This window comes from Amblyomma maculatum, chromosome 9 (assembly GCF_055883805.1).
Source record: "Amblyomma maculatum isolate TAMU_Amacu chromosome 9, ASM5588380v1, whole genome shotgun sequence".
In the NCBI taxonomy this organism is placed as follows: domain Eukaryota; kingdom Metazoa; phylum Arthropoda; class Arachnida; order Ixodida; family Ixodidae; genus Amblyomma; species Amblyomma maculatum.
Genome location: NC_139352.1, coordinates 18137452 through 18209540, shown reverse-complemented (window position 1 = coordinate 18209540; position 72089 = coordinate 18137452). Strand labels below are relative to the sequence as shown.

At 43.2% G+C, this 72089-nt stretch overlaps 3 protein-coding genes across 5 annotated transcripts; 1 reads left to right on the top strand and 2 right to left on the bottom strand.

The window, feature by feature from the left end:
- Positions 1-14849: 14849 nt before the first annotated feature.
- LOC146178480 (uncharacterized) lies at positions 14850-23699 on the bottom strand. Its single transcript, XM_084579765.1, has 6 exons — positions 23556-23699; positions 21323-21468; positions 19154-19237; positions 18864-18902; positions 15599-15649; positions 14850-14999 (listed from the first exon to the last, which is right to left on the bottom strand). Exons 1-6 carry the CDS (start codon positions 23617-23619, stop codon positions 14961-14963), a joined length of 423 nt encoding a protein of 140 aa, XP_084435891.1. The 5' UTR covers positions 23620-23699; the 3' UTR covers positions 14850-14960.
- LOC146178478 (uncharacterized) lies at positions 17096-66808 on the top strand. Of its 3 annotated transcripts, XM_084579766.1 has the most exons (8): positions 23525-23574; positions 26047-26167; positions 28544-28618; positions 57698-57846; positions 59331-59411; positions 63214-63252; positions 64952-65002; positions 66674-66808. In XM_084579766.1, exons 3-8 carry the CDS (start codon positions 28573-28575, stop codon positions 66701-66703), a joined length of 396 nt encoding a protein of 131 aa, XP_084435892.1. In that variant the 5' UTR covers positions 23525-23574; positions 26047-26167; positions 28544-28572; the 3' UTR covers positions 66704-66808. The 3 variants fall into 3 exon arrangements, with proteins under 3 accessions (XP_084435894.1, XP_084435892.1, XP_084435893.1); XM_084579767.1 differs by lacking the exon at positions 28544-28618; XM_084579768.1 differs by lacking the exons at positions 23525-23574; positions 26047-26167; positions 28544-28618 and adding an exon at positions 17096-17156.
- On the bottom strand, positions 43050-49798 carry LOC146178479 (uncharacterized). Its single transcript, XM_084579584.1, has 5 exons — positions 49786-49798; positions 48364-48509; positions 47336-47419; positions 46076-46114; positions 43050-43070 (listed from the first exon to the last, which is right to left on the bottom strand). The coding sequence occupies exons 1-5, from the start codon at positions 49796-49798 to the stop codon at positions 43050-43052; spliced, it is 303 nt and encodes a 100-aa protein (XP_084435710.1).
- Positions 66809-72089: the final 5281 nt, after the last annotated feature.

Below are 72089 nucleotides of genomic sequence, written 5' to 3'. Positions count from 1 at the left end.
CGGTAAGCGTCTGTGGGATTGGCTTTCAAACAATAACCTTAACTGCATGAATTCTGGATTGCCAACTTTTGTATGTGCTCGCAGTCAATCTGTGATAGATTTAACGTTTTCCAGCACTACAGGTTTTCCTTCTGAATTTGATCCTAGAGCCAGCGGAAATAATCTGAGCGTCGACTGATATAATCTAAGCACCATGTAATTTAATTCGAATGCCAAGCATTTAATCATAGCGCCAGCATATAATCCAAGCGCCAACTCGAATAATGTCAGCGCCAACCAATTTAATCACAGTGCCACCGCAATTATTACAAGCGCCAGCGAATTTAATCCCGGTGCCAACCAATTTAATCCACATGTGGAAAATGAATTCGGTGGAGGGCTCCAAAGCACGAAACTAATTCCAGAAATAAATCGAAATTGAGATCACATTCCAGACCATGCATCGAGTAAGTGAAGCGTCAGCTTATGGGATGACCTTCGTCAATATTATGACACACGCACAGTCTCGGCACTGAAATACTGAAGGGTCCCAGAGCTGTGGCTTACTGGCTCTATATTCCAAGAGGACAATTTATCCCGCAAATGTGCGCACTGCTGATTGCAGAATATATGCAGAATTAAAATGTCATCGATGAAACACACAATTAAAAAACGTTGTATTCAACCGTATCTAATTTAGCTACATGTAATTTTATCAACCGAACATTACACAGCCAATGCCAAAAAGTTCTAAAGCAGACGGCAAGTTTTCCGCCTCCGTTTGCTCTTTTTGCGCTATGTTAGGAGAATGAATGAAAGCACAGATACGTGAAGTCACTGTTAGAAATAGGTGTACTTTCTTTTGCAAGAAATAGAAATGTTTTCTCAAGAGCATGAAACAAAAACTGCTAAAAACGCAGAAGACAAGAGATATCAAAGCAGGGGGCGATCTTCGCGCCTTCGTTGTGTGTGCCGCGTTGTCGTCTGCATTTGCACGACGGTGTAGAGCCGGACGGTGGTGGTGCGTACTCGTATACTATAGGCAGGTGGTAGTCTGCGTGTTTTCATTAATTTCGCATGAACTTTAACACGCATTATTTTCTTCCATGGAAGCTGATAAGCAGTGACCTGACATCCTAATCGGGCACCGAAAACGGGGACCGCGCCGTTCATGCCTCCAGGTGCACCAAGAAGAAAGAACAGCAAAGTCTCCGAGCATGACAGGGCCATAATTCTCGAAGTTTCGAGGCGTGCAGGTGATGTGAAAAAAATTGGCAGACACGCCGGGCATCAATTTAAAGACGGCGAGATCCACTGCAGCGAGCGATAGAGAAGCGTTGAAGAAAGGTGGAACATCGAAGAAATTCGGAAATGAGGTAGTCACGGCACTAAAAAATATTATGGATAACAATGTCAGAGAAAGAACGCTATAGCAGACGATGGACCAGGAAGAGGAGGACACGCACACATGGGTTGTGGATAACAACCCCGCTTTCACTCTAAAGCAAATAAAGCAAGCAGTGGAAGAAGAATTACCGGGAATCACCATCAGCACAAGTAGCATTGATCGCCTACTGGATTCGCACGGTTACTCCATGCAGTTGTTGATTCAGAGGCCGATTGACCTCAACAGAGACGGGGTGAAACGCAGCCGCAAAACATACGCGCAATCGTTGCAGTGTGAAGGACCTCGCTTGTGCAGGTTTTACATCGATGAGGCTAACTATAACATATGGTGTTCAAGGAGCTTCGGCCGTGCAGTGAAGGGACAGCCTGCAGTGCAGACGACGACTGGCACCAAAGGAGCAAACCTTAACATTCTCGCCTGCATGTCCGCAAATGGTGTCATTCATTGGACGGCCGTAGACAAGGTTCACTGGGTCGTTTTCAATGAATTGTTTGAGCGACATATCAGCCCATGTCGAAAGTCAAGAACCTTGCAAAGTAAAAAAAAATTGCATTTTCTCAGCTTTTTTCGATTGTAATGACATTGCCAGCTGTTGCGCCTTGTCCTGATGGAGTAACGTCAAAAATGTGAAAGATCCTCTTTGAGGTATCTCCAAATTCCTTGTTAGAATTGGTAAATTACTCAATTATTCATTCTTGGATACCTGGTGACTGGACACTAGCCAAAGTGATTCCTTTACTGAAACATAATGGTGGTGGCTACACTTTGGACAATATCAGACCAATATCTTTAACATCAAACTTGGTAAAATTAATTGAAAGGGTCGTACTCCAATGGGTTACCGAGTTTGTGGAACAAAAACATAGTCCCTGTCAAATCGGATTTCGCGCAAAATGTTCAATATGGAATGCGCATACCGACCTTGAGAGTCAAATTCTTCTTGCACGGCGCAAAAAAATGCATGCTGCATTGGTGACTCTCGATATAAAGAAGGCTTATGATAGTGTAGAGCCCCGAATTTTATTGCACATATTAGAAACTCTACGTTTTCCACAATATTTGAGTGGATATCTACATTTCTACAAAACAGACAATTTTACTGTTCATTGAATGGTGTGCATTCTGGCATATATCAACAAACCAGAGGTGTTCCTCAAGGGGCAGTTCTCTCTCCCGTGCTCTTTAACGTTTTAATGAGTTCAATTCCCACTCATCAAGATGTTTCGCACGTATGTCTATGCGGATGACATCGCGTTCTTTACGGCTGCACCTGACATTAAATCCCTCAACAGGCGCCTGCAATCGTACCTAAGCTCCCTTCAGAAATGGTTATGTGACTTAAGATTTACTATAAACGTTACAAAATGCGCTTTCCTTGTTTTCCAAATTCAGGATCCGATAAAACTTTCTCTAACATTTAAGCAGGAAATGATTCTTCAAGTTAAGTCTTTGAAATATCTAGGGGTGATTTACGATGACCATCTGGCATGGAGGGATCACATTGAACATGTTGCAATGAAAGGGGCTCGTGCTGTGGGTATGTTGCGCAGGTTAAGCAATCCAAGGTCTGGGATGCGGCGAGACACTCTTTTAATGATTTATGTTTTGTATGTCCGCCCAATTATAGAATTTGGATCTGTATTATTTTCTGGCTCGCCTGCTTGGCGCTTAGATTATGCCTTGGGCTCCCCAAATTTGTGGCTAACAATGTATTATACCTTGAAGCCCGAATACCACCGTTGTTAGCTAGATTATAATTCTTGACTGTCCAGACGTATCTAAAAATATATGAATATGAATATAAAAATATATGAATCACAATTCTACCGCTCCCTATTAATTTTTTGTTGCGAGCCAGACTCCTTTTTTGGAGTCAGATGGCCTCGGTTTCATACCCCGCAGGTAATACTAGTACAAAATCTTTTACAACCTTTGCACATAGTCCTTTCTAACATCCTTCCAACAAAAGTAAGTGCGTCTTCGGTTCGAATTGTCTATGATGACATTTTCCCAAATAATGCAAAACACTTATCATCTCACATTTTAAATAGATTATGAGAAGATCATTTACAAAGTCTTAACCTTAGCATAATATGCAACTGATGCTTCTCAATTTTATGAAAAGTCCGGCGTTGGGATATACTGTCCGCTTTTATACTGGGCTTTTTCAGTCCGTCTTCCGGATTTTACCCCAATTTTCCAGGAGGAGTTGCTGGCGGTGGTGCTTGCTCTGCGCAAAGTAGACCCGCCATACTCAACGGTGGCTGTAATTACAGACTCTTATTCCTTGTGCTTGTCGCTTTCTTCAAATATGGATTCGCCAATATTAAACACCTTTTCTCATTGCTCCCCTCACATTTTAGCCTCATTCATGTAGTGTGGGCACCAGGCCACAGTAATGTGACAGCCAATGAGGTTGCTGATGGACTAGCTAAAGAATCTGAATGGCCCTGTGTTGCCCATCCTCCCGGCAACAGCGTACACAACAGCAGCACGATTTCGGAGGCGTTCCTTATTAAGCACGCAGTCTGGATCTGTTTTATCATCGGACGACTACCTGCATCTGAAGTATTCCTGGAATAGGAAATCATGTCAATCAAGGCAGACTGAGGTCTCTCTAACGAGGCTACGCTGTCGTATTCCGCCCCTAAATTTCTCTATGCACAGGTCTGGTTTGGCGCTTTCTCCCGTCTGTGCATTTTGCGGGGAACCGGAAACAATAGATCATTTCTTGATATTTTGCCGCCGTTTTACAATGATGAGAAAACGGCATTTAGAGAAGCCGTTACAACAGCTGGGTCTTAATTTGAGCAGTCAGATTTTATTATCGTTCGGTGCCACCATGCTTGGGTACAGCCACAGGTCTGTTTTTAACGCCATTGGAAACTTCTTAATAGAAATAAAACGTCTGCCTTGCTAATATCACGAATATGGACAAGATAGTCAAAGTAGCCGAGGAGTTCTGTGCAGATCTCTACAATATCCAAAGTAGTCAGGACCGTAAGGAGATTGACGGTTGGGAAAAACAGTCAGACGTTCCACCAGTTACAAAGGACGAGGTCAAGAAAGCATTAGAAACTATGAAAAGGGGGAAATCAGCTGGAGAGGATCAGATAACTACAGATTTGCTGAAGGACGGTGGGGATATCGTGTTAGAAAAGCTGGCCATCCTGTATACGCAGTGCCTGGTGCCATCGACGGTACCGGAACCATGGAAGAATGCAAACATTATCCTCATTCATAAGAAAGGGGACTCTAAGGACCTTGAAAATTGCAGACCAATCAGCTTACTGTCTGTTACGTATAAGGTGTTTACTAAGGTAATCGCTAATAGAATCAGGACAACCTCAGACTGCAATCAAGCAAAGGATCAAGCAGGTTTTCGGAAACGGTACTCTAATATCGATCATATCCACACCATCAATCAGGTGATAGAAACGGAAACGGTACTCTACTATCGATCATATCCATACCATCAACCAGGTGATAGAAAAATGCTCGGAATATAACCAGCCCTTATACATAGCATTCATTGATTATGAAAAAGCATTTGACTCAGTTGAAACCTCGGCGGTGATGCAGGCATTGCGAAATCAGGGGTTAGACGAGCCGTACGTGAAAGTGCTGGAAGATATATATATAGTGGCTGCACAGCAACCATAGTTCTGCATAAAGAAAGTAACAAAATTCACATAAAAAAAGGTGTTAGGCAAGGAGACATAATCTCACCAGTACTATTCACAGCTTGTTTAGAGGAAGTATTCAGAGACTTGGAATGGGAGCAGTTAGGGATAAGGGTAGATGGAGAATACCTCAGTAATCTGCGATTTGCTGATGACATTGCCTTAATAAGCAACTCGGGGGATGAACTGCAAATAGTGATTGGTGGCCTAGACAGAAAAAGTAGGAAGGTAGGCTTGAAAATCAATATGCAGAAGACTAAGGTAACGTTCAACAGCCTAAAAGAACAGCAGTGTACATTAGGTAGCGAAGTACTAGAAGTAGTAGGCGAATATGTCTACTTAGGACAGGCACTAACCGCAGATCCGGACCATGAAAAGGAAGTAACAAGAAGAATAAGACTGGGATGGAGCGCATTTGGCAAGCACTCACAGATTATGACTAGCAGCTTACCGGTATCGCTAAAGAGGAAAGTATATAATAGTTGCATCGTACCTGTACTCACCTATGGGGCTGAAACGTGGAGGCTAACCAAGAGAGTTCTACTTAAGTTGAGGACAACCCAGAGGGCTATGGAACGAAAAATGGTAGGGGTAACATTAAGAGATAGGAAACGTGCTGCGTGGGTCAGATAAATAACTCAGGTTACCGACATTCTAGTGGAAATTATGAAGTAATGGGCATGGGCAGGACATGTAGTGCGAAGAGAGGATAACCGATGGTCACGTAGGGTAACAAACTGGATTCCAACGGAAGGAAAGCATAGCAGAGGGCGGCAGAAAGTTAGGTGGGCAGATGAGGTTAAGAAGTTCGCAAGGATCAAGTGGATGCAGCTAGCACAGAACTATGGGAGAGGCCATCGCCCTGCAGTGGGTATAGTCAGGCTGATCATGATGATGATGATAGCAGCGTTCTTTTGTGTCGCGTGCTCATCTATGGTTGACGTTTGCCGCTGTCTTCGTACCGAGTATAAAACAGAACATAGAAGCAGTGCCGAGCGCGAAACAACATGCTTAATACAGTTCACATGTAAGAGCGCATAAAGTCGACGACGGCGCAAAACTACAGCGCTCAGACCCTTTCGTTTTACCCTGCGCTCGTTAAGCACTAATCTTAGTAAACTAATCTAGCTTATCACGTTAATACACACTACAAGTTAATGGTTAATGGAGGAGCTGTATTCCATCGCCGGAGGAGTACAATTACATATACCCGCGTTTTGATTCAGGGAACACTGCTAAGCTTTTCCGAGATAGCAACTAAATTCCGTCCCTTTAACGCGCTGCGTCTCGAACACTCGCCCTTCGCTATGGCAAAACATTCTGGCCAAATCGGCACCTCAGCTACTGAACGGAAATCGAAGCGGGGGGGGGGGGGGGGGGGGGGGGGGGTTCTTTATCAGTCATATCTACGGCGGGCGCACCCCTACAGCTTTTCGTGTATCTGTCATTCACCTGACGCTATGGCGTATACACTCGTAACATCGAGGAACTTAGCGTGTGGAGGTCCCGGAGCGACGGCGATGAGCTTCGCTGCCAGCTGCCTCTCCTGCAGCTGCAACTCTGCAGGTGGGATTCTGGTCATCGTATGCCCGGCTCGACTGGAGAGCTTGCCTGAGATACGGGTTTTGAGTGATTGTCTCTAGCGCATGAAGGAGAGGGACATGTTTCATAAGCGCAAACCGATACTATCGTATGAAATTCAGCCCTCTCGGTGTCTATGACGCCAATCATCAAACAACGTCACTAGTTTCCTTATCACACCATAAAATGCAAATCAGCGTCGAATATACCATATTCGTGATATTATAGAATTCGGTTTAAAAGTTGGTCACAATCACTGAAAAGGGTAGTTAGTATTGAGCGCTAAATATGTCAATGAAAGCGCGAAGCTTTGACAATAAGGGGAACACTTACGCTCCGCCTCAAAAATATCACGCGATAGCGGCCTGTGGCCCAGTGGGGTGCTTTCGCATTGAGAAAAATCGACGCGGACGCACATTTCGCATTGCGAAAGCCGTTTTGAGACTTGGTAGGGTGCTTCAGACTTGGAACACGGAGGCGCCATCTGTCTCCGCAACGACGTGGAAGGTCTTGATTAGTTCCGGTGGCTGCCACATGCTGGCGCCTATTTTTCCGACACGTTTTTCGTAATTCGGGGGTAGCGATGCCTTTTGGACTGAACGAGCTGCGTACGTTACAAAAGTCGTGGAATAAAGGGGAACATCGCATAATTCGGGGCAAATCCCTTTGTTTTAAGTGTTAGCTCATAGCGTGTCCACTTTGAGACATACCAGTTTAGCAAAATTTTGTATTATCACGTACAGCAAAAACATTATGATGGCCACATGGCATCATAAAGATGTTGTTTTATTAAAAAAGTGGCAAAGATTTAGCGCATGCGATTCGATCGCACACGGTGCGCGAATCTCACACAATAATCGGCGTAAGGCCGCGAAATGACACCGCACGCTGGCGAGCTGAGCACACGCGCATTAAGAAATTATCATTCTAATGTGTTCCTATCCCGTAACACAATGTATGGTGCTAAAATCAACACATGCATCGAAAAGACATTCGAGCTCGTCATTTCGGGGAATTATCGCCAGTGCCAAGAAATATCTGTGGTTAATGAAGTTACACAGCATTATGCCGGAATGGATAGTAGCGAGGAGCTAGATGTAGTAACGAAATACCGTCTACTTTCGACGGATTGTGGCTGCAGATCCAGGTCACGAAATCTACGTAAATAATTATAATCAGAATGGGACGAGTACTTTCGGAAAGTACCATCAGATCATGAATGAGAGATCACCAGCAGTGGCGTAAATATGTGAACATTTCAGATGGTACTCGTAGGTTACTATGGCATCATTTTGATTATGAAAATTAATTTCGCAGTGTTTTTTTCTAAGTAAATCAGATGGGATATGTCAAATGAGAACGTCGTTAACATTTAATGCAAGGAAGATGAGCTAAAACTTCGATATACACTATAATAACTGCAGGTACAGGCTAATGCTCCACGAACATAACGTGGCTTTATTTTTTTTATTTTGTTTATTGCTAATTCTAGCCCTACATACGAAGATCGGCGCGGCAAATATTTCAGAATGAAAACACCTCGTTAAAGGGGTGTTCAAAACAGCGTCCAATGCGTTCCAGATTCTGATGATATTAAACCAAGCGGGGGACAACATTGCCATATATGGTGACGCAAGGGGTATTAACTGAGAGTCGCACTTACCATTTTGGCGCCTGCGGGTGAAGAACTTTGATCTCTCACGCTGAGCTGAAGCTGGCTGACACACGGTGCGGTGCCGATGACATCCCATCACGGCGATTGGCAGAAAGTTCAGCTGATGTAGTTTAGAATGCCATGAAAACAGTAACCAGCAGTGGTTGGCGACGTTCGGATGAACTTCTTGCACAGACACAACACTGTCGATTGCCGATTGCAGTGGACAGGCGAGCGTGCAGCATGGCATAGATTCCGAGGCCTCGATGTTTGCAGGGTTTGAACACATGTCACAGTTCGCAACTGTAGGTACTGAGACGATAGGCGAGGAATGTTCTGCTAGTCTGGTTAGTCCTGGGCGGAGTTGAAACGTTCGGAATCAATTAGCGTAACCTGGGCAGGGTCGGGAATGCAAAAGCTGTGCTTCGGCTGCTCCGTTGCATTCTGCTGGGGTTAGGCCTATTCTCGGCAAATCTCACCTATCTCAGACGAAGCACGTGCCGCTATCTCGTATCTTTATCGGCAAACGCCTCTGCCGAAGCATTTGTTATCTTTGGAAGCCAACCTTTCTGGTTCCTGACTGTTTTATGCTGGCGTCCTATAAATTATAGCTCGACTACTAGGTTTTCTTTTCCTGGGCTGCTCCTGGCATGTACAAGTACCACGTGATGTGTTGGTCGCGTGCATTACAGATTGTGTGAACGCAGCTGAGAGTATCTTCACGTGACGAGACTTTTTTGAACACTTCATTGTTATCAGAAGAGCACCATGAGTGAAAGAAAGCATGGAGTAGACGCTCAAATCAAGCGATGAATTAAGCATACCAATTTTCATTGTGAGCCGTAGCTAGGACGAACATTCTCTGCTGATATTGTATATAGGTGCTCAATGTTGCTTTTAATGGCGCATGTAGAGACGCACATAGCAAGAGAAACTACGGGTGAGAACGAAGGAATTCTGGTGGGATTTGTACCTCGGGCTCCCCTTAATGTTCGGTTCAATCTCGCTTTGTACCGGAGTCCACCACAAAATTGTATGTACTACATAAGAGTTGGGGGAGGGGGTGCAGAAATAGATGTCGTAGCAATCATACACATCCTTCCCGGCACTCTAAACGAACTTACATCAGTAGGTCAATAGATCAGATCAGTAGATGACTGGCAGCAATGTAACTTCAGAAATTACCAGTTAATTCATTTCGGAATGGCGTTCATGACGCTACAGCAGGTCGGAAGGAAATCAAAGCTGCTGGCTATCAACGTGCAGCGCATTTTTGCAGAGTCGTGCTTCGACGACGATGATAATGATGATGCACCTTTTATGTCTAAATTGAAGTTGAGTGGGAGGATTGTAGAGCAGATCAGGTTGGAATGCTGGCAGAAGTCGACTCGCGTACTAGCCGGACTCGCTTGTACTTCGTGCTAGGCTTTTCATCTGTCAGGGCCGCCTCCCCACACGCAGTATGGATGGCGGTCACTACAAGACTGCAAGCTTGTTCGCATAGCCCCATGATATTCAGGGTTACGATCAGAGCAACGGAGACCGTGACGCCTTTTCGAACGAACGAGCTGGGTACGTTTCGAGCCGAATATTACGTAGATAGTGTAGAGCAACGGTGAAAAGACAACCCCAAAAGTAAAATTTTCCCTTTTCTGGTCTTTAGAGGTGCAAAGCTGCTCATCACTGAATAGATTTCGATAATGTAAGATTTAAAATCAGAGACTCACACATCGTAGATATCAAGCAGTTTTTATAAACTTCAGCTTATAAACACTCCTCCCACATATCATTAGGAATAGCTGACCTGATAAAATTCGTTAATTTACATAAGGCAGAAATCGAGCCCAGAACCACAGGATTGCGAAACAACCACGCTACTGACAAGGCTCGTAGTCTTGTTGGTCCCTGATGATTACAGGTGGACATAATCAGTGCGCTAAGGTGTCAGTATAGTTTTGATAGTGATTTTTACAATTTTACATGTTTGAAGTTTTACAAATTTGATTGTGCGGCTAGGTTTCGCTCCGTTTGCAAACGGCGGCCACTTTGGAAAATGTTTTTTTTTTTCGCTAAAACAAGGACAGGATAATATTCATCATAGTAATACAACAGGCCATATTTTTTTTCAAAAAGAAATTGAAGATGGTCGAGTGCAAAGTCTGGATGAGTTGTCTTGGAATGACTCCGTAGACTCTAAAACCCGCATTGCGCACTGAGCCTTGCGCATGGATGTCATTAAAGGAGCCGTAACTATTAGAGCGATGTAATTAGGTTATTTATTTATTTATTAAAGAACCCACAGCGCCAAGGCATTACAAGGGGGGGGGGAGGGAATGTACAAAACGAAGCACACATGACACCTCTTCTCGCAGGCAGAGTTACAAGCATAAAGACCAAAGTAGAGGGAAAAAAAAAAGGCAAGGCCGTTCGCCATGTACATCTACAACTTCAAAAAGAACGCATCATTTCATGTCACACTCAAAACATCGCTCGGAAGTCTGTTCAATTCCCTAATGGTTTTCGAAAAAAACAAAAAGAAATTTTGAACAATTCAGTTTTTGCCGCGAATTCACGCACTTTAAAAGCATGGTCAACACGGTTAGATCTATAAAAAAGGCTGCTGCACATACTTTTCACGTTCAACCCGAACAGTTGAATAATAAACAGCATGAAATAGTTTCAGACGTAATTTCTTTCGGCGCGTGTCAAGCAGTTTCCAGATGAGTGCATTCTTCGCACGCGATGCACTGTAACGAGCCCCGCGTGTGCCAGGCACGAAACCAGAGGCAATATTCTGCACCCTCTCCAACTTATCTTTATCTGTAGCAGTAGGCGGTTCCCAGGCATTGCACGCGTAGTCCAGAATCGACCTGACATAAGTCTTGAACAAAATGTCCCGACATGACAGGGAAAAAGTATTTGCATTTCGGCGAAGAAATCCCAAGTTTCTGCATGCTTTAGCAGAGGCATAATCGACGTGACGGTGCAAGCTCAATTCAGGAGTAAAATAAACGCCTAAATATTTAAATTCGAATACCTGTTCTAACATTGTGTTCCTAGCAACATATGAATGCACATCAGGGTTTTTTCTTCTTGTAAACTTCATATGGACAGCTGATGTAGAGAGGGAAAAAAACCTTTATTTAGCCGGATAGTTATATAGGGCCGAGTTGCACTGCCCTATTAAATGGCCAGCAGGTCAAGCCTGTTAGAGACCTCATAGGCGCGCTTGAGAAATCTCCACCAATATTCAAGACTGATCTTGGAAGAACTTGTATATAACTCTTCTGACATTCGACAGCCTATCAATGTTCTTTCAACAAGTGGCCACTGATATTTAAAAGAATAATTTGTTCTCGAAAAATCTACGCACTTCCAATGATTGACTTTCCTACACACCTAACAACTTCTAGTAATAATATATGACATTTGCTCTAGCTGGTGGTCATAACGCTTCATGGAGAAAATCATTAAGAATGAATAATTAAAATGACAGAAGCTAGAATCAATGCTCGGCATAACTAAGAGCATTATATACTAAATGTAGTTCATGCAAATTGTATCATAAAATGGTGAAACCGAATGACACAAGTGATATTTGCACTACCAAAGCGCAATATTCAGTTATGCAGTCTAGGATATATCAGTGTGTTCTATATCTCCCCATTAAACGGCACACATGAAGTCTTCTTGATTGTAAAGGCACCTGATGATCGTATAATGTTCCGGTAATGTGGGCTGTGATAGAGCGAAAATTACACTGTGAATATTATCATAAGTATTAGTGAAGCAAGAACACTGTAGTAACAGACCAAAAACAAAGAACTTCCATTATTTGCTTCAGGATTCAGGAGATTTAAGAGATGACAAGCACGAGAGAAAAACCTCTACCTCCCCGCAGTGCTTGTTCAGCGTCAAAGTGCGCATCTCAGGGGATAAAATCCGCTTATCTCTGCAGCGCTCTCTCCGGATCGGTTTCTTTTGAGGCTGTTAAACAGAATTGCCTAAATAGAACTTTGCTGCAAACTTTTCAGTCAGCTCTTGATATAGGAGACTTATAGCGCTTAAAAGACAAGCACAAGATAGACGAGACATACACACACATATAGCGCTTCTGTATGTGTCTTCCCTCTATTGTCCTTGTCTTTATTAGCGTTCTAAAACCCCTACATCAAGATGAACTACCAACTCGCTCAGCAGGAAGTTTTAATCTGTCAACTCTGTTTCAAGATTATACAACTTCTCAACCGACATTCACTTCCTGAGACCAATAATTAAAAAGAAAGTTAATGAGTTTTTAATAAATGGGTGCTTCGACGAGCAAATAAACAACAAAAGTAGGCCATACTGCTGTCAACAGCCCTCAATTCGTTTCACTGCATTTAGGACACTCCGTAATTTTAAAACCTAGTATACATTAAACTGGGTCACCTGGACAATGTGGGATACAGAGTAGCCCGGGATTCCAGATGTCTAGTCCTAGGCGGCTATACTGAAGAAGGTAGCAGAAATTAAAAGGGGCACGTTTTGATACTATTGAGGTGAAGAACTGGGAGAGGACTGAATTTTAAGGAGTGGAATCTAAATATATACTTAATCGCCCCCTGCCCTTTCTTATGTTTGTGCTTGTCGGTGCTAATTTGTTTCCAGGATACCGCACCTGTTGTCTATGCAGCTCTCTGTGCCCTGCGGCAAACCCAGGATGCAGAGGCAATCGGCCACTATAATATATGGTGATTTTGCCAACGCTCGTGTTTTCATACCAAGGGCGGGGAAATTCGACAGTGTATAGCGTTCTATAAAAGCGCAGTCGAACTAAACATATTGCTGCAAATGATCCAAATTTGTTGTTTTTCAACAACCGCCGGCATGAGGACTTGCCACTGTGATGGGGGCACACGGACCGATGTTGCGCTCTTTGTTTATTCATGCTTGGCATCACGGTACGCTCATCTATCGCTTTTTTGCGCCGCGAGATGCGCCGACACTAGCTTGGAGTGATCGAAGACAAGCACAAATTTTTCCACGTTATTCCAGAATTTCCCAGTATTCCTTGGCTGGTTTATCTAGATGTTTCTGCGCCGACTTTAAATTGATACAATGCTGAATGCAACGGGCATCTGTTTTTTGACAACCGACGAGCACGGCTATCGATGCCACTGTGTTACTTTATTCTTTCGCGGGCGCCAGTGAGCCCAATAAAGAGCTTCTTTCACTGCAGCGCCAGCTTCCTCCTTTCTCGCTTAGGCCACCGTCACTACCACCTAAGGGTATCAAGAGGGCTGCTGAGGAAATAAATTATTTTCCACTAGTATAGTTTCGAAATTTAGCAAGTAATAATGACTTTATTCACAGATGGTCTCTGATTTTGCCTACTGTAACATGACGCCAAAGACTATGAATTTTGTCCAAAAAGCAAGCACCTCTATCGGGTCAGCTGGTCCTATTTACAAGATCGATTCCTAAATATATCACAAGTTTCGGTGAAACGCCTGAAGTTAAGAGGGAGACATGTGAAGAATGCTGCCGAATCTGCAAAGTGATGTGTATCTTTGGGCACTCTCGAAGCGAGAGCTATTATTCCTAACTGGTGATCGCGTTTTGCTCAGTGACTGTTGAGCAGAATCACTTAGCAATACGCAAACCCTCTTGAGCGATCGGAGAGAGAATCCTCCGCAAGCGTCTTTTATTGAAGCAGGAAGCGGCAGCGTTCCAGTGTGGTGACAATTACGTGGATGCTACTCGGTTTAGGTACAACCCTCACATTGATTCAGTAATATATTATTATGGTGATTACGGTGTTTTGCAACTAGCCAAAAAATACGCAGCGTAATTATAGCTTGCGGATTATTATTTTTAGCGACGGGGCGCTAAACTGATGAGAACTACAAGGCTGAGCTTAGGCGATAATTTAATGTCGATGCACATCGGAATTCCTCACCGAAAGGTCTAGTGTCTTGGCTCCTGACTGTCCATATCTGCTCCAAAAACACAGATAGAGACATTGCTCTGTATACAGCTCTCATTCTGACAGAAACGATGCAGCTAAATCTCTACAAAGCCACAACCGCCTCTCACAGCTAGGCAGGACGGCTCAAGTAGCATGGTCTCCAGGCTTCGTCAAAGGATTGAGAGCCCTTGGTGCTCATGCAGTGAGCAGTGACTTCGATGTATTATTGCTTCTTTACCTTATTGCCTCATTGGTTGTCGCGGAGACCTTAAGAGAACCTTGTAACCTTAAGAGACGCTGTCCGCGCTACGAAATTCTAAACTAATATAAGAAAAAAAGATAAGACATCGCTGTAAACTGGCGTCATGGTTATTATGCTGAACAAAATGGCCTCATTACTGGCTGCCTTACGGCGCTATTGAGGTAGTACCTTGAAGTCCGTAACATGCGTTCACTGTTTCTCTTCTCTTTGTCATGGGTGTTCTTGCGACCTTTAAAAACAAATAATGCTGCTACGAGAACTGTATATGTGCAGTAACAGAGTCTTTTAGAGCTTAAGTGTAACATGAAAAAAACATTAACAAGTAAGCGCTTTACAGAGGCTTTTATTGTATGGTGGAAACAATGCAGGAAGCAATAAAGTTTTTCACCAGATGCGAGAGGAGCTAGGCCAGGACCACGCGTCAGGAGCAGTTTCCTTTTCGTTCAAGCGTCCAATTCTTTGAGACCAGCGTAAAAGCATGTCTGCAAAAAAATAAAAAATGACGCAAAGTATTGCTCATTCTAACACCTCAATGTTATTTCCTTGTTTTATTATTTTTTGCAGGCCACGTGACCGGAGCAGCCACACGGTGGATCGAATCTTAGCTGGGAGAACCAGATTTAAATAATTACATCAGGGCAGACTTTCCTGAGCCTGCCTGTGTGTTGCCACGTAATCCAGCCTTAGAGGCCATCTATGAGCAATATATACGTTACCACACGAATAGAGCACGTTACGATGCTGAACCCTGTATACAGCGCATACTGGTCGTGGCAGGATGGCATTAGGCGTCGTGTGGGACTTGGTTTTGGAAATCTCGTCGTGGAAAAATACAGTAAATTATTCCATCCTCGCGACAGTTATTTGAAGTGTTGGAGAAGTAAAAAGTATATATTTCTTTGCTTCGAATAATCTTCAATACAGGCTGTAATTGCATTCAATAGCTGAATACGATGTTATTCATTTCGCCGAGAAAATTAGATCATTGCGCATACGTGAATTTTATCGAGTATTAGACCTAAAACGCTGACATTCGCAATTTACGCTTCATGGTGTTTTTTTTTTTTTACGATATTCTTACCTTGACTGCGTCGTAGGCAACGGTTTCTTTGTCACTGAGCCCTGCCGTTTCCTGTAGTAACAAAATAAAGAGAAAAGTATAAGCTTGCACAATTATTTTGAAACTAACTCAGGTGCGATGGTTACTGTACAGGTTATGACAACATCCAAGCAGCTTTAGCGCTAAATCTCCCCTACAGCATGAACGATAGCACAGAACCGGGAGTGTGATTTGCAGCTGTACCTGCAAGCACAGCAATGCACTGTTTAGCCGCAGCCATGTGCTATTCGATACGGAAATTTGGTTTCGAGCACACCTCTCATGTGCCCTTTCGGCGGTTGAGATTCGTCGCCATTGCCGCCATTGCCGGTGCACCCCAGCGAAAAAGAGCCACACGCCATGAGAGTCTTGAGCCAGAGAATACATACATACATACATACATACATACATACATACATACATACATACATACATACATACATACATACATACATACATACATACATACATACATACATACATACATACATACATACATACATACATACATACATACATACATACATACATACATACATACATACATACATACATACATACATACATACATACATACATACATGCATACATAAATACATACATACATACATACATACATACATACATACATACATACATACATACATACATACATGCATGCATGCATGCATGCATACATACATACATACATACATACATACATACATACATACATACATACATACATACATACATACATACATACATACATACATACATACATACATACATACATACATACATACATACATACATACATACATACATACATACATACATACATACATACATACATACATACATACATACATACATACATACATACATACATACATGCATGCATGCATGCATGCATGCATGCAACACACATACAAGCAACTTTCAACTCAATGTCGCAAAAAGGCTTAAATAGCTGCGCTCAAAGTTCTCATTCGTGAGTATCGTAATCGCCCTTGAAATTTTTGTGTACGCCTCTTTACGATTGCTCCTTATTATTTTCTAAGTGCTACTAATCTGCTCCGTCCGTTTCGTGCCTCTGGAAATCATGGCGCATCGTACATTAGGTTCCGGCTCCTAGTTAATTTTGCGACATGTACCAACAACATGAACGTCAATCTACCCCAGTGCTTTTGCATATCGTCAGGAAATTAGTTTTTGTCATTGAGGAAAACGACTTCTTTGTCATCGACACTACTTAAGACTCACGTAATTATGAACATCATTCTTAGTTACACTTGCGGGGTTCAGTGTTTTACATTAGTCATAAAAAATCCTTCAATAACATACACATCACGTCTCAATAATGAATCAATAACAATTTTTGATGCTGCGTGTCGGCTGATGACCACCGTTTTAGACAACACATAATTATTTTTGCTTTTGCATTTCTCCTCTTTGATCCCGCGCCATCGCACTCTGCGCTTGAATGACAAAGCCTCTAAGCCACTACTAAGTACCTATATATTGTGTACGGCGGTTACTTGTGAAGAGGCGTGGTGGAGTGAGAGAGCCGTGGATTCGAGCGGGGGTTTAACAATCATAGTGAATGTAAAGCGGCCTTTATCCTGTTTCACGAAACCGGTGAGCATTCTTAGTCTCTCTAGACACCTCGAAGCAGTAATGGGTAGTCGCTGCATGTCTTTAAGCACTGAGTACTGACGGTATTGCCTGTCATTTTCTCGCTATTTTATTTTCTTTTCTTTACCATATAATCCAATCAATACAAATTTGCTGCAACTTGGCCGGATTTGCTTAAACACATTGGGCTAGCACGCTATTAATGATAGGGTAAATGATGTAATCTGTACTGACTACGTACGCTATTTGGATTCTGGTCCAATGCTTACTGGAATCCCAGAATGGGAACTTCATTTAAAATGAGGCATTAATTATGCCTTAGCATTTACCAAAGCGCAGTCATACGGCTAGAAAAGAAGGCTCTAAAGTTTCCATCGAAATATTTTAGTTGAATAAAGAATCGAATCGTCCTGGTCCGGACTTCCAACCTCAGAACGCCACCTGACCGAGGTAATTGATCCACAAATACGGCAAAACGAGAGCACACTAATCAACACCTCGAGGTGAGAACGGTGGCCATGAGCATTGAGGTCATGGTCATATACCGTCTTGGCTACTCGAACAAGTGGAATATTTTGCTCTGGTGAAGCAAACCGCCCACACCGGCTACTTGAGGGAAGTCCGGACCTCTGGTGACAAACCACGTTCAAGAACCTGGTATGCGAAGATTGTAAGAGTTGTTAATTTATGTGCTGATTCGTTTCCTAGCGCTGGCTATGGATTGCAGCTTAGTTTTTATTCAATGCTCTTTCGCCTTTTTAACTAGACGTTGCAGCTTCTTTTCTCTTGAATCACTTGGTTCATTACATGAGTAGTAACGGCACTTGTAAACTCAAATTTTTTGAAAGCCTGTCGAATTAAGCGTGCAACAGCTTAAAGGTGTTCATTATTTATCCATAGAATCATTCATGAGTGCAGAAACAAAGTACAAAGGAAAAGGAGGGAAGTCTAGAAGTGATCTGTTAAACAAGACGACAAATTTAATTGCCATAATTAAAATCAACGTTATTATCTCTCCTGTAAAAGGCCAGCATGATTAGTGCGATTTGTTAAATCTCGTCAGAGAAACATTGGCGAATGCACCTGACATACTTCCAACGCGGTGTTTATCCAAGAAGGCACATTTCCAATACAACAAATCTTTGCAAATTAAATTCGGCAGCTTTACATCTATGCTTTGCTTTAAATACTGTGCGATATTTCTTTTGGATGCAGCTGTTACATACATGCAATAAAAATAGCAAAAATGGGAACTCTGAATACTTTTGGGGATACTTAGTACGTTACGACCAGCTGGCTGCCTTTTGCTGGTATTCATGTATGTTTACTAATCAACGCTAGAGCGCCTCGGCAGTCCATCTTATGACGACGTTGATTATGATAAGACCATGTTGCCCGTCTGCCTACTTATTTTAAAATGGCTTAAATATTGAGGTAGGCTACATTCTACAAGGTAATTATTCATAGGCAAGACTAAGTAGTTATTTCTAATTGCTGAGGACGCGTACACTGCTGGCCGTGTGATAGGATAAGACAAAGATAAGCAGTGCACGGGAAATACCATAAGTTAAAACCATGGGTTATGCAAGATCACAGCCTCGAAAGGTCTCATTTGGTATGGCCACCTTACCTTCACACGTTTATCCGTTTCACGGAAGCATTTCTTCACCTGTAACAAAAGGAAGGTAATTTTTATTGACCCGGAAACAATATAAACAATCCACTAAATGTAGCCTCAACTGTTTCAACTAAGATAGTTGGGGGAACGTTCCCGTTTGTTTCGGTTTATAACCGAGGCAGCATTTGGAACCATAATACACGTAGTTCAAGTAAGCAAGAGCTGCCGGTACTGCAACAAGCGTTATACTCAAAAAAGGAAAATACACATAGGAATAAACGGGCAGAGATTATGAAACTTACAGCGAGCCATTTCTCGGCATGGTCCGGAATGTTGGTGTGCGTAGATGCGCACTTTGTCCCATCAGTTGCAACAGGAAGCACCATCTAAAAAAAAAGGAATTGCAAGAGGCATGCACATTTATATGTGTGTGTAGTATCACGAGAGTTATTTGTGTTGGTTCTGCGGCTAGTTGCAGGGTCTATGCACCATTGAGGGCCGTATTCAAGTATGATATGTGACAGCTTAGATGAGTGCTACATCTTCTTATTATAGTTCTACATATAAAGCAAATCAACAGCCACTCACACCAAGGAAAGCATAAGGAATTATTTTGTGCTCATTAACCTCAAATATAAAAGTGAACTAAATAAGGGTTCAGGGGGCGCCTCTGTTCGCAAGCTGAGCCAAAGTCTTGACAAGGGGACTTGTTTTCATCTGAACAAGTCTCCTTGTCGAAACTTTGCTCTGCTTGCGAACCGAGGTCCCCCTCAACCTTGCTCAGTTTTTTCATAATGGGCAGCCATCTTCTTCCTCTCGTTCGACCCTCCTTAACCTGAAATATCAATCTGACCATGAAGGTAAACGATTAAAAATACAAGAAAAAGCAACCACATACCGCCGATGGAATGCGAACCCAATACCTCCAATCTCAAGCCCACGGTAGCACAGGATGTCCAAGGTCCACCGTTATGGACGATGGTGGCGCTGGCGAACATTCTCAAGGATAGGTTATACGCAACACAAATACAGGTTAAGAAAGTGGAAGATTAGACAGTGAATAACACCGCATACAAAAATCAGAGGTCGCGTTATCGAATCCCACCGGCAGCTTGTGGTTGTTTCTTGCCCTACTTTGTAATCAATCGTCTCCGCGATTAAATATTCACATTGATCAACCTGAAAATAATAACTTATGCTATCCTTTACTTCAGTGACAAGTATGTCATTTATTACCTCGAAATTGTTGTCTAAAATATATCTGCACCAAACAACATCTCCTTCTAAAGTAGAAATAAAATAAGTTTTCTAGTTTTGGGAAAACTGTTCAGTTCATTTGTTTTAATAGACTGACAGCTTATTGTGGTGCAGTAAGGATAAATAAAACGATGGGGTCTTGACAAACGTTTCTAAAATAGTCACATGTTACACAGTAGCGCCTTGCAGAGTTGGTATGGAATCACAAAATTCAAAAGAGAAAATGTCTCTATTTGGATTGTAAATAAGCGAGATCGAACTCCGGAGAAAACAGGCAGTTATCAAGGACGCGGATCATATTCTTATCGTGGGTACACATGTTTTGTAGGGACCCAGCTACAGAAGATAAATGCTCTACAAGACCGAGAATTATTTCACGACCAGGCTCCAGCTGCTCAGACACTTCTCGAAAAAAGAAAGATAATGTCAATAGGACGGGGAAAAAAAAAATTAGATGGACGCTTAGTCTTCGCCGTAACGGTAGACGCCAAGCACATTTAACGCAGCCTTTTCATTCCGCGAATACTTTTATATTTTATTGCTTTCTTAAGTTTGTTTCTGGCAAACTAGCCTCCATTCTATCTCAAACTAGCCTTTAACTTGAATAGAAGGTGGATGCTAAATGGAAAGCTAAATTGTATGACGTTAACATGAATGCTGTACAAAGAACGGTTACATCACAGTTTTTATCATGGATCAAATGTGTATTTTTATCTCACCGTTTTTCTCTACTTGTATTATAGCGATGGTGACGGCTTTTGAGCCTAACGAGCTGTATGCGTCTTGCGTTGTGTGCACTAAATAAGCAAATAAATAAGCCTCGTCTTTTACCGCCCTCCGGATGGTGGCGCAGTGGTTACGGCGCTCGACTACTGTTCCCAAGGACGCGGGATCGAATCCCGGCCCCGGCGACCGCTTTTCGATGGAGGCGAAAAGCAAGGCGTCCGTGTGCTGTGCGATGTCAGTGCACGTTAAAGAACCCCAGGTGGTCGAAATTTCCGGAGTCCTTCACTACGGCGTCTCTCATAGCCTGAGTCGCTTTGGGACGTTAAACCCCACCAACCAACCAACCAACCAACCAACAAAATCCTCTGTCCTATAAAAGTCATTACTTTGAGACCAGTGAGGGTCTGACGTCCAAATAGGCCCTACGCACGATAGGGCCCACGCCCGTATCAGCCCACTGCGACGGCCAAACAAGACAGCCGCATCACCTTTTTCAAGAGGGCTGTCTCTTCTTCCGGATGCTTGGAGGTGCAGTCTTGAATGATCTTCAACCTCGAACGTATATGCTGGGCCATCTCTTCGCTGCCAGCATGATCGTGAACGGCCTTCTCAATGAGCTCCTTCACATCGGCCGCTGCAAAGCGGGTCAAGAGTTAGTTAGCAGTGATAGTTTTATTGCGTATCTTCTAACACCAGTATTCCATTACCAACGAAACACTTTATCAATGTTTATTACTCAACCACCCAGGTGCACCCAATCGACTCACTTGGTAGAATTTCTGCCGCCGTCTAGCTGTGTAACACGGCGTTTACTTGATTGCTTTGGTTTGTGAGGTTTGACGTCCCAAAGCAACTCAGGCTATTAGAGACGCCGTAGTGGAGGATTCCGGAAATTTCGACCATCTGGGGCTCTTTAACGTGCACTGACATCGCACAGCACACGGGCGCCTTGCTTTTCGCCTCCATGGAAAAGCTGCCGCCGAGGCCCGGATTCGATCCCGCGTCCTTGGGAACAGTAGTCGAGCGCCGTAACGACTCAACAAGATACTTTGTTGGGCGAGTGGGTAAACATTCATTGTACATGCATAGAGTATGGGTGTTTGTTTGAGACACCTATATGTCATGCCGCCGAAAATTCACTTTCGACTGGCTTGGGAAAAGTGGCGCTTCACTGGTTAGAAATTCTGAAGGAGTGCGCAAGCACGTTTTTCATTTTCCATAGATGTGTAATGCAGCATATGATTCGAGAGGCAGTCGAGGAGGCCCTTTTTATATATACATCTAGGCAGCTTGTGGTTCTTTGTGTTTACGCTATTCATAAAAATAGGTCCCCTCTCCTACTCGCCTTGAGCTAAAATTTTTTTAATGTCATTGTTCATTAGGCCCTCTTCATGGCCATTTGTTTGATGCCGCAAAGGCATCCTAAGGCAGATATTGATTGATATCCCCATATCCCCATAGTGCGTTACATCTGGCCTCAACTGGCAATAATACTGAATACTTATCGAATTTTTTTCCTCTGAGGAACATAATCTGGGGGAACAAGCGTATATTTCACAGCAGTGCTTGCGGATTTACTTGAACAAAGCGCATTGTAGTTCAATGATGCTCCACTTGATGTCAGTAACACAAGTGACTTTCGGCCATGCTGGCTTCCATAGCTGACAGCTTTTTTAGCCTTGCCACCCTTTTCAATGCACACAATAATTGGTATGGTCTTCGAGACCACAGTTTATACGCTTTTTCTCCGCGTGCTATATGCACGTATGGTAGTGGAAGCGCGACACTAATTGATATTTTAGCATACCCACCCAAAAATGTTTGGACAAGCACACTTTTCATCAGAAAGTTGCTTGTGAACGCAATCATTCTACGTATCATAAGGTAACAACGTAGTGATCAATATCTCTCCAGACCCTCACTAAGCACCTTCAAAGTTTCCTGCTATTGTCCCAAATGGTCACACCACTGGTCAAATATAATAGTCAGCTCCTCGGTTAGAGCTCAGGAAAACTTGTGTATCAAAATTTCACTTCACATCGGACCGTTAGACTACTTCCGTAAATATATTTTACACAGAACCTTACACTATTCTGTCCCTACCTCGAATTTAAGAGTGAGACTATTCCCGCAAATACCCCGCCGGGGTGGTGTGTTTGAGTCCTGGACTACTGGCCCAAGAATGCGGGATCGAATCCCGGTCTCAGTGGCCCCTTTTCGACGGAGGCGAAAAGCAAGGCGCCCGTGTGCTGTTCGATATCACTGCACGTTAAACAACTCCACGTGGTCAAAATTTCCGAAGACCTCCACTACGGCGTCTCTCATCGCCATAGTAGCTTTGGGACGTTAAACTCCAAAATCAAACCAAACCGAATTTCCGTAAATATGTTTCACGCAGAACCCTACAGTACTCCGCAGATGCCTCAAAATGAAACTGATGCCTAGAGAAGTTCGACTTAAGCCAGGGAATGTCGGCTATGTGATTGACCATGAGTCTCAACGCGTTAGAACAGACACGGTGAACAGCCAATTCCATGCCATTTTGCAGGTGACTTATGCTTCGAAATGGAAATGTACTAGAATTATTCAGCGAGCAATGCAGCTATACGGTGAAATATGGTATTGGAAACGCATTCTCATCGCCATATTTCCTAATACGATCCCTTTACGTTCTCTTCTTTACATGGTCACCGTATTTGAAAAGCCGGCCCTGGCACTCACCTTCATCGGCTGCGGCCAGGTAGGTGATGCTTGCACAAAGAAAAATGACGAAAATTCGTTTCATTTTGCGAGGTTCTAAACTCTGGTAAACAAAATGAGAGAAGTGCAAATTGCGTGCGTGGCGAGCAGATTTGAAACAGCCAAGACTGCGTAGTGGCGAATGGTGCAAGCCTCACAAGACTTTATATAGCTCCCCGGAAGCTGTCAAACCTTCAGTTTTGCGATAGTTACGCCCTCGGCAAACAGCCCGGCCATCTTCTAAACTCGTTTATAGCCTTACGCAAACGACGCTGTTGGCAAGGAAGTTTTCAGATATCAAAGTAGGGGAATGGAAAAGCTATTAGAATGCTTCCAAGGACTTTACTCGCGAAACTGAAAATGGGCGCTGCCAAGTTTCTTTCCTCTCGGACTGCCGTCGAAGGGTGGCTTAATTACATTGTTTCTTCTTCAAGACACGTACGTTCGGCTTGACGACAATATTAGCATAGATATCTTTTGACAAAAATGTTTACTGGCATGACGTACTCTCTATAGTGAGTGATAATATCTTAAAGCATCTATGCGTCAAAGCTAAATATTACACATGTGGCCCAGAAACGTATAACGACATTTCCAGCAAGAATACAACTGAACATTTTTAAAGATGTCAGTGTCTGTTCAAGCGTATCATTTAAGTAACCCATATTTTAGTTAACCCGAAATCTTGTGGTATGTTTTGCGTATGCCACTGCTGCGCTAAGGGTGCCCTAGTTGTCGTCCAAAAAGCGGCATAAAGTTTATAAATACCGTACAAATAACATTTACCAATTACATTTCGATGTTGTTAAGTTTTGATCATTATACTTCTTCGTGACTCACCTTTTTGTTTAAACTTTTTATACGCTTATTCAACGAAATGAAGTCCGACATTCGTAAAGAGCAGACGCGTGCCTGATGATTGTAAAAAATACACGGAAGGAAGGCATGAATAGCTAAAAGGAATTCAAAAGCACATGGTGTGCGCTACCAAACCAAAGTTTTTCTCTTTTTTTTTTTCAAGAAAACAAAAAGTGATAGTTTAGCCTACGTTTCCGATTTTTCTGCCTTGTTGGGTCAAGAGGTCAGTAAGCTTGAAGTCCTGCCCATCATAGCTTTTCTGAGTGCATTATTCTTCACAGTCAGCCCCTTTTTATCACTCAGTTTCCCTGCCCGGCCTCCTCACCCCAATAATAACACACCTTTAATGTGCCGCAGTGGTCTGCTCAATCCTGTCGATGTGCAAAGCGCCCCTTAAAGTTACATTGAAGCTTCACTATGAGCGGGCTAGTGGACAAACCCTTGTTATAGGAGATCGTATCAACAGAGCTATTAAGACTAACAGTGGTGCGTTCAGTTACCGAGGGACTAGAAAGCCCCGAAGCCACTTTACTGCAACGCGTTCGCACGGCAAAATCGCCCACAGCATTCAGCAAACACGCAATGTTGCTTATCGCACTAGAGGTATCGATGGCATTGCTGCTTGGGGTACTGAACCACGGACGCAGTCAGGACGTCCAGGCCCTTGTGTCGGGATTACGTATTAAATCCGCTGTCGTGCCTTACCATGCAGCTTGCTTTGGTGCCTTTGATTTGTTGCAAGGTAACCCGCGATATTTATGTCCTCTGCTATGCTTGTTGGTCATGCGCCAGCAAAGTGTACCGAGTTTATTCTCATCATGTCTTCTTCATATTCACACAAGCTTTTTTTTTATACTTGTGGGTTTTACACTTTGTCATTATTTGCACCAAGAGAAATTTCCACTTGCTAGTTTTGCAGTCGTGCAGTTAGGCATTTAGCAAAAGCATGTAATATGTGCCACGAGTCCATACTCCTAATAGTATTATTTTTACTATATGCGCCATATACCTAGAGCGCCGAGCTGGATTCGTATCTCCATATATTATACTCTTAACGAGAAAGATGCACAAATATTGTATTACGATGTGAATCTAGAATGCACTACATACGTATATAAAAGCATCCAGAATGGCAGGTTAGCTCATACGGCGCCTGAAAGGCATCCATTCTAAACAGGATTGCTACACACAAATTATGAATGCCTAAATTTGCCTTTCTCTTCACTAAACTCTCTAAAACTATGTAACGTCGTTTTGTAGCTGATAATAGGCTGTAGTTCGCATGATTATTATATTATTTTCGTGATTATAATCTCGAGTTTTCAGCCTTCCAATAGCACTACCATTTTCACTTTTGTATTTCAAGTTTACCACAACAATTAAACTTTGGGACATTTTTGTTTTACCCAGTTGCTTTGTTTTTGAACGCAACAGCGCTAGTTTTGTGGTACTGAAACTGAGAAACAGGATGAAATGTGCTACCGTCGAATAAATTGTTTATTGTATGCCCAGTCCAATGCCTGGTAGGCAATGAATGCCTCCAATACTTTCAAGCATTCCCAACACAAGACCAGGCAGATGGACAATGTGGTTGTGTTCTTTGCTTTTACTCAAGGCTTCAGATCCGGAAGGTTAGTCACAAAACAGGCCTGGAAAGAGGCAAAAGAAGAAAAACCACACATCTTAGATAGCATGCACCACATGTACTAAAGAGTGGTACGACCAGTTGGCTGATGGTGAGTCCACTCATGTTATTTCATTAGTTCATTAATATAGCACTGTCAACCCGACACAATTTGATAAGTGGGGTTAAAATACGTACCGCGAATACATTCTTTGCCACACGAAATTAGATTGAGTAGTACTGTACGGCCTTTTTTATATGAACCTTGGCGAAGACGGCGTCGTATCTTTGATAACCTCTTTTTAAAGTGAACTTCAAAATCAGTATATTCTTTTCTATAGAAGTTCCCTCCGCGAGGTTGCAGAAAAGAGGACTTGTGTTAATTGACTGAATCACGCAACGGATACTTTTTCTGGGTGATTGCTTTTCTCGTTAGGGATCGATTCAATCGTTTAGATACTACGAATCCACAATGCCTGGCCAACGTTGCAGATTGCAGAGCTGCGGTAAAGCACTTGGGCCCCGCAAATTTCGGTTTCAAGAGTAGAAACGATTGTGTAGACGGGCGAAGTTCTCATCGCGCATTTACTTTAGGTTCACCTTTACCCAACTTGATCCTTCGAGCCTGGATGAAAAAAAAAAATAAATAAAAGAGAGCACCAAGGGTAAAGTGCCTGACCCTCACTCCCAAGTACTAGACTCGCTTCTCGGAGCTGCTCTCATTGACCTAGTTTTATTTTTGAGCTGAAATGATTGCCTCTTTGGTTCGGTCGATCATTTTTTACCTGTTCATGCTGTTAAATGTCTTTCGGGATTTCTCACTCATAGGCGCCGACAACGGCACCTGGTTTTCTGCGCAACGGTACAGTTAATGCCTACGCATTGAAATCCTTGCCGTCTCTGACCCAAGGGGTCCTTTGTGCGCACGCACATGCTACACTAACATGCTTACCTTGATTTCGTCGTAGGCAATATTTTCTTTTTCTGTGAGTGCTGCCGCTTCCTGCAGGGACAAGATAAAGAAATTAGCTCTTTCGAGTGCATCCGATGGACGAAAAGAAATTAATTACGAACGACATTGTCCTGGGGAACGGAAACATCGAACGAATATACGTTGTACTAAATCTCCTTCACGGCGGGGTTGAGAGCCTGGAGTCGAGTGTGTCGGAAATATTCTCACTTGGTCATTTACAGAGCTCTCAATAGCCGAGACTATGTGCTGGATTGTCAAAAACATTTTGTTGTACAATTCGTTTAGCCTGGTTTTCTAAGTTGTATGCCTTGCATAAATTTCTTGAGCCGCAGAATTTTTTTGCCATTCGCTACTAATTACTGCCATGGAATTTCGAGAAACACGTAGTGGAAATCGGTGTCCTTAATTCATTCTATACAGTCATTTCATAGCATGCTGAATGCTTTCAGAGGACAGCCTTCAGAGATAATGATCAACATGCATGATTCGAACATCGGCGCAATGTGGTCAGATTTTTTTTTTTTTTCCTTGCGCTTGGCAAGTGCTTAAGGTTCTCAATCACATAGGTGGCGAGAACAATCGCTCCAACACTGTTTCGATAGAGGCTTGCTTTCTGTTCGGTATTAACGAGTGATATTATTGCAAATAGTCCACCAATATTTATCATTGACGAATTCATCGCTATTTTTTCACTGGTAACGCTTGAGAAAGCGCAGATTGGAAGCGTACAGCGAATGTAAACAAGACAAGCAGAGTATCTCAGCTTTCAATAAAGCGCTGAGTACCGATCAACAAAAGAAAAATATTCAGGCGCTACAGCTGTCCTACCTTCACTGGTTTCGATGCCTCCCTGAAGCATTGCTTCTCCTGAAAAAGAAGAAACAGAAAGAGACGTCCATATAAACGCCAGGAATAATGATCATAATTAGTTAATCCGAAAAGAGATTTTTGTTAAAATAAGTAATGTACTTGTACGGACATACGTAAATGGAGCATGACTTTTTGTTCAAATTAAAATTATGCCTTCTACACTGGAGATAAGAAAACAATATTCTACAAGTCAAAGGGCACTGGCACCCACTACCGGTTCGCACATACCACGACTGCCAGTTTCAATTATGCAACGCATGAAAAATTTTACAAGCAGTTCTCCGTTTACTTTTGTCCGCAGAGGTACGCCCATGAGCCTGCCACTGTTTATATAAGGGTCCAATGTAGCATCTGCTCTGAGCGCCGCAGATGCGTTTCTTGCCCAGGCCTCACAAAAATTCTCGCTGAATTCGGGGACGAATAGAAACAACAATCAGGATGTCTAGTTAGGCTACTCATAGGAAGGTATATTTTAACGCGATGTCGTTAAGGGCCTAGTTATCCTGAAAATATAACATACACTGTCGCAAAAAAAAAAAAAATGCGCATAGCTGGGACAGTAGCTGACAGCTGACATGGCCGGGCCCATATTGGTCATAGGGTTGTGTGACGTCACGCGACCCCGTGACATTTTGTGTTTTGCAGGAGCTGCCAACCAGGGATCCTTAGACCAGATGAGAGGCTGGGGAAATCAAACCCTCCAGGCACCTTACATTCCGAGTAAGACATGCTACCCCTATTCTCCACGCAGGCACGTTCGTATGGGTTAGTTAGAGGGAGATTTATGTCTATGTCGAGCGGTCTTCGACAAACTTTGATTTCTTAAGACATTGTGCTAACAATTTTTCCGAGATAATAGAGACCTAAGTTCAGAGATTAGCGAATAAGCGAGTAACCAACTACATGTACACGAACGCGAATCCGCAAGCTGAACCGTGGACAGGAGTCTTGAACGCTGTCACACCGTACCCTTAAATGCGAAGTTTAAGGGTCCCTTCCATTTTTTTTTCTTGTTTAATAAAAATACACAACCGATACGGCATGATACTTACTGCCAGCTCTCTTTCAGCGGGGTCCGAAATGTCGGCCTTCGTAGCTGCACATTTAGTTCCTTCGGTGGCCACGGGAAGAGTGATCTGAAAAAAAAAAAAAAAAAATTCCAAGATGAGTACATTACCCGTGAGATGCTGCAGAGTGTTCTTTGCCATTTAGCTGAGTGGCGGTATTTTTATACCAAACTCGAGTTTTGGAAATCGATCCGGCGTAAGCCTTCCTGTTCGGCTGACGCTGAAGTACCAAGGAGGCGGATGCCGTGCTAAGGTTTCTTTGATAAACTAGAAATTCAAGCCCTTCAGGCTTCGAATGCAACCGAAGCAGTATAAATAGCAAATATGTGCATTATGTGCACACAGTTCATTCTGCCTCGCTGACATGAATACATTGCACCACGATCAAAAGGGTATCTGGTCAACTACTCTCTCTCTCTCTACGGTCCCTTATGCAGTGGTGTTACAGAAGAAAACGTTGGAAAATGTCATTGAACCACTTTACCTTTTTTAACAAAGATATCCCTTCCTCCGACTGCTTGGAGGCGCAGTCTATGAGTACCTTGGTCTTCGACAATATCTTCTCTGCCAGCTCATCGCTCCCAGCGTTTTCACGAACGGCTTTTTCGATGAGCTCCCTCACCTCGTCCACTGCGAAAAGGGTCAGGGTTAACCCCCTCCGACGTACAGCCAGGTTTCCACAACAATCCTGGACAAGCGACGTTCAACACAAGGGCAATGCCCCTTGAACGTTGCCAGCCGAGCTCAAGATTTAAGTTTAGTTCAAAGCGGAGTTTAGGAAGAAAATCGAAATTGTTATTTATTTATTTATTTATTTTTATTATTTATTTGTAATTATTTTATTTATACGAAAGAAAAAGCAAACAGAAGCATGCACGGTAACTTTACAAATAAAAAATTCTCGAACCTTACCACTTGAATGCGGTTACTTTCTAACAATATAGCAAATGAAATGAAAAATCCACTCTAACACTCAAATATTAATAATATGCCAAGTATGGTTCTCTCCCTGGCCTGATCATAGCTATATTTAAGATGAGTAGGGACTTTGCGGAAACAGTGAATACGCTTTCTATTCCCCGTTATCACATTCAATGGCCATAAGACGTCCTAGGTGTCTTATAAAGGCCAATCACCTCAACGGTGGTCGCAGACAAGACAACAGGTGTTTGAATTGTACTTTGTAACAGGTGTCACCTACCGGCAAAAGAAAAAACATAGTATGGTATATTTATTTGTTTGTATAAGATAATATATAAATTGAATTGGGGGGGGGGGGGGATTTTTACCATGTCGTCAAGTGAAACCAAATTGGTGCGGGTTAATGTGAGCGGTGACCAACATTGTTTACACGTATATGTATAATATGCGCTGCAACATACAGAGGGAAGCGTTCGGGCTCAAACCGAACGTAACACTGGAGGAGCTATCAAAAAGGTTAAAGCCACGGAGATTCACACTGACTTGGGACATCATTGTAAAAACAACGTTAATATAAATAAAACAAATCCATTAAATAGTAATTCAATACTACACTTGTTTTCATTCTTTTCTCGCGCTTCATCTCTAAAAAACAATTTCCTGCTCATGGCATCAGCAATCAATTGAGAAAATAGGCTCGAAAGGACAGGAGTTTCATAGTCGAATGGGTGCGTCCTCCATGAAGCACTAGAGTTTAGAAATGAAGTGCGGGATACATACTGGAAAGTTAAGCGAAGCGAAACCAAAGTGGGAGCGACAGCTTTACCGCACCTCGGAGTTCACTACGGCGTCTCTCATAGTCTGAGTCACTTTAGGACGTTAAACCTCATAAACCAAACCAAACCAAACCTATTCCTCACATTAATGAAACCGCCACAGACAGACACACACGCGCAAAGTCCGCCTTGATCCTTGGTTGCGTGGGATTTCACTGTTCGTTTTTAAAGCCGAGGGGTGAGATGCTCGCTACAACTAGTGACGCTCACGCCTGGTTGGCCCAATTACCAACTGGTAAAGACAGGCTGAAGAAACATGTGAATTTTTATAGACGAAGCGAGTTCATAGAGCGTGTTTAATTATTACAATTACTGGCCTTGCTACACTTGCTGCGTCTTCACTTTAAAGCCCGATGCGATTAAAAAAAATTTAACAATTTACACTGCCGGCCGTGTGGCATACCTTCATAGCACAGTATCGATCTCAATGTGTCTAGAGCGTCTCTCTGATGCACCCGTTGGGCGATTAAGTCACGTCGCCATTTTGGTAGTAACCCAGCGAAATGAAGACAAGAGGCTAAGATGATTTCCAAGAAGAAGAGAAAGAAGAACCACGAGCTCAACACCTCTCGCTCGTGGCTATTCTTCCTCTTCTTCTGAGAAATTCTTTTTGGCTCGTGAGAAAAGTAAAGAGTGCAACTTCACGTAAAAAAAGCATCCCTCAGATTCGTTTCCTCAACATATCGCAAAAACGCCTAAATAACCGTGCTCAAATATCGGATTATGAAATATCGCAATCGTGCTTAGAATTTTTGTCACAAAAGAGTCACCAGTCTGCTCATAACGATATTTATCACAAAACTACGCTACTTGTGCTGCCCTCCGCCGTTCTGCTCATCCCAAGGGCGCGAGTTCGGCCCCGGCCTGGGCGGCTGCGTTTCGGTGGCGGTGAAAAGCAAGGCACCCGTGTGCTGCTTGATGCCATTGCCCGTTCAATAACAGCAGCTGGCAGAAATTTGCAGCGCCCCCCCTCCAATATGCGACCATTCATATGATCAGTTGCTTTGAGGCGTTGAGCCATTAATAACTAAACTAAGCTGCTTGCGTCAAGTCAGTGCTCACTAGAGGACCTATGCTGTAAACATAAATAGGAAATCCCCGTATTTCGACCTCATTCTTTAAGTGTATACGTATTTGTTCACATCCTTTACGAATCGTAACACATAACCTCCGCAGTTCGCTCTTTTCTGTGAGACTCGACAAAATGCGTTTGGTTTCGCCTGTCAAAACTTAAAGAAAGTCACTAGGAAAAAAATGAATAATTAAAAGAACCGCTCAAGGCATTGCTCAATTCAGCGAGGAAATATCTAAGACGACGCTTACGCATCGTCTTAAGAGCAAACGATATAGGTCTTTTGGTTGGTTGGTTGGTTGGTTGGTTGGTTGGTTCATAGGAAGGGAAAGGCGCAGTATCTGTCACACTTGCTCTGTGGACACCTGAACCGCGCCGTAAGGGAAGGGATGAAGGTGGGAGTGAAAGTGGATAGAGAGAAAGGGGAGCCGTAGTGGAGGGCTACGGAGTAATTTCGACCACCTGGGGATCTTTGACGTGCGCTGACATCGCACAGCACACGGACGCCAAGTCGTTTCGCCTCCATCGAAACGCAGCCGCCGTGGTCGGGTTCGAACCCGGGGACTCCGGCACAGTAGTCCGGCGTCTTACCACTGCACCACCCCGGCGGGGCGTCTTTTCACACGCATTTTGATTCCTGGCACTGAGAGATCCTGCAGAGTTTGGCGAAGTATCAAACCTCTTTATTTCGTTTGGATTTTAGGGAAAGGAAGGCGTAGTATCTATCTCCTTTCTCTCGGTCGATGTCTACACTTACAATTAACGGCATACAATCGCAAGTATGTATTCCTGTCGCAGAATATAACCTCCAACTTGACTATCAGATGGTTACCAAATAGTAAGTGAAATGTATGACACCACTCTCGGCGCTGCCTGAAGAACGTTTGCGTCACAGTTTTAATTAGACATTCCGTGCGTTTTTTGCGTTTTTTTTTTTGTGTCCGCTTTCCTCAATTCTTGGTTACGGCGACGGCGACGCCTTTTCGACCTTAACCAGCTGTTTTCGCTATCGCGTAAAAACCAGTGCGCGATCACTAATGGCAGGAGCCGCCGTATAAGAAATGAGACTTCTTTTTACGAGCGACGCCCTTTGGGTGTTCCTAAGCCTTCCGAAGTCAGACCTTTCAAGGAGGACCAGCTCGTTTGCAATTATTGCGTTCATGTAGCGCTTTCAGGTAAGTAGAGTAGTAGCAGATATGCGCGTGGTGCCATGAAATAAATATTGCATATGTTAGTCAGGTGGATATGATAACCAGATTGGCATTGCTTTCGGCATTACTCTGCAAACCGCCAATATTCAAACTCAGACCTTTAAATAACAAAGCCTTAATACTCTGAGCAAAATGCTACAAAAAACTTTAGAATGCTCACATATATGTTTCCTTTTCTACATCGACTTTTCCACCTTTCACTTAGTGTTCGACTTACGGGGACAGCCCGTTCGAAATATTCGCTATAAACGGACTCTTACCTTCATCTGCTGTGACGAGGCACGCGAGGGTAAGACATAAGCACAAGCAGAAAATCTTTTGCATTTTAGTGGCCTTGAAGTCAGATATGAGACAAACAATATCCAAGTTGCACGTGAACTCAGCAAGCGACGGGAGGACTGTCACCGATGAGATGAGCAGGGAGCATCCGAAAGGCTTTTATACATAGCCCCTCGCTGATCGCTAGGTAGGCCTTCGCCTTGATGACGGCGCTGCCCTCGACACATAACGTGGCAGCCTTCTAAACTTGTTTGTAACGTGGCGCGAGCGACACTCTCCGCAAGGAAGTTTTCAGAAATCAGGGGGAAAGAAAAGACCATTAGAATGCCCCCAAGGACACAATTCGTGCGGAGAAAAATAGCCTCCGCCTTCATTCTGTTTTTATTGTATTGCCGCTGAAGGCGAACAATGTGATCATTCTACTCTAAAGGAAAGAAGCACGCGGCGTGGAGACTATCTCCGTAAATAACTTCCTCACACGTAAAGAGTGTCGCGTAAATGCTTCGCTTTTTATGGGCAAATAGTTATTGCGTGAAAATAATATATGTGCGCTGATTTTCAAACTATCATGAATTCTAGTTCTGAAATTTCGCCTCTCTAGTTAAACGGTCTATATGGACGGCGTTGTGCAATCGTGCGAAATTCGAGGCAGAGTGATATGTGAGAAATATGCAGAGATTCGTAAGGTTTCGTTTTGTATTCCTTGTATTAAAGCTCGTATATATTTCATGTGATCATGTTGGTTTTAGGAAAAACCACATGGAAATCTAATTGATTACGAGCTTTATCGTATAGATCGTTTTCAAAAGGATACAGGTGTATTTTGTGTATTTTTAGATTTGCACGATCGAAAATGTTCAAGCGAAAATTCACCTTCTCCGCCGCAAATTTTACTGTAGAATCTGTGGATTTATTACGCCGGTGGTGGCTACTCGGTTATTTGTCTGCAAACATTAAGCAATGCGAAAAATGTGCGCGACGAAGAAAGGTAGAGAGCACAGAGAAAGCACTGACTACCTACTGGTTTACAGAAGTAAGCTGTCCGCAGTCAACATCAAAGCGCGCATCAAATGTTCAGATTTAGTTTCAATACCTGAAGGCTGAACAATGAACTGAAAGAAAAATTATACGATAACTACAGTTTTGCCACGCGTACATGACAGGATACTATGCATAAAAGGTACTGATGGCTCACTGCTTAAGGGCAAAATTAATTTGCTCATAACAGATCACACGAAACGGGAGTGAAAACGTTATCGCAAAATTAGCAGCAGGGGCAAAATTTCAACTTAAATCGAAACATTGAAACCATGAAAAACCCGCGGGTGCCACAAGGAAAACGCAAAGGCACACGCATCAATCTTGTTGTTCCAAGAGAGTATGCGTTAGCATCAGTTCTCGCGGACGGAGCACCCACTACTGCCTGTGTGTAGGGTTTGTACCATGGAAACGGGTGACATGACCGTGGCCGTCAATCAGAGTGAGATATGCCGCATCCCCTCCTCACAATTCCCCAGCCGGTATCCGTCGCTTCCATTAGCAACCTTCCTTCTTCCTTGCTTGGTCCTCTTAAACGCTTCCCTCTGTTTCCTTTGTCACCTGCCAACCGAAGCTTCAGAGTGAAGGACGCATGGATATATCTTCTAACAGGGTTGCCAACGTATTAAAAGCAATCCAGAAGACAAGTACGATGATGAAAAGCAAGGACGTCAAAATTTAAAACCTTTCAGTGCGACCATTTCGCCCTCCCATTGTGATATTGAAGACGTGGCAAAGCGCCGGTTATCGGCCTCAGGAATAAGTTTTGCTTCAGAAATCTCATTCTCACATTTATTTTTTATGCCTGCCTTTTTCTCATACTCTTGAAGGACGGTTAACGTCCGAATTCACATTGAGAAACCTGGTCGTATTTAAACAAGGTTGACGACTGGGCAAGTTGGTAAGGGTTCATATTTAACCAGCCAAAGGACGAGACAAAGGAAAGAAGAGGACAGGACCAGCCTTGTCCTGTCCTCTTCTTCCCTGTGTCTCGTCCTTTGGCTGGTTAAACATGAACCGGTCGTATTTGCAATTTGATTTTTTGCAGTGGTGGTATTGGTTGCACAAATGTTTCGCAGTCTTGCTTTCTTTCAACGCACCTTCCAGTTTGATAAATGAACATGGAAAAAGTCACATGGCAATTGCCCCGCCATGGTGGATCAGCCCGGGTACTGAACAAGAGTAGCCGGGTTCGACCCCGACCTCCGGGGGCTACGTACCGTTAGAAGAGATGCGGAGAGGCGTCCGTGAACTGCGCTATGTCAGTGCACGTTAACTGCTCCCAGGTGGTCGAAATTGCTCCGTAATCCCTGCACTACGGTGCCTCCTTCTCTCTTTCCAATTTCGCTCCCACCTTACTCCCTTCCCTTATGCGACGTTGAGGTGTCCATGGAAAAACATGCTGACGTTTACTGCGCCTTTCTTTTCCTTAAAAAAATTTTAGTGCATACATGGCCCCGCCGGAGTGTTGCAGTGGTAAGACGCCCGACTACTGTGCCGGAGTTCCCGGGTTCGAACCTGACCACGGCGGCTGCGTTTCCATGGAGGCGAAACGAAGAGGCGTCCGTGTGCTGTGCGATGTCAGCGCACGTTAAAGATCCCCAGGTGGTCGAAATTACTCCGTAGCCCTCCACTACGGCTCCCCTTTCTCTCTTTCCACTTTCACTCCAACCTTCCTCCCTTTCCTTACGGCGTGGTTCAGGTGTCCATAGAGCAAGTGCGACAGATACTGCGCCTTTCCCTTCCTGTGAACCAATTATATTATATAGTGCATACATGGGAATGAAAATTTCGCACAGAGCTGGTTGCGCATCTCGTTAATAGCCCAGAGAGTCTTTTCTTACGCTTGCCTCTGCAACGTGCTGCAGCAAACTATTTGATAGCTTTCACGGCGCAGAGAACGTATGTGTGTATTGTATCGCCCCTATTATTGTTATCAATTTACACGAAAGCTTGTGTTAGAGCTGGATATTGCTCATATGCTGGCGTTAGCCTCTGGAGCTGCGTTGTTTCTTTTGAGTTTCTTTTTCTTTTTTGTTTTTGCATTTGCAGGAACCTCTTTGAAACATTGGCGTTCACTTTAGCTGTATAGGCCCTTACTTTTAAACGCCTCACTTATGCCCCGAAACAGCGAGACAGTGCCGTGTGTATGTGATCGGCAGTGCCTCGGAGAGCATTTTTTAAAACTGAAATGGTATAAAGAAATACCCTAGGCGTCACTAAAGCCTTTGGCGCCCCTTTATTATTTTTAGACGTTTACGCGGTATCCCTAAGTACTGACGTGATACGATAAGTCTTAGACATTCTTGATAATTACTGGCCTTAATATTTTGGAAATTAGTCATATGCAGCGGTTGCGTAGAGGTAAAGCCTCAGCCTCGTGTAAAGAGTACCATGGTTGAAATTCCAGTGCCACGCCATTCTCCTCCATAATAAGGAAAACAATCCGTTCGTTGATAAAATTGTATAACAAGGCATGTATACAAACTGGTCCTGGTGACCGTAGCTGGCAAAACATCGCTCTCAAGAAAAGGTTTTCGCCGCCCTGGCACCCTAATTGGCAACCGTCCGCTACGTGAATACACCAATAAACCCTTGATCCTCAGTACTCACCAGTACTGAGTTGATTAGAGGAGTATGGGAGAGGCTTTTGCCCTGTAGTGGGTATAGTCCGGCTGATGATTACGATGATGATGATGATGATGCTCACCATCTGCAGAACACCACCATCTGCCTGCGAATGTGACTAGAATGTGTATCCACCTGGTTTAGTGGCCAACTTCACGCCTTCCGCAGATCTGCTAAGACGGGAAGCGGCCACTATTTTACCGTTAACAGGCGGTCGCATAAGGCAGCTAAGCTGTCGACATCAGCGGACAGTTCTTACTTGTGTGAAGGTACCTGCAAGGTTCAAGACCCAAGGCTCAGTGGTTCAATTCCGCTTAACCGCATTTTTCAACTCAGCGGAAGTGCTTTTCTTTCTCCGGGAGCACTTCGTGATATCGTTTGGCTCAGCTTGCGACCTTGTGATACCGTCACAATACACTGCAGAACCCTGCCATATCCCCGGACAACTGCAACCTGCGAGGCCACCTGTCTACGCAGGTACGAAACACTCTGATTGGGCGAGCGGTTGATGTAGTCACAAGGTCGCATGACTTGGCCGATCTCTTATCAGTTGGCGGAGCGTGAGCGACTGCAAGAGACTAAAGGGCCTGTCTCGACTTATCAAGAAATTTCCGACAAAAATAAAGGAGGCTGTAAAGGTCGCTTCTAACATATTCGTATGTATAAAAAGCGCGGCATCAGAGATAAAAACGACATCCTGACAACCTCTGCTTGAGATCTCGTACCCCGACAATATTTTGTAAAACTTAAAAAAAATGTATACATAGCGGATGTGTACTTCTCTGCACCTTGCGTATGCCCTAGCCTTCGTGCGCTGACAGCGTAATAAAAGCAATGGAACAGCAATCAGCCCTATACGTAAGAAATGCTACGTCCCCAACTTGCTGCTTCTGCCATTAATAACCGTAATTATGCGAAATAATAGTAAAACCATGGCCAACACGACAACATCCAGAGGCGACTGGTACTGCTTTGGGAGTGGACGGAATGTCAGTGTTTATTCTGAGTGAGGTATATTGGTGATTTACCTCCGTGGCTTGTGAAAGATTCTGGGTCTTCCACTACGCGTTCCCTCCATTCAAGTCCTCGCTTTCCTCGTCTCGTCAGGGTAGCGTCGCACGTTTCCTTTTTCGCAACACTAACCTGAACAGGTTAGTCTGGATAGCTTTACTCGTGCCCAAGTGCGCACGTTATTCCAGTCTCTCCAGCTTCTACACCATTCCCAGCGAGGCCGGCGTAACAGTTCCGGTCATTTTACTTAAGCTGTCTGTATATAGCCACGAGGAAGGCAAGGCATGTCATCTACAGCAATAAATCGCAGAATAGGCCCCGCCCTCTCATTTATGATGGGCGTACGCTCGGCGATATAAACAAAACGTGCTTCGTCTTTTCTTACGGTCGGGGCCAAATTATAGCCACAAAATTTCTTAGCCTTGACCATGCAGGTTCATCAAGGCCGATTTCACGCTGCCTTCGCTTTGTATTTCATGCAAAAAGCACCTAACTTTTGTGGAACGATTATTACCTCATGCAATATTTTTTACGCGACCTCGGCGACCGCTTTTCGATGGAGGCGAAACGCTAGGCGCTCGTGTGCTGTGCGATGTCAGTGCACGGTAAAGAACCGCAGGTGGTCGAAAGTTCCGGAGTCCTCCTCTACGGCGTCTCTCATAGCCTGAGCCGCTTCGGGACGTTAAACGCCAAAACCAAACCAAACCAAACCAAATTGTTAGCGATATTTTAGTGATGCTATAGGTCAATATATGTCATCAGCGTGAAAATAGTGACGAGCATTTTGACTTTCGGCGTCCCTCAGTGCTCTTGGTGCTGTGCCGCCACCTAGCCTTTGTATAGTTTTTGTGGATGCAGTTATCCGCACAACGTTCCTATTAGTTCCTGTCTACGATATCGCCACTGCCATGTGAGATTATTAGCGAAGCTGAAGTGTTTCGACCAGCTCCCCCATGCGTGCGTCTCGTGTTGTCAAGGAAGATCCCCTTGTCGGACGCAAGCCAAATCGTTTTGTGGAAGTATTTTAAAGCCTGGAAAGCTGACGTACTTACCAAGTCTTCAAATGCGTGCCACTTGGCGCTGTTCATTATTATAAAATGTACGTTTCGTCTTGCGATTTTTTTTTTTCATTTCATAGTGAAAATGAAAATTGTGTTTTTCGCTACAAGGATACGTGCTTATAGTTATCACGTAAATATGAGTCTCTTAATGTGAAAACTCTACGACTGGATCTTCAGTAGGTCAATTACTCATATAAAGTGAAAAAAAAAGTTAGCACGAAAGAAAACTAGCAGGTAGCATACTGCTAGCGAAGCGTACAAGAAGGAGATGATATAGAGTGCGTCGCATATAACAGGCAGTCTAAACTGTCAGCAAGGCGGGAATAGCCACGGAAGTTTAAATTCGTTATTTAACGCTACAGCGTTAAATTTCCTTTTTCCAGAAAATCTGGATCGCCGTTGTCAGAGGCTGCGTCGACGTTCTCAATGAAATATCCCCGGCACATGCCTGTGGTAGGTGGTAGTTTTGAACCGACATGGTCGGGCACTGAAGAGTTGTAGGGTTGTGCCTCGTCACCTGACGAGGCACAAAGCGCCGCCATCACCACTTTCGACGATGGTGGCAATACTATAGGACCAAACAGTTGAATCGTCCAAGTCATGTTCAGAATATTTTTTGTAGCGGTAGCTTCAGTATGGTTCAGCGTAGCGCCGGTTTACACATTCGAGTGACCTGGACAGATACTGCGCCTTTCCTTTCTTATAAACTTATTTCCAATTGAAGCTCAATGTTCACAGCGCTAGGTAGAGCCAGTCTTCACATGGCACTAAATTTGATCTTCAAGTGACCTTGACCTGATGTGACCTTGACAATGATTCCGTGGTGTCCATCGGAAGCATACGGCGCCTTCCTTTCCTTCAAAAATTGTCAAGAGAAGGTACTTGTGGTCGCGGTGAGTGACTACAACAAAGACGCAAAGCGTGAAACATATTTCCTGCCAATGGCAAAAGAGAAGTTTTTGCTAGGCGTTGCACCACTACCAGCCAAAGACGATAACCGAATGGGGCGCCAGTTTAGACCTGGTTCTCCAACGAAAGATCATTAATTCGACAATGGAGATAAACAAGATAGAAACCAAGTCTCACTACTTCACGGACGATTGCAGCGTACTCATTGGCATAAATAAAGACAAAACTACCATTTGAACCAGTATCTCAGGTGTCATTGCAGCAGGTTCTACGACCGTCTGAGGCTGCGTCGTTCTGGTAGCGGCCGGAAGGGGTCTGAATTCAGTGAGGGGGAAAGGGGGGGGGGGGGGGGGGGGGGCTCTCTACGTAGTCGGCGGCCGAGGCGCTGATGTACCGCAGTAAGCTCCGTAGTGACAGGTAGGTTATGCAGGAGTGGAATCGTGCCCGGCACTGCCTCTACCAGATTTGTAACGTAACGTTACATAGAAGGCACATGGCACCGAGCAACACCAGCAACCAGTCAGGTGCGCACGAGAAGGGGCACAGTTTCACTTCGTCGTCTTTTGTCAATCGCCCGTGTCATTCTCCGTCCTCTTCTATGAATGGCACGTGTCAATATATATATATATATATATATATATATATATATATATATATATATATATATATATATATATATATACCGGGTGTCCCAGCTAGCTTGAACCAAGGGGTACAAAATAATATATTTGAGGTAGGTCAGTGAAACCAGTTGCATACAACTGCCAGCCTGTTTGCGCACTACAGGCATTTTTTTGTTTTGCAATTACTTAATTAGCTAATTATGTTAATTTCTCTAATTTATTAAATATCGACTTTAGGCCAAAAATGTGAATTGGAAAGTTGTAGTGCACCTTCAGAAACCCCCATTCCATTAATTGCGATAAAGAAAGTCTCACGTGTATCTTTTTTTCCGGGCTCAGAAGAAAGCCCGCGAAATACAAATAATACCACGCGACTAGTGCATTTGTGCGCCGCGATTGTGGTGCTCTCAGTCGTGGTTTGAGCGAATGAAATTAGCGAATGAAATTATATATATATATATATATATATATATATATATATATATATATATATATATATATATATATATATATATATATATATTACAAGGAATTAAATGTTTATAAAAACTTTGATACTCTGTTTTGGGCAGGTGAAAGGTTTTGTCTTCCATTTTTACAAAACTAAAAATATATCAGACGCCTTCAAACAAATTGATTGCCTTTATTGACCTAGACATTTCTAATATTAAAAAAAAAATACTTCACCTGACATGTTTTGTAGGCGAATTCGCGATATTTTTGCGAAGGTTAATTTTAAAGACAAATTAATGTTTTCTGGCAGTAAGTTCGCCGTTTGCGAGATAATTTTCAGAGCTGCAAAGTTTTTATCGTTTGAACATTGGTTCTTCTCATACAAGTTCGCTGTGTACAGAGAGGTATCCATAACAAATTAAAGACCAACAGGAAGAAAATAAAAGGAGCGACTTGCTTAACTACCACACATGGACACGTGCGCGAAGAGATGAGGATTTTTTTTGTTTGTTTTTACTTCCCAAAAGTAATATACATGTACAACCAGGTAGAAGCAAAGTTATTTCTTTATCTCCATTGGCTTACACTTTCGGCCCCGGTATTGTAGATACAATGCACGCCTAAAGAAACAAAAGAGAAAAATGGTTATACATCATCTAAAGGCGACAGTGAGAACGTTATACTTTCTAGCTAGTGAATAGTTTTTCGTTAAGCCCACAGCTTCCTGCTTTCTGCGTAAGGACAACAATGAACAAAAATTGAGTTTTTTGGAAAGTTATTTAGTGTTATCAAGAAGGCCCTCAGCGATCCAGATTATTTAGTTCTTCTATTAAACAAATGTTCCAGAAAAATAATATGACGTTATTAAGCAAAACGGTGACACAATGCCGTAGGCATTTTTTGTGACACGCAGAAAGAATTATCAGGCACTCTTGAAAATAATAAATTTCATTCGATAGCAAAGTTTCTCGCGCACTTTTCGGATAACACCTTTTCTCATCGCAACGCCCAGTTGGCGTCTAATATTGCGGCATCAGTGGTCCGGCTGCTCCGGTAAAGTCCAGTGCGCCTCTCTAGTGGCGAACTAATACGGATCACTATACTAACTAATACGTACCACTAATGTTTCATACCCTTATTCGCCCGCCACGGAAATTGCAAGTTTATACCTCAGCATTCTGAATTTTTCCGCTTCGGTAATTTAGAACCCAGAAAATTATTAAATTCGACACACACACGGCCGTGCTCTTTGAGAACTCGATAAAATATGAATGAACAGCGTTCGAGAGAAGAAAAGGGGCGTTAGCTTCTGAACATCGCTTCGCGAGAAACATTCCCTAAGCACTGAAAATTTACTTGTTTTATTTTAATTGCGTGATTAGGCGTAAACTGGAAAGCACTCCGGGTTGGTCATTCCACTGTCTCGTGTCAGAGTTTAGCATTGCTCTTGAAAAACTGACCCTGGGTTTTAACATTTGCAGTTGCACGCATACGGGCAAAACGCTTTCTATTTGTATATTGACACCTGAGCGGCTGATTTAGAGCAAAATAATGTTTGTTTATTCACAGGGATAATAAACGGCTATCTGGATGACGTTTTTTCACATCAGTTTCCGGAGAGCTAAATCAGATGCAGGCCCCCTTACAGCTGTACTCGTAGCGATTCTTGGTGAAGTATAGTGCGACTAACAGGCTTCTCTCGCAGCTTTCCAACGGGTATTGAAAACTATAAATTATCTGCTGTACCTTAGGTAGCTACAACTATTCCTAGTTAAGACACTTGGAGAGAACTCAGAGCCACACAGAAAAACAGCCAAAATTTGTTTTTAAAAGATATCCCTAAGATTGACTGCGTCCAGAACGCAGACGTTTACAATTTGTCACTTACCCTTATTTCGTCAAAGGTGGCTGCTTCCTTTTCCGTCAGCTGCGTTGCCGCCTTAAAAAAAAAAGAAAAAAATATGATGCTAAATAATGTCATAGCCGCCGACAATGCCGCTACGATGGCAGCGAATGCAGAGTCAGCCCTGTATGTATGATGGTTAGCGCCATGCGAACTCATCCTGCAGAAGCAGGTAAGTAGTAGCTTCAAAACAGATAGTGGAAAGCGAACCACATCGAGATTCACCCGGTCTTATCCGAACGAAGTTTGCACAAGTGAGGATACCTGACTCACTCCCCCTTGAGCAAGATCCTCTATGGACGGTCTTCCCCCACGTTTACATAAAGGAACCGATAGACATGCAGTTCTGTTTTCATGAAGTGTTAGCTCGATGTTTCTTCAGCCCAATTCTGTAAAATTAAAACAATATAGGTAAGGGAATCAATGTAGCCCCTAGAAAAATATAACAAAAGTCTATTTTGAAACAAAAGATTTTCTGCACTATTTTTGACCATGAACATGTAGTACTAGCACGTTTGTATAGATTTCCTGGAAGGTTAGAATACATCCACTAAAGAGTAGTTAATTATAACATATCTCGCACATTGTGTAACTGCTCATAAAAAGCGAACCAAAAACAACTAGCTCCACAAAAAGCGTAGGGGAATTTCTCGGTCTCGATCAATGTGAAATAATAATGTTCTCATAGAAGCAATTGATTAGAAAAAACAACAACCCCATGATGTTGATGAGATCCAAACCTACGGTGCCACCGGCAGTATGCTGTTGTTTTTTATTCTACTTCTTAATATATTATCTCCATGATTACATTATTACTCCACATTGGATTGGTTTGCCTTGTAGGGTGCTCAAATTGACTGAAGCTATGGGGACGCCTTAATGGAGGAGTCCGGAATCCTACCTTGCCACTATTCCAGTCACCCTCCCTCTTTTTACCCTCCTCCCCTTAATTCGGCGATCCCCCTTTCATCGTTCCCAACAAGGACCACTTCTCTTTCTTCTCCGGAAATCCAACCACCTGTAGTTCATTAACATGCACTCGCATAACATTTACACGGGCGCCTTGTTTTTCACCTCCACCAAAAAGTGGCCTTCGTGACCGGGATACGACCCCGCGTCCTCGGGTTCAGTGGTCGAGCGCTCTAGACACTGACCCATTGCGGCACGACTATTTCAAATTGATCAGCACCAATAAAATCACCTAAGCTTTCGTGTAACGTCAGTGGCACCCTTTGTTTTGATACCATTACGAGCACATCAGTTTCCTTTAATCAGCTTGCAAATGCGACGTAAAAAACTATCAATATAGCCGCAATCCTCCCCCAGCAGATTTACAATTGCTGGCTGTTGTTGTTTTTTCCTATTTACTTTCTAAAACCCACTTCTTTGGTTCCTATGACAGTCCTAATTGCTCTTTGGGAGCATACGACAAACTTTAGAAGCAGCTAAAAATTGAAACATTACATCATTTCTATACATGTGTCAATAAAAATATGTTACAATATTCCTAAGCTGCTTCACACTTATTCTCAAGGGCGAGGCCATTTGCTTTCTGTGGTAGTTTGAAGTACTCGTTATAAAGGAAGAAAACACTTTGGCAGGAGGTTTAACGTACACGTCCGAAGCTTGTACTATTCTGATCAGCATATCAATAAGAATGTATTGCTATATCCTACAGTTACCTCGAACCACAGGCAAGAAAAAACATGGGCTGTGGTTTAGCTTCGGTTAAACCAAGTGCAAAACGATAGCTACGGCTGAGGCCCGCGGCTCGCCTCTAATATACTCGAGATTGACGTCAGCGATCATGTGTCTCGCCACGCAGATGCGCATGTGTTAAGCTACTTTCCATGTACAAATGCGGACATAAGTAAACAGAGCACGCTTTTCTCTTCAAATTAAAACCATGCTTTCTGCACTGCAGGTAAGAAAACAATATTCAAGTAAAAAGGTACTGGCATATACTAACGATTCGCACATAACATTACTTCCAGTTTCAATTATGCAACGCGTGAAAAAAATTTAAAAGTAAATCGCGTGCTCCGTTTACTTTTGTCCGCAGGAGTACGTTCACCTTTGACCTTGACTTTGACCTTTGGTGGGAACATAGCTACCCAAATCGGTTGTAGTGCAGTAGTTAAGGTACCATACTACTCTGCCGGAGTTCCCGGGTTCGATCCCGACCGCCTGCGGCTGCGTTTCGATGGAGGCAAAACGAAAAGGCGTCTGTGTGCTGTGCGATGTCAGTGCACGTCAACATTGGTGCACGTTAAAGATTCCCAGAAGGTTGAAATTACTTCGTAGCCTCCCACTACGGCTCGTTTGTTACTCTTTCCACTTTCAATCCCACCTTCCTTCCTTCTTTTCCGGCGCGATCCAGGTGTCCACAGAAAATAGTGCGACAAATAATACTCTTTTCCCATTTTGTGAACCAATTATTATATTAAGTTCCAACTTGACCTCGCAGCTGTTTTGAAGTTCATTGGAAGCACACGGTGAGCTTGGCTTTACCTCACGTTGTAAAGCTGTCCTTTCAGATATATTTCAGTCAAAGACTACAGCACCAGAGCGAAACAGTGCAATACTGTTTTAAAATCAGCTTTTAAAACCAAAGTACAAAGCATTTAGTTCTATTCTAAAAACGGTTCTGCCATTTCTTTCGGCTGGGTGTAAATAATGGCGTAATTGAGACAGCAAATATATGTTTTAACCATCGGTAGGAAGAGGCTTACGTCATTTAATTCACACTCCTGCCTGTATGGGACTGGTGAACCTTCATTTGTACCCGCGTTAAATACTTTGAAGATTCATGGAAGTCAACACCGGTCATTTCAGCTTAAGAAACCAGGACCTCGGCAGAAGACATTCCCCGCCGGTGTGGTGCAGTGGTTGCGGCACCCGACTATTGTGCCCATTGATGCATAATCGAATCCCGGCCGTGACGGCTGCTTTTCAACGGAGGCGAAAAGCAAGGCGCCCGTGTGCTGTGCGATGTCAATGCGCGTTAATGAAACCCAGGCGATCGCAATTTTCGCAGCCCTCCACTACGGCGTCTCTCATAGCCTGCAGTATCTTTGGGACATTAAACCCCACAAACAACAAACAACAGCAGAAGAAAGAAATGAAAGCGATCAAGTGAATTTGGAGGGGTAAGAGGCATCGTACCTTTGTGCGGTTTGCTGCATCTCGGAAGCATAGTTTTTCCTGAAAAAATATTCAAAAGGGAGCCTTCAGGCATGAGAGGCACCCGCAGGTATTTAACGCGTACAAAAGGAACATTTCTACACTTCAGTATTAATATCAACATCGATTAACTTTAGTGTCTTAAGTAGAAGAGATACGTAATTTTGGCCTATCAACTTCTTGGAATAATGAAAAAATGTTGTTGTGGCTGTAGGAAGAAGAAAAAGAAAATGCACAGGCCTGCTACTGGCTCTGTAGCTGAGCTACCTCCGCTGCCTCGTGCAGACAGAAGAGAAAATAGAGAATAAAGAAAATGAAGAGGGAGAGAAAAACGCGCGCCGCAACAACAGCCGTCGTCCACCACCGAAGCGGTGGCGGGTGCAATGACGGCCTACAACAGATAAAAATTCGGTGGTAGGCCAGCCCCCGCCGCAAGCGGAGGTGACCTACCTGCCCCAGCCCCATCAAAGGAGTACTGTGGCTCCCTCTGAAGATATCCCGAAACATGCAACGTTGGCAATGAGGGTCCTGGCACAGAACCCGTGGTCGGTATAGAGCCTGGCCGGCGTCGAGCATTTTTGTTCGCTAATTAGGTGTGCGTGTGCAACGCAAGCGGTAATACTTACGAACTTGCACAGTATTGAAGGCGTTAACTAGTAGCCCGATCTTCCTGCGTCCGTGGTTCTGCGATTTTGCCGGCACTGCTATGCGCATTCCACACGTGGAGCGAATTCACCAGCAAATAACGCTCCATGTTGCCCAGGAGTCAAAATATTCAGGTTTAGTTGTTTTTTAACTGCAGCTTGATTCCATCAGTCATACAAGTTACATCACCAGCATAATGTGGTTGTTCGTATCAATAACAAAAAAGTGTAGGGTGAGAAACAGAATGGTAGTCGCAATAAAAATCAGTTCCTCTAATCTAGCCTTACCCTCTTGTATATGAAATATTTCTTACTAACCCTTGCCCCTTGATATGTATTCCAATACAGCCATTGCAATTTAATGGGAAATGGTGTGCATGAAAATAGCGCTGACCGAAATCGACTTTTGCTACACTGCTATGGGCCAGTGGGTTGTTTTCATGATTCAATGTCATGTTCAAGATGTGGGGGAAGTGTTTACCTCTGCTGCCTCACAAGCCTTGTAATGATAACATATCGAAGAAATGTAATTAGTAAACAATAGCATCAAACACACAACAGACAAACACATGCCGAGACCAAGGTTCATTGTGCTTACAGCGAGGTCTCGCTGTACGGCATCCGCAATTCCAGACTTGCTCGATGCGCACTTTGCTCCTTCAGATACTATGGGCACGAACATCTGGAACAGAAGGAACCGGATTATTGCAGGTTAAACTATATCTCGCCGTTCGGAAAGATAGAGCCCTCAGAAATGTTAAGCTTGTTATTGCTAACTGCACTGCAGCCTAGATGCTTAAGCAGAGGCCCAATGTACATTAAAGGCTACTTTACAAAGAATGAGCTCGCTCACGAATAGGCAATTGTATATATTGGACGAAGCAACCTGCCATTACAGTAAAAGAATTAACTATTCGCGCGTACACTTTTCAGTCCTAACTAAGCAGGAACGGCCCACAGCATCAAGGAACAAATCTTGAAGAGCTTCAGGCTAGGTGGTGCATGTCTGAATTACTATTTCCTTGTCCACAAGTGAAGTCAAGCAGAATTGAAAGAAACAAGCATGTTGAGCACATACAAAAGTAACACTGCGTGCTTCCGTTGTACGCTGTGAGAGCCTAAGATTTTAATTTGTAGTCCGATATCATTAGAGTTTCTGTCGAGCCTAAACTTCGCCACTGTCGGAGACAAGATTCCCCAATTGTTCCCGAACAGCAATGACCTATTAGAGATCACGAGGTCACGAGTGACCAACCACAGAGCACCACCCACTGGAGTGGTCCTTATATGCACAACCTAAAGGCTTGTAGTTCTACTTCAACCATCGATGAATGTCCCGCGATGTGGGCGAAGGCAGCAAAGAAACGATGCAAACCCCTAAACAAAATACAGCTTAGAACAGGTGCAAGGGTTGCCACTAATAAATTCCCATGTGCCAGGAGATACATTTTCTTTTCTTACAACCCCGTCGCGTAACTGTTGCCGCTGGCTAGACACAACGTATATGCGAACCAGCAATGCGCAGTATATGCGAGTGGAATGTGACAATGAGTGGCTTGAAAGCCGCGCCTACTCAACCCGGGTGTTGATTATGCTTGCTGGAGTTACATTAGCCGAGTTCATCACCTTCTTAAGGAGAGCTAGTCCATCCTCGGAATGCTTGGATGCGCAGTCCCTCACTATGTTGGCACCAATGAGTAGCTTCAGCGCAAGTTCCTCCGACCCAGCACTTTCGCGAACGTTTTGCTCCAACAGCTTTGCAATGTCGTCCGCTGAAAAAAAAAAAATGACAAAAAGTGCATATATCAACCAATGTGCAATCATCCAACGTGCCGCACTCACTCCCTGTATAAGTCTTTTTAAAGGGTGTCTGCGATGGGGCTGCGGTATAAGGGTGGAAATGACAGTAATCTGATGATTGACTGTTTAAGCGATAGCTGCCTTTCGAGGAAAAATAGATTAAGCGCAATAAGGTTGAAGCGACGTGACACCGGCCAAAATAGGTATAGCTCGTGGCATGCTATAAAAAAAATACATCAACGGTGACGACTTTGTACCGGGCTTAAAATCCGTAGACATATGAACAAAATCATGCTCGAACGCTTCGTATATTTCGCTGTTCACGTATCCCGACAACTGCTCTTCAAAGTCTTGAAGCTACGAATGTCGCAACGAGGTTCATCCTGCCGCTCTGATATTGTGGGAGCATAGAGTTAGAGAAGTACTTTGGTTTGGGCTAGTTAGTTGAGAGCTGATGTTGATTCTGAGGAAGGCACCGTCCCTTTCGCACCGTCCTCAGAATCAACATCAGCATAGAGTTAGACTGAACCAGCCGCAACTTTGTCATCAAAATAAGCAAAGCCTTTGCACGAAAGAGCTTAGTTGTGTGTGCATTCTGTTCCGTTTTTCTTTTTGGCATCACGTAGCCGTGGCCCTCAAATGTTCTCAGCATGGGAAACATAAAAGTAACATTGAGCATGCAGGACAGCACACGCGCATATCAGGCTGTATCCAAAATTTGGAATATTGAGCGCCGAAAAGTATATCAGGACATTTAGCGTAACTTACTAGCACAGTTAAGATTTACTAGGCATTTAAGACTACCAGGTCTAAACGGAACCGTTAGAAGCTCATGTAGTGGACGCATCATCGTCAATGTTGGATCGTTTTGTACGACACAGTATACGTTTTAGAAAAAATACCAAAGTAAGCACAATCAATATTGCTAAATAAACAATTGGATTGTTTCTACTCATGTGGTAGAAAAAAAACATCTCGCATATGCTTTTTAATAGAAAGTCTCCTCTTATATCGTAACTGCCGACTTTAATTCCGCAATACGTCCCACAGTAACTATGATACTGATCTGAGTCAAGTTATAGTTACCCAAACTTCTCTTAATTATGATGGTTCAATTAAGAAGAGAGGGAGAGGAAGGTGAAATTCGCCTGTGCTCATAGATATTCTTTAAAAGACCATCTTCTTATAAAGCGCCATAGTTTATTATTTCTTTTGGTTGATATGGGGTGTTATCAAAAACTCACTTACCTTCGTCGGACATGGCAGTGTGAAATAAGCCAATAGAAAAACACAACACGTGAACAAGCTTCATGGTAGCGTAACTATTACTGGATATCCTCCTCGGCCAGTCAGTGAGTCAGTCGATGCTGTGCAGTGAGCAGAGCGCGCCCTACGGGAGCTTATATAACGTAACCGAAACTGCCTCACCTTCAGGCCAACGACTTGAACGCCCTTGCGGCGTATCAAAGGACCCACCAGACGTGCCCCAGACTGCGCGTAAAACGCCGCCTTCATACTTCGACGCATCAGCGGCAAAAGGCACAAGGCCGACAGCCAAGGACTGTACACAGAGTGTGTAGAATATATGCGGTTAGACGCTTTTGGTGTCTGATGGGTCCCCGATTTGGAGGGGGGGGGGGGGGGGGGGGGAGTCGTTTAGGGTTCCTGTGATGCCGACTTTCCACAATAGAAGGTACCTCCAGCTGTAAAAAAAAACTGATGCAGTAATCGCTCCATTGAAATGAGCGTGCGTCGCTTTATCTCCTTTCTAATCTGCAGTCCTTCGGAAGAGGTTTGGAGATGGTCGCAGTGCTACCTAGTTGCAAACGTGACCCCCGGCTGTGACTGGCACACTCGGGAAAGTGCTCTTAGAGTTAGGAAAAGCTTATTTGGTCATCAAGAAGATAAAAACAAACCGTCATGAGGAGATGAGATGTGAGCCGACGAGTGCTATCCACCGGAATGGTACATATCTTTCAAAACAAAATCATTCCAAACAAATCATCGAAGCTTCATCCCAGCTAGATAGTCACAGCCTACAGCAACCAACGGCTGATTACATCACGACACAGCAGTAGAGTAATGGCACAGTAAAGAAGCATTTTTGAGGAAGCAGTTCGAGTGTTGAGAATGAAATGTTAGAAATGTGCGCTATGGTGTGCTTTTAGAACAGGTTTATGTGATTAACAAAAGTAGTACACCTTATCTCGTGGCTGACAAAGGCGTTTTTCATTATTCGAGCACTTCGTGTCAGCATACGAAGCGTCATTGGCCTCCACAACATCTTTTGCACAGAGGTCAGTTTGCTTGTTGGCCGATCTTCCGTATATGCCGTGCATTTGACACGCCGCAGTGTCATCGGGGCTTACGGAATTCGCAAGGACGCCGGTACTGTCGACGCTGCGCCCGCCACGTTTTGATATAGGTGAAATAAAGAGTGGCCTTTTACTGCACATCAATACACGCTAAATACTCAAAGCCAGTCTGAATGAATCCGGAGTTCTCCTTTACTCGCCTCTAGCCCATGTTGCGTCGGTATATCAACCATCGGATATACGCAATACGCAATACATTGCCGCGGCAAAATTCCCATTTCACGATTGGGGTATGATATCAGTAATAAATATTAGCCTCAAACCGTGAAGAAATTTTTATGATGTCACACCTGGCTCAAATCAGGTTCACCTCCACTGCATAAGTTTGAGGGAAGAAAAACGTTGTGTACTAATATCGCATGTTTTTCTTACGCGAATTTTTCACGCATCGCTTATCAGGCCCGCAAGCAGCCGTCAGCAGATCACATGTCGATATGTCAATAATGAAAGTCACTGCTTCAATATATACTGTTCTGTTCCACACTGGCGTTCGGCTGAGACACAACGAAAGACGAGAAACAGTCGTTCTGGCACTTGAATATAATCTACGTCTAAATCCGGTCTGTCAAGTGCACAGAATACTTGCGCACCATCTTTTCCAATGTCGCGCTGGTCAGCTGACTGAAAGGTGCATTTATAAAAATGGTTGATCTTCCTAGACGTGTTCCTACCGTCTATCTGATGATTGTGTTCACCGCTGACTGAAATCAATTTCCAAAACATCATGGAGCAGATCATTTCAAGAATTTCCCAATGGAGCCACTAAGGACATGCCCGTCGTAATATGACATGTGTCACCTGAAAAGCATTTCCTATTTTTACCAAGCAGAACCTCAAACTTGCGGCATGTTTGCGAGTGCATTTTTATTGCGTTTTTATTACGCTTTCTTTAAGATTCTGTCCCCCAATAAAGGTAACAGCTTTAGCCTGATGGGAACTTAGCACAAATGTGTTCACACTGAAGGCAATGCCGCTACTTACGCCAAGGGAACGAGGTAAAATGTTTCTTTTCTTTCGGCTATATTTTCTTTGTTAGCCAAGCAATGGTAATGGTTCCCCTTCAGCTACGTGTTTTCTGCTCCAAGAGCAGACTTCTCTTATTTCTTTGTCATCAGCGGTTTGAACAGTCCGTGCTAGTTTTAACTGCCCACACTTCCTTCGCAACTACACCAAAAGCTCCATTCCGTAACAATTACGCAGGATACCGTTATTTCCTTTGTTTCCTTTTCCTAGAAGGTGAGTTCGGCAAATGTATTAAAGCGGTGGTTTCCATACTGCATTGCCTCAAAGGCCTCTACCAAAAGGAACACAATTTTCTCATGTGATGAGCAACGAGAATTTAAAATCATTTCTCTATTCCCACCACACTTCAGTGCTGACTGTTTAAAAATGCGGTAACATTGCTTTTTCTGGTTACTTTTACCGTGCGCGGATAACTTAAACCTCAACCAGCCGCGATACCTAAATGACGGTCCTGCTAGACAACTCGGCATAGGTTCTCGGTTTTCATCTGGGATTCATTGGACAGCTGTGTTTTCATGGGGGCAAATAAGTAACAGTATCGTGCCACAATATTGATGGATATTAATTAGCTCCGTAAGTCGTAACTACACCCGAACTTTCTCTTACGACCTCAATCGCATAAGAAAACATTGCTTTAGTAAGCAAAAAGTTGCTAACAGATAACTATAGCAGAACTAAACATGACTATACCTCTCAAAGACTATTGTGGTCTAGCAGTTTTCAGTGCACTTTATTGCACTGTACTGTTATGTACTGTGAGTTATATTGACGCGCCGTAATTGCCGGACTAAATTTTCGGGATCTCAGTTTTGGTTAGAAAAGAAAATGTTCATTATACGCTACAAATTAGCAATAAAGAAGCAGGAAACAACAGTCTCTAAATTTCTGGAGGCTGAATTATTGTGCTAACAAATAGCACAGGTAACAATGTTATGGTTACAACATCTAAACTTTTAGACAAGTCTTAGGAATTAAATCAATGTGCCTATAATTTCATGTTTTATGTTAGCTTTCCTTTTCCGAAACACGAGGGCTCAATCAACGCACTATAGCCTTCACGCTGATGAAAAGCGTGATGAACTTGTAATGTTGGCGGCGCACCACTAAAGATTTAAATGTTACCCTAGCATAGAGTATTTTTTACTGGTAGATAGTCCCCATTAGTCACCTGCAGAAAAATGTCAACAGCGTCACCTACATGAAAGGCTGATTTTGGCGAGCACCCTCTCTTCCGAAGGCATGACGATCGTATTTGTGTGGGGTACTGCTTACAGGGCGAACCACGCAGGAGTTGATTCGTCAAAAAAAAAAAAAAAAAACAGGCGTCTAGGATCAGTCACGTGCTTTGTATTTTTAATATTCGCACTGAACATTTCTAGATGCGAGTAAACAGTTGTAGAGCCAGTTGACTGAATGTCGAGTGAAGGAGAAGGCAGACCAAGCGAGGAAACGAACAAGGAAAGCAACTGACGAATCATTTAGATATAGAAAGGTAAAGTTAAAGTCTTACTTCCAGGAACAAAGTTAATTTTTTACATATAGCGGAGCCATGCCGAGTTTTCAGCCTTCAATGCAGAACACAGTAAACGCGAGCTTAACATGCAAGGATGGCTAATCACTGCTAGTAAAGATGCGTTATCCGTTTTTTGTTTTTTTTTGCGCTGTTTTTAAAATGACAGGAGCTTGATAGCGCGCTGTTCTGAAGGATACGTCGCGACTGCGCGGGCCGAAGGTCACCGGAGATGGTCGCGTGGCATTAGGGAGAAGTGGGCGCCCCATCTCGAGGCGAGCTGCGGGGATGACAGATGCGGCGCTGGCGAGGACAACGTATACGCCCCGCCAGGTTCTGCGTCGCACTGGGGCTAGTATGCAAGGCGGAACGCACTCCTGACTTCCGATTGTTTTCATGTTTCCTCACTGCATTAACATGAAATTGCGTTACATCAGGTTAGAATTAATGACACGGCTTTCCGTGTTTATTTCAAAAGTCCCTTTTCGTTATTTTTGTTTTCACGGAATATTAACATCTCACGGGTAAGCTTTTCCTTTTTCTTTTTTGCCTTAAATGTATCATGGCCACGTGGTATCGTCTGTGATGTATAGTTTACTTAGGCGGTTTTTCTTTAATACGCGGTAGCGCATGTTGGAACAACTAACGCACAAATAGTCTTAATCACAATTAATTAACGTGCTGCTAAGCTTCAGACTTGATGTGCCAGAGCCTTCAACACTACCTTTTCATTGCACGAATGTTTTTAAAATTTTTGTTTGTTTAAGTCAGTGTTTGCGCATATCAAGGCGCAGTATCTGTCCCACTTCTCAGTGGACAGCTTAATATTCTAAAATGCATATGTTGTCGGCTCGGACACCTATCGCAAACTAGTTTCCAACTTGACTACCAGACTGATGCTAAATAGGAACCAAAATGGTATTACACTATACCTAAGCGCAGCTCAAAGAACTGTTGCGCTACAAAGTTGAAACTAAATCACCTGTGTGCTGTTTTTTTTTTTTTTCGACTCCGTTTTTCTTAAATCTGGATTACGGCGACGCAGCTCTTCAACCGAAAGACCTGTGTACGCTTCGTACAAAATATATTAGTGAAAAAGTTAGTCGTAATATCGTAACTAAACGTAAAATGTTGAAGTTAAGGCTGCAACTTAAGCTAAAATCTAGTTTTAAAAGCTCATTTGCATCCCGGTCGCAACCGGTACTCAATGCAGCAACCGAGCATTATGGGACCTGCATAGTGACGGCAGTGATGGAGCTTGCGCCTAAACAATGTGGACACCTATACATAGCATTTTTATACATGGTTTCCTGTTGACTGTTGCTGGTAAGCAAAAAGTCCGACAGATTTTTTTTTTTTATGATAGTGCATTCTTTTCTTTATCTTTTCCGGTACGCCTTGCGAGCTGTGTTTGAATGACAATGTCTCGCGACTTTAATACCCTCAGTTTTGTGGCGCAAGCTGAAATCATCGCAGTCATCTGTTCCACCGCCGAGACCATCTACGATCCTTACCTTTGCAAGGGAGGATGGCAGTTTGGTTGTCATCGTAATCGCAGTTCGGTTGCAGGTGTAATAGATAAGCTCAACAAAAATTTTTATGGTAATAAAGCTAGAATAGTTACTGCTACCATACCGATATAGTGGACAAATTTGAATTGGTTATTTGCTTTGAGAGACGGGGCAGTGGCTGAAATAATGCTTATTGTCAACAGCAGTCAGGAGACAGCTTGAAGGGTGATGCGAAGTTCAATTCAATTATTAAAGGAGGAGTCGCCCGAGCAGCTGATGCATATTTGTTAATATATACTTTCTATAAAGGTGCATAACTGACGCCGCGCGGTAGCGACAGATTACATACTAATTGATAACAGCTCAATACAACTAATACCACCTCACAATTAACCTCGGGAAAACTTTAGTCACTAGTTAATGCCCATGGCCGTCCGGCATGATTCAGAGGCCCATGGCAAACCTGGCGGATTTCTCATTGTAATATATTCAATCAGAGACGCATGTAGAGCTACATTTTCCTTCCCTTAGGTGAGCAACGGCCGGCCCAAATAACTAGCCATGAAATGCTTCACCGGACACCCATTAAACGCCCATAACAGGGAGACAACATGTCCTCAGTCCCACGACACGTGAGGAGGAAGCAGAGATTAACTCCTGAGCAGAACACGGATCACGGGAGCGCGACCGGCTCTCGTGCATCTTGTTTCGACGAAGTCATTGAATAATTCGCAGCGTCTAACGACGGACGTGCACTCTTCGCCAGGGTGTAGTCCCCAAGGTCACGTTCGAATTCGACACGGCTTCTGCGTGCCCCTTATCGGCCGATCTAGGGTTCCTGTGAAATAACATGGTCATCACATGTCCATGTTTTGTTGCGCTTGCCAGAATATTTCCCATGCTCCTCAAGCTGAGTGGAACACGTGGGCGTTGCTTTAAAAGAGCCAGGCTCCAGAGGAGCAGTGCAGGAAGCGCTGGAACAGGCCCTTCTTCGCGCAGTCAGCGATCGATTAGGCAACCATGGATTTTAGGCTTTTCTTCGTGGCACTGCTGGTTTCTGCGACCACCGTTGGATACGTACAAGGTGATGAATCGAAAACACGGGACTCTGTAAAGATTTTGCCTATATATGAGCTAAATTAACTTTATAAAACCGACGTACAAGCCAGCTCACCCGACATGGTCGCAGGCCTCTTCGCGCCTAGGGATAACTAAAAAAGTCAACTAAACGAATTGCGGCTCGCATGTAAGCCTCATTTCATTCGCTAATGTTTACTAAACCAGTTCCAGATTTCGATAACCTACTCAGGCAGCTTGTGTGCGATTGCATATCATTTCTCTAAAGCTGTCATAATTGGCTTAGCGTACTGCCGTTCGGCCTTAATCTTTCAGGTTTTGTGATCTGAAAGATAGCAGCACTCTGCGACGTAAGATTTAGCGTTAATGAACCGAATTAATCGCTCCTGAAAACGACCTATTTTGATATAAATTAGTAAGTATGCGAGACAGCCTGTCGGTATATATTTGGATCAATTAACTTTTGCGCTGGGCGTTTTGTGCCCCGGAACGTTGTCTTTCTTAAAAGGCCGTTTTCTGTCAGTCGCGTTTTTTTTTTTTTTTCCTTCGCTTTCCGTTTTTCAACAAAGAATATGAGGGTGTGGTCCGGGAATTATTTTTGTTTATTTTATTGTTATTTATTGTACTTTTAAATTGTCTTATCGTTTCTGTTGCTTGTTTTGTTGTTCTTAATTTCTGGCATTTTCCGCCTCTTGGCACGTGAGCGACGAGATTTTCTCAGTGCAGCTCGCATATCAATATGAGTTTAAGACCTCTGCTATGGAGTTTTTATAGAGTAAGACCTAATCGGACGTTTGATTTGAAAGGTTGGGAATTCACGCCACGTAATAAATCTCAGATGGTATATCTTCACCACTCGTAGTCATAAAGGCAATTTGAAGAAACATTTTCTGAAAATGAAATTGCGCATTTCAAGGCCGACGTCACATGTAGGGATGAAGCTTAGATTAAAATGCAGCGTATATACAATGCAGAGGCACCACCGGCCATCGACATAAGCCGGCAAGAGGATTACTGCGTGAGCTAAACGACCATGTCACCTGGAAATCGCGATCTCCAAAATGGTGTACGCAGTAGATTTCATGGATTCCAATAACAGCGGCTGCCGCGTCCGCAACTTCCTCTGGACTAGTCCCCTCAGGGACAGCGGCATTGCGTTTTTCAAGGCGGACGTCACATGTAGGCTTGGAGCTCAGATTAAATTGCAGCGTATGACGTTAAGGTAAAGACAGCATAAATGCCGAGAAATTTAGTCCGATATTTCGAGCCTCGAACAAAGTGAGATAACTTGCACAAGTTGACGGGCTCAGTGGGAGTCAGTAAAACATCAATTCTAAGAATGCAGCTAGAGTGCGAGATAACGCGCAGAAAGATATCTGCTCTTCTCTGCAACCTTTTTATTACTCGCTGCATAATGATAATCGTCCCACGGATATTAAACGCTCCTAACGCGCATCTATTATTTGGGTTACGTTCTTGTTTTCCTGGCGGGAAAGGGGGGGGAGGGGGGGTTGATGAGTGATTTTATATTCAGATCTTCTTCTTTCTCCTCTCTAACGATTTCTCTAAGGATCGCGAGGTAAGGAACAAAAAATATAAAGGAAATAAAGTAGTCATTGTCCCAAGTATTCTAACCGTCTAACCGGCTTCCTGCGTCCGCTCAGGGCAGGGAGGCCTGATGGAGATTGTGCAGACGCTCTTGGATGAGAAGATCACCGACCCGAGTATCAAGCAACTGGTGATGGCCAAGCTTCCTGACATCCAGGGCTGCCTGATGGGAATGATCTCTATGACGCCGCAGGTGGCCATGCAGGTGGGAGACCGGCTCGATGTTCTAAGACCTAGCATATGCTGCAAGGTCGTGGTGGTTCCGATAAAAAATCGCAATTGACTCAGGTTAAATCCTATGCGGGCACCATCTAAATAATTCACATATTGTATTCGTAGAATTCTAGGGCAGCGTATCCCATCTAGACGCGAATCGGTTTCTTGTGGATTTAGCTTCTGTTATTGCTCAAATACGCTGTTTTCTTACGTCAAGTTACATATGCTGTTAACGTGCTTACGGCGCGTCCTCCATCATTTTCATGCTTACCTGAGTTTAATACCAGCAGTACTATGAATACGTATTTTTACTTTGAGTAGGTAGCCCTAAGGGCTCCGCCCTGCAGAAAATCGAAGTTTGTTGGCGTTGTCAACGTCGCCAGCAGAAAGTCAAGAGCACCCTCCTAACAAGTGGTAGTTGACAGGAGTTATAGCCAGTCACTGATTGGCCGGCGGGTTGTGTGACGTCACGATACCACGTGACTTGCTTAAGATATGTACGTATGAAATTGGAATAGAACCCTGAGGTGCCCTTAAGTCCCGAAGCAGACACGGTAACCATAAGCCACGCAGGCACGTTCGCGCGGCTTAGTTAAAGCGGAGCTCTGTATATATGTCCGGTGGTGTTCAGCATAAATTTCTAGCTTCAGCATAAACTAGTATGTGCGAAATAGTCAGGGCAAAGATTGAACAATTAGTGATTAAGCGAACAGCAAAGTGGGTGTACGCGAACAAGGATCCGCAAAGAGTGCCGCCGGCTAGAGCCATTAACTCTGCCGCGTCATACCGTTTAAGGTGAAGCTTACGTGTGTCCCCAGTTGTTTTCCTAGTGCATGAAAATGTAAAAAAAAAAAACTGTTTCCAAAATCCTTCAGCCTTTATACATCGATGTTGAAATTTAAAATTTTGTGGCGCTTTTCGTGAAGTTTTGTATATGCATGTAAGAAGCGTAACTTTAAAAGAAAATATTTCAGTGCGAATGAAGTAGCCGAAAGGCTACTGTCACTTCATTTCGCCTTTGCGTTAATTCTTTCACGCTGAATTAGTTTCATATTGAATATTTTAGTTGCCAGCTGTTCTTGCTCACTGGAAAATCTCGCCGATAAACTACTTCCTGTGATCATGCCAGATATTCTCGACAGCCATATGAAATGCGTGGGTGCGCCGAAAATGTAATATCACGGGTTTATTTTCAACGTTCAGAAACACGCGGCGCTTGGCGACAACTGGTTGAAGTAAAGTTCGTTCTGACCTGGCTAGCATCATGTCCTTTCCTCGCTTCTCTTTGTGTTGTCTTAACATTACACAATCTTCATTCAAGCTCTTCTTGATCAACTGGTGTTTCAGTCAGCCTGGTTCACAGTAACAGTTCTTATGTATGTTTGCCTCTGTTTTTTTTTTTTTTTTCTGAAACTCTTAGACGTCAATGAAATGCATGTTTTCCTGTTTTAATTGTCGACCGCATCTTCGCAGGTCATCGACCAAATGATACCGGCACTCAACGCCTGTGGAATTCAAATGTCCTCCGCACCCGAAGATCAAAGACCAGCAATTGTAAGTTACTATTACTTTTATTGAAGTGCAAGCTGTTTCATCCACTTAACGAACCTGAGCTCAAGTTCTTCAATATAGCAGCAGCGCCATGTTTCTCCGCAGGCGCTGAGGGGCGAAATCGTGGGGAGTAAACGTTCGGTCTACGTAAATTTCGCCCAGGTTTCACAAACGTATGGACTTCTGCGTCTTGACAGAAAGTTAGGTCATTAATATTCTGTTGTATAGTGTAACACAAAAACCCGAATGTTCGACGGAAAACCAGGAACTGCCCATAAATGTTCTCTGCTTCTTAGTCAGTGGTGCGAAAAAAAAGAGGCGCAAAGCTTGGACGAATTCAATGCGCAGAGTCAGATTACACTTCGCATCGCGTATCAGTATTAGTAATCGCCTTCCTTCCACAGAAACTGAAGCGAATGCTGGCATGGCAACGACGGACTCGCTCACTCGAGGCGCAGCACGCTAGGACACGTCAGTAGGAAGGGTTTAAAACTATTATAGAAACAAAAGTGATTAGCAAGATGTGGAGCTTTTCTGCTTTTTTTTTATTCAGATTGAATTACAGTGAAAAGAAGCCGAAACGCAATGAAAGAAGTGCATGACTTTGGCGTTTTATTAGTGTTCTTTCACAGTATTTTTACGGGTCGTGTATTTCGCACTGTTTCTAGAATAAAGATGGAACTTCTTCCTTGTCCTTTGTCTCCGCGCTGTTATTCCTTAAAAATATGTACCAACTAGCTCAACTTTCCGTGTTATGGAACTTAACAGGACTGAATCCCAGGTTCTGTTTAGGCTTCATTTTCTTCGGGATAGATAAGCGCCGTTAGTGCCTCCTGGCTTTACCTAACTGACGAGTACGGCGTGACGAGGAAAGTGTCGCCATCTAACTTGTGAGCGCGTATGCAAGGGCGACCGCTTTTTAACGACAATGTTCTAGTGCGGTACGTAAACAATCAATCATTTGTCACCACTGTGAACCCGAGCTTTTAGAGGGACTGCGTTTGTTTGTTTGTTTGTTTGTTTGCTTCTCTTTCTTTCTTTCTTTCTTTCTTTCTTTCTTTCTTTCTTTCTTTCTTTCTTTCTTTCTTTCTTTCTTTCTTTCTTTCTTTCTTTCTTTCTTTCTATTTATTTATTTATTTATTTACTTATTTACTTTTTTATTTATTTATTTATTTATTTATTTATTTATTTATTTATTTATTTATTTATTTATTTATTTATTTATTTATTTATTTATTTATTTTAGCGTTGCATTGTCCTGCTTGCGTTAAGCATCTTAGTGTCGCCCATCATTTAGCTACTATTATTTGGTTAGTGGCTGCAGTGAGCGCCTGCAAGGCACGTAAATCAACAGCATTTTAGCTGGATATTCAGCATGTCTTTGCGTTAGTCCTGAATGTCTTGTCTTCACTGCGGCATGTTTCGTTCAAATTAAGGGCCCTAAAAATTGTTATTACTTCATAAAATGCAGTTCAATAAAGTTGAACTCTGAACCGGCACCACAAACAGTGCAATACAAGGAATGACATCAAAAGCAATAGAGAAAACGCTTATTTTCATACGTACACGTCGTTAAAATGAAGCGATCAAGTCTTACCCCGCTCCACATTAAGATAGTCTCGATAAAGAAAGCGCGAACGGCTCGTTTCTGAAGCGCCGCCTGGCGAAACTTGAAGCCCCTATACATAGTGACTCTTTCTATAAAAATGAAATGTAATGTCAATCATATGCCCTTGACATATCTGAATATTAGGGCGGTGCGGGAAAGGTATGCGCTTTTTCGTTGTGGTAGAGGTTCAACACGTCTGTTTTCCCTTCTTCGGCAAGATGCAGACACTTTCCCATGAATAGAATTTGCGTAGATTGTTACCGGCAGCAAACTTCTCCAAGCGTTGCTTGTGAGGCACGAGACTACAAATCTCAATCTATCAGTATTCACATTACCAAGATATTGCGGGCGTATACAGGAAGTTCAGAGCTTGACTGCATGCCTACGCCCCCGTCAGAAATTTGCAATATATATGCCATGCGCGTATGGGCAACAACATAGCAGAACAGACACAGCTGACAGGAAGAGAAAAGCATCAAATAAAAAAGCGCGAAATGAGAAGTTTACGAGAAAAACGCGTGGACTTTGGTAACAACTTGTGAATTACTGAATTAATTGGTAATAAAGGAAAGCAAGAACTGAGCATTTGACATTCGTAATTAGTCTATATCTACAAAATTAACCATTCGCATCAATTTCTAATGACATTGCAATGTTCTCCAAGCTGTAATTTTATTATATTTTGCCAAGATTATTCCGACGTAGCCCAAATCAGAATGAACAGTTAAGGTTTAATTGGAAGCCTCAGCCCGTTAGCCATCGCTTGGACGAGGTGACACTGCTAGTACATACATCTTAGCTGGCACACTGCAGGCGATCCCTCCAGCAGGACAAAAAAAGGGATCGAAATAGTTGCCAAAATCGGAACTCAAACGCGATCGACAACTATTGCAGCAAATTTGGATGCAGGGGTCGAGACATTTACTGAACAAATAAGTTAGCTGATTATAACGCTGCATTCAAACAAAATTAGGATTGTTATTGAGATATGATATAAATATATTTTATGATATAAATACGGTAATCTGAATTCCTTGATTTTCTTGCAACGTTCTTATCGCACTGCATTTTATGGCGTATCCGCATTCCCAGCGCTACTTTATAGCACCGTAGTTGCTGCGATTGTTTATGCTAAGTCCAACTATCTCGAACTTTTTTTGCCAGATGCTTTCGCCGAGTGCCAACTGCACGCAGGTTATACGGGCTAGGGCACATTTGGTTGATTCGTGGGGTTTAACGTCCCAAAGCGACTCAGGCTATGAGAGACGCCGTAGTGGAGGACTCCGGATATTTCGACCACCTGGGGTTCTTTAACGTACACTGTCATAGCACAGCACACGGGCGCCTTGCTTTTCGCCTGCATGGAAAAGCGGCCGCCGAGGCCGGGATTCGATCCCGCGTCCTTGGGTGCAGTAGTCGAGCGCCATAACCACTGCGCCACCCCGGCGGGGGTCAGGTCACATTTGTGGGCAAGGATTGCGCAACGCAGAAACTCTAGAAAAATACCGCCGACTGCTTTATAAACCTAATCAAAATCGTATGCGGCCTTGATGCCACAAATTAGCTGCCCCGCTCTGAGCCTTACCCCTATTCCAGCACCAAGGGTAGCCGGTGAGCCTCACGAGTCCCCTTGTATTCATTATATGGGTATGTGGAAGCTTTCCTGTCAGTTTAATTCACATTGCAGACACGGCTTTCATAATCTGGTAAATACCAAACAAGCAAGTACTATAGTTTCGTCATCAGCGACTGATATCTAAAGTAAAATGCGTGAGTCGAGTAAGTAGTAGTAATAAACATTTATTGATTTCGAAAACCAAACTTCAAAGACGTATTCATACTTGGGAGTCGACACTGGTTTCTTCTGGGCAGGGATCCCAGAGGAACGTGCTCGAAGTTGGGCCGAGCCATGCTTTTTTCGACATAAGTCGGATAACGCTGTTTCCTTTGATATAATAGTTAAAAACACAATAATAATTATTAATTACTAAATAAATTGATTATTCATCAAACATGATCATGGTTATTGGAATCAAAGGGAGGGTTATGGATAACGTTCACTATATTGAAAATGACCGATAACTAGGCGGGATATAAACAAACAATTAATTATTACGATAAAATTCTTTTTTGAATGAAGGTAACGACAAGATGGATAAAACTACTAATTACTCTCTCTTTCTACTCCATCCACAGTATGCGAGCTGCTCGCAGGAGGCGACTGCCAAAGTAAAGGTAAGTTTGTTTGAGTTGCATTATAATTTGAAATACGGAAATGTGCTCTTGGACTTTAAGCAGCATGAAGACATTCAGTTCGATGCAGTGATGCACCATTACGAAGGAGATAGTCTGCCTAGCGTTCGTTTCGAGCAGCGTTTAATCATGACGTAGTTGCAATTACGCTTTTTATGCTCGCTACCACTTTGTCAGCTATTTGGTGCGGTTTCTAATAGGAGTACATGCGCATTTTGTTCAGTTTAAGCTAATAATCTAAAGCGAATATCATATGACTGCAAAGGTGCGCTACACAATGTGGTATCATTCGGGAAAGCGCAGGATCCCAGCAATGTAGCCATAAATCCTGCTGACAACTGACGATTGCGCTTATATATGTACGTTTCATACGATTTTATATCCTTCGAAACTACGGGCTTTAACTAAATTTTTTTTTTTTCCAAGAACTGAAAATTTCCATATGTTCTTAGGTCTGCTGTTTTTCCTTTTTTTTTTTTTTTTTTGTCAGAATATAAGTAGGTTTATCCTGGCCTCTGAGGTTCATGTTTTTAGGACGCAACGAGAAGATGCTTATTTAATAAAATATAGCTCAAAAAACGTTGTGTTGAAACTAGTATTTCTACATGTATTCGCTCTGGACATAGCTCAGAAAACGTTTGGTTGAAACTGCTATTTTTACATGTCTTCGCTCTTGACATCAGTAAAACATTGCCACCTATAGGAAATGAATGCACAAAGTTGATAAATAAACTCTAGGAGTTGAGGTTGTTTCTTCTTATATTCAGGTAAAAACTGTTGACGTTGCAGGAAGAGAATAAAATGCCCTCCATCAAAGCTTTGAAGCTGAACTCTCTGTAACAAACTCAGAACTTGCCCTAAGATTCAATCTGAGGCCCTTGGAAATATTCTATAACTAGAAAGTAAAAGAAGTTCAGGAAGCTGAAAGATAATTTTAGAGGCACAGTCGCTAATATGACTCTTATCGTAAGGCTGTTTATTTCAATGCATACGTAGCAAAGACACGAACATGTCTGTTTCACGTGCTCAATGACAGCAGGCAGCTCAAAAACTACATGGGATGCGTAGCTTTCTGACACGAGCTATGGCGCTTTCATGTCGCTAGTTTGCCCAAGCGTGTTCTTCGTAATAGAACAGCACAATAGGTACAGCCGCCCAAAACTTTGACTACCGTGCACGTTGGTCGCTTTTTCTGTGCTCCTACACCTTAGGGTGAATAAAACTATCCTGAAGGTCAAGAATAAGCAAGGGCTTGATAAGTCCTTGCTTATACTTGAACTTTTCGCAGGTTAGCTCCTCCGTAACGCTCAGAATCAGAGAAAATGCGGCCGTCACGCATGCCAGTTAAAAGCTTGGACGGCTGTACACCGCACTTGAGTAAGTTCTAATTTGGCCATTTTCGTTTGCGAACCACAAAATTTGCTTCAGGCTCATTAAATGCATCTCTGTAATTATATCTCGTGTTAGTACAGTGGACATCTATAAAATAATGCTTAGGCTTAGGGGTCTAGAGAGTTCACGCAACGGAAGTTACTTTCTGGAGTGTCTTAGATTAACGTTAATCAAGTTTCTTTGCATGTCTCTCCATCTATAGCTAGGAAATAAAACTCACGCCAATTTAGGCAATCTTGCTCGACCAGGCTGCTTTTAAGCGTTATAAGAAACTATTCCCATTTTACAGACTGCCACTGGCATGGGCGCCGACGACGCTAAAATCTTTGACGACGGTATGGTGAGTAAATATCTAGAACATTAATTGCCAAAAAAGAGACAGTCGCTCACATATTCTGCTGTGAAAGCATGCTACTACACCCCCCTCCGCACCCCCCCCCCCCCCCCCTGCTTTTGTTGTGTCAGTTCAGTTCAATCATTTTGTTTTATTTTTACCCTCATTTTGTGAGACAGATCCTACAACACGACTCAAGAAACCCTTTCTTCGGTCGGTGTCACATCTGCGTTAATAATATTGTAAAGCAGCAATCAATGTAAAGAAAGCGTTCATAGCTCCCCAAAATGTTGCTTTAGGAGTGGTTATAACGTTTTTAAAAAGTGTAACTAACTTGATTTGCTCTCCTTTTGTAATAAATAGCCAGGTACATACGACAGCCTCGCTTTTAAGATCCCGCAGAGTATTCAGACCACTAGTTTTGTGTGAGTTGCTTCAGCACAGGCAATACATACCGTATATATCTGCCTGCCATATGCTCATGAGAAGCCTACATCAAGCCTGACGACAAAAACGTGCGCCTGCAGGTGCGCCATACACATTCCCGTCATATGACATCAGTGCTGTCCTTGCTCGTGCAAAATCCATTCAAAAAGCAGTGCTTTATAAATACCCGGCTGAGATACAAAGAAAATTTACTGACATGCATAATGTGACTAATATAGAGAAAAATTTCTTCACCATTACAGTGCAATAGATCCTATGTTTTTCAACTCAAAACATTTTTTCTAGTTTTCTCCTACTTGCATTGATCTGGGGAAAAAGATATATGATCCTTACTTATCTGCTTTACAAAATACGCAGAGCATAATACCAGCACTGATCCAGCACTTACGAACGGTGGAACCACTTGTCTATTGTTGATGGAAACTACAGGGAGTCACTATTGGGAGCTGTACTGTGCTTAAGTATACTGCGCTTGTTTTAAACACTTGAGAAGTTTCTACAAGTTTCTGATTAGGTCAGCTCGATGCGTGATATCGACGAGACGTGTTTCTTTTAAGTGAACTTATCACCCTTCATGTAACTAATTTTTTTTTATCCAGCATATTTCCCCTAGCAAGCATTTTCTAGCAAAGCCGTGAGCGGGGCGGCATGCCGTCCGCCATTTTATGCAGTTTTCCAGCGGAAAAATTTAATATTTTGTCTCAACTGGAGGTGTGAAGTGGGTCTTCAATACAGAAACTGATTCCAATATTGATCGCCTGTCTACGTGACAACTCCCGAGTGTCTAGGCTGCTATTTTGACCAATTATTACACCATTGCAGGAAATTTTTCACACACCTGTGAAAATTAACCAATGGTGTCGTTTTCTTAAAAAATATCGAAAAGAACTTGTTGAGGCCCGAATGTAAAGCTTACGAAGAAAGATATATGCTTTCGGCGTTAATAAAAATTGCGCCTGGAAGGGTTCAGCATTTCTGCTTTCTCCATGAAATCAAAGCAGTCCTAAAATCATTACTAGTAGAGCCGGCTAAAAACTGAGCAACATTTCTAGACGGAAAGAAATCCAAGAACCTATGCCTCGTTCATTGCCGAAAGGGGGCTGTCATAAAGCTAGCTACTTAGATTGCAGTAACGGACATACGAAATAGCTGCCGGATATGTTCGAATTTTCTTTTTGTGCTTTCCGCTGACGAGGTATGCCTTCTCATATGTGTTTCCTTCTGTCGCAGGCGTGTCTGCAAAAGGCCCTGGGCTTCTAGATCTCGCAAACCTTGGCTTTGTTCGGATGTGTCACACTGTTTCGGAGAGGCGAGGGCGAAGAATGAAGCAGCTGGCGACACAACAGTGCAATAAAAATTTTCGTTTGCAAGATATAAATGCTCTCACGTGCATTTCCCCTGCTTTTAGCTCTGCCCTATTAAGACGCGATCACATTAGAACAAGTGCTGGCGCCAATATATGGTGGTGCTGTGGACTGGTCAAATTTCGTTTATTCGTTGCGTCAGCCAACCACATCGGTTTCTTTGAGTGGCTACAGAGACAGAACTCAGCCACTATATTGATAATTTTACCGCGAATGTATTTACATCACAATGTATTTATGAATGTAATCGCTAATAAAATAAGAACAGCCTTATACATCAATGAACCAAAGGATCAGGCAGGTTTTCGTAAAGGCTACTCTACTAAAACTCGTATGCACACTATAATCTAGGAGATAAACAACTGCTCGGAAAATAACCCCTATACACAGTTTCGTAGATTACGACCAAACACTTTGCTCAATAGAAACACCAGCAGTCATGCAGGCATTATGAAATAATGGTGTATATGAACCATGTGTGAAAGCATTAGAAGCTATCTACAGTGGCAGCGCAGTAGTCTTCTCCGTCGTTATCTGTGTCTTTTCTTACGGTAAAAGGTCGATGACCTCACACATTTTACGATTAATAAAGAGGCACCAACATGCATTCTAACAAAACATTCCATTGAACTACGATGAACCTCTAGCGGTATTTTCTCACGCTAATTAATTCACGTTATTCCGAATTTCATGTGGCGGCGTGCTTTTCAAATGCGACAAAGCACACGAACGTAAGGCATGCACTGAACGTATGACGTGGCATATCTGTCTGGGGAGCAACAGCCGCTGGGAAAATGCGCTTTCACAACATGAACAAAAGTTTTCTTTCTCTCTGACAAAGTTTTATTACTTACCAGGTCGTGCCGACCAATTCAAAATTGATTCTGTTTGTCGCCGTAAAGGATCCGTCGAAAAAAAAGTCCCCATGCATTCATAAGAAATGTGCAAGTAGTCATCTATATCACAAAAGTCAAGCATTTTATGTGTTAGCACGTGAGTCGTCCGCTTTGAATTACGCCGCTGCAATATTATTTGGAGTATGAGACGTCTTAATTGCTGAGCATACGTAATAGGTATCGATCACTGCTCGTCTGGTGATAAGAACAATTATTTAAGATTCGAAGCTCCAGAACACAATGAGTTTCTCAGACAGTCCGAAATCGGAAATAGTTGCAGGTTCAAGTGGACAATCATAGATGTCATAGCGTTCTGCCCAGGATTTGTTGCCATAGCCTCGGATTCATCGATATGCGTTTTCATTTTACAGAAAACAGGCGTATTCAAACTTCGGATCAAATGAAATTCGACCGCTGCAGCTTGTAAGCTTTCTCGTGAGGACACGCCCGACACAAAAGCATGTAAACCATAGCGGCTAGGGTTTTAAAAACCCCGTTAACCAAATCACAACTACTTTAATGGGAACTACCTAAGTAAGCGCATGTAAAATAAATGATATCGACCATAACGGCACATTAAACCTTAAGGCCTGGTACCTTCAGTTATCCGCAAGTCGATTTCACGAAATTTCTGGCTCACGCGTTGTCAGTATACATTCCACTAGCGCGAATGAACTGGAGTGGGAGAATATTCCCTTTCTAGCTCGGTGACCCGCACAAACATGTCTTCTTCGGCAGGACCAATGTTAACAAACCTAGCCGGCTGATTTTTAGTCTCAGCTGGTAGGGAACAGTGCTGCCCGCATTTTGTTGTTAAGAATGTCATGTATCCTTCCTATAAGCAAGAAGATGTTTTTGTTTTTGTTTTTTTGGGGGGGGGGGGGGCGACAGGTACTCTTCGAGAAGAAATGTGTGACGGTTTTTCTTGATGAACACGCCATCACTAAACGAACAGGTGATTACTGTGTATGAAGCAGTATCAAAGAGTATCTGGCAAGCAGCCATAGCTATATAGGAGCAGCGCAAGTATATGTCTTGTCCTCTTTATCGGGCAGTTGTTCTCCTTCTAAGGGACGTCATTGCTGCTCATTTGTCTTGACATGGCTTTAAGTCTCCACATGTTCGCTCGTTCTTTCAGAGCTGCAGAATCACACGCACAAAAGGAGGCGTAGCTTGAATCACCGGAAGCCCACAGCCGCCGCCGGACCACCCTGGTTTCTTGATAATTTCATCTGCCCTTGAAAACAGTACATTCGACCATCCTTCCAGTTGCCCGCGCAATAATATTGCCACTCCGCCGTTCGTCGGTTTATCTCTACTGTATTGTCATTCTCCGCCTGCCCGCAATTTTATCCCTTTAATACGTTACAGTTGTGCGAAGGTTTTGGATGCATGCACACAATTTATTGCGCCTTCTTGAATAAGACATAAACGCATACCCTAAACGAAACCCTGCCGTAAGCACAGGCAACTCTTCGCTCGACTGACCCATATTAAAATATTAAAAAAGAAAAGCGCAGTTTCTTCGTTCGGATGGAAAATAAGGTGTTACCCGTCGCTCTGAGTCCTGTGCAAACGATATCATCATCCACGGCTTTTCAGGCCTTAGGTGTGCAACGAAAACTTAAATTCCCCTTATACTGCGATAGCTCGAAAGGGGACGAACCGAGAAAGAATAAAACAGCGCAGTTATATTACGCCATATTATGGCGAATTCGAAGTTACTCACCCGTGCTTTCGCCGTTCAGTGCTTTCTTCTTCTTTTTTTTTTTTTTTTTTTTTTTTGGGGGGGGGCACTTTTTTATGACCGCTGTGATCTCTTCTCGCAAATTTATCTGCCCGTCATCATTCGCGCTGTTAAATTATAGCTTAGCTACACGGTTAAAAAAAAAGGGGGGGGGGGGGGGGGGCTACGAGTTTGTTTTCTCTTATCTGTAGGTATTATCTTCGATGCCATTTTGCTGTAAATAGAGTGGCATATAAAGTGCCGAAACCAATTAAATGCATATCGATCCAGAAATGCGAGAAAAATGAAAAATCCACCGAGCAGCAATCCTAAAAGCAACAACGAGAATCAATCCAACTAGAAATGTGCCGGTCACCGTGGCACGCTGATTACAGACGTCTGTTGAAAGCACTTGTCTGCAATATTTGGAAGAGGAATAGAGAACACCCAACGCTTTCCTGGGACCAAAACTCAATCAATTCCTCACTTCCTCAGCGTAAGCCATTAGGGAGAATTTTTTCGAGTGTCAATTGCGAACAATTCCATGTTAACTGTCGAGAGTGTATTCGCTTTAAAGTTAATTCATTTATTCCCAGTACATGAAAACCGAGTCGGGGAAAACAAGCAGCATTTTTGAGGAAAACGCTGCAGGAACAGCGGCGTGACGCTCGCGGTCACGGCTGGGTACAATCGCCGTCAAGAACACAAGTGGCGTCAAGCCATGCTCGTGAAACCGTAACGGTGGCTTGCTACTTTCCCGTACTCTTCACGTGCTCCAGGTAGGAGCGGCATAGTGGTTGAAGACGCAGCATCAGATATATGAAGAGAAAAAATAAAACCGGACAGTATAGTCCACGCTTGCATTGCTTCACAAACGAAGAATACCTTGTTACTTTGCATAGCCCTCCACGGACCGCTATTGTAGGAGACAGGGCACATATTTCTCGTGTCTCAGCACTCTCTCACAAATGGCAACGCCAAGCATCCTAGTGACTAATTTCAGTCCGTCTTCTTCTCGTGTTTTCTGAAACGGTTCAGTTTTATTCTAACTTCGAAACTATGCCATATGGGTAGCTGCGATATGCTAATCGGTTCAGTTCAGTTCAGTCGTTCAGTCGCGTCCTACTCTTTGTGACCCTATGGAGCACATCACGCCACGCTTTTCGGTCTCTCACTATCTTCCCAACATCACATAACTTCATCTACAGCGCCTCGAGGATGCCATCTAACCATCACGTTCGCTGCCTACCCCTGCTCCGGTGACCCACAACTTTTCCCAATATCAAATCTTTCTCCAGCGACGCCCCTCTGCTATCCACTTATTCAGAAGAGCCAACCAAGCGCAATACGAGGACAGCGCCCGAAGAGGATGGCGACCATGATGGAAACAGCGATGACAGAAGGCGAAGCAAGAAACGCAACAACGGCGCTAACTCTCAGTTGGCATTAATTTAAGAAACATAATTTGAGAAGAATAATTATATTATCATCATGATAATCAGCCTGACTATACCCACTGCAAGGCGAAGGCCTCTCAATATTCCTCCAATCAACCCAGTCCTGTGCTAGTTGCATCCACTTCACCCCTGCGAACTTCTTAACCTCCTCCACCCACCTAACTTTCTGCTGCCCCCTGCTACGCTTTCCTTCCCTTGGAATCCGGTTTGTTACTCTAAGCGACCATCGGTTATCCTCGCTTCGCACTACATGTCCTGCAAAGGCCCATTTCTTCTTTTTGATTTCCACTAGAATGTTAGTAATTTGAGTTATTTCTCTGACCCACTCTGCACGCTTCCTATCTTTTAACGTTACCCCTATCATCTTAGTTCCATAGCCCTCTGCGTTGTCCTTAACTTAAGTATAGAACCCTCTCCGTTAGCCTCCACGTTTCAGCCCCACAGGTGAGTACAGGTACGGGCAACTGTTGCATACTTTCCTCTTGAGCAATACTGGTAAGCTGCTGGTCATAATCTGCGAGTGCTTGCCAATTGCGCTCCATCCCAATCTTATTCTCCTTGTTATTTTCCTTTCATGGTCTGGATCTGCTCTTACTACCTGTTCTAAGTAAACATATTCGCCTACTACTTCCACTGCTTCGTTATCTAACTCAAGCTTGCTGTTCCTTCCCGAGGCTGTTGAACATTACCTTAGTTTTCTGCATATTGATTTTCAAGCCTACCTTTCTCCGTTTCCTGTCTAAGTCATCAATCATTCTTTGCAGTTCATCCCCTGGATTAATCCCAGTATTCTCCATATTTCACCCTTATCCCTAACTGCTTCCATTCCAAGTGTTTGAATACTTCCTCTAAGCAAGCTGTGAATAGTACTGAAGAGATCGTGTCTCCTTGCCTAACACATTTTTTTTTATAGGAATTTTGTTACTTCCTTGATGCAGAACTATGGTTGCTGTGCAACCACTATATATATCTTCCAGTACTTTCAAGTACAGCTCATCTACATCCTGATTTCGCAATGCCTGCATCACCGCTGAGGTTTCTACTGAATCAAATGCTTTTTTGTAATCAATTAATGCTATGCATAAGGGCTGGTTATATTCCGAGCATTTTTCTATGATCTGGTTGATGGTATGGATATGATCGATAGTAGTGTACCCTTTTCGAAAACCTGCTTAATATTTTGCTTGATTGCAGCCTAAGGTT

Excerpts from the sequence above, each read along its gene's own strand:
- LOC146178480 (XM_084579765.1), bottom strand. The coding sequence starts at position 23,619 with ATGAAACGAATTTTCGTCATTTTTCTTTGTGCAAGCATCACCTACCTG. Across the intron at positions 21,469-23,555 it reads CCTGGCCGCAGCCGATGAAG|CGGCCGATGTGAAGGAGCTC; the intron begins GTGAGTGCCAGG and ends CCCGCTTTGCAG. Across the intron at positions 18,903-19,153 it reads ATGCCGAGAAATGGCTCGCT|GTGAAGAAATGCTTCCGTGA; the intron begins GTAAGTTTCATA and ends CTTTTGTTACAG.
- LOC146178478 (XM_084579766.1), top strand. The coding sequence starts at position 28,573 with ATGAGAGGCTGGGGAAATCAAACCCTCCAGGCACCTTACATTCCGA. Across the intron at positions 57,847-59,330 it reads CGCCGCAGGTGGCCATGCAG|GTCATCGACCAAATGATACC; the intron begins GTGGGAGACCGG and ends GCATCTTCGCAG. Across the intron at positions 63,253-64,951 it reads AGGCGACTGCCAAAGTAAAG|ACTGCCACTGGCATGGGCGC; the intron begins GTAAGTTTGTTT and ends CCCATTTTACAG.
- LOC146178479 (XM_084579584.1), bottom strand. Across the intron at positions 46,115-47,335 it reads CCGTACAGCGAGACCTCGCT|GAAAAACTATGCTTCCGAGA; the intron begins GTAAGCACAATG and ends ATATTTTTTCAG. Across the intron at positions 43,071-46,075 it reads ATGCAGCAAACCGCACAAAG|GATGAGTTCGCATGGCGCTA; the intron begins GTACGATGCCTC and ends CTGCTTCTGCAG.